Below are 72,089 nucleotides of genomic sequence, written 5' to 3' on the forward strand. Positions count from 1 at the left end.
GCCCTTAAGTTTACCTGGTCCATTTCCGACACCTCCCTCCCCGTTCTAGATCTTTCTGTCTCTGTCTCTGGAGACAGCTTATCCACTGATGTCTACTATAAGCCTACTGACTCTCACAGCTATCTGGACTATTCCTCTTCTCACCCTGTCTCTTGCAAAAACTCCATCCCCTTCTCGCAATTCCTCCGTCTCCACCGCATCTGCTCTCAGGATGAGGCTTTTTATTCTAGGTTGAGGGAGATGTCTTCCTTTTTTAAAGAAAGGGGCTTCCCCTCCTCCACTATTAACTCTGCTCTTAAACACATCTCCCCCATTTCACGTACATCTGCTCTCACTCCATCCTCCCGCCACCCCACTAGGAATAGGATTCCCCTGGTCCTCACCTACCACCCCACCAGCATCCGGGTCCAACATATTATTCTCCGTAACTTCCGCCACCTCCAACGGATCCCACCACTAAGCACATCTTTCCCTCCCCCCTCTCTCTGCATTCAGCAGGGATCACTCCCTACGCAACTCCCTTGTCCATTTGTCCCCCCCATCCCTCCCCACTGATCTCCCTCCTGGCACTTATCCGTGTAAGCGGAACAAGTGCTACACATGCCCTTACACTTCCTCCCTTGCCACCATTCAGGGCCCCAAACAGTCCTTCCAGGTGAGGCAACACTTCACCTGTGAGTCGGCTGGGCTGATATACTGCGTCCGGTGCTCCCGATGTGGCCTTTTATATATTGGCGAGACCCGACGCAGACTGGGAGACCGCTTTGCTGAACACCTACGCTCTGTCCGCCAGAGAAAGCAGGATCTCCCAGTGGCCACACATTTTAATTCCACATCCCATTCCCATTCTGATATGTCTATCCACGGCCTCCTCTACTGTAAATATGAAGCCACACTCAGGTTGGAGGAACAACACCTTATATTCCGTCTGGGTAGCCTCCAACCTGATGGCATGAACATCGACTTCTCTAACTTCCGCTAATGCCCCACCTCCCCCTCGGACTCCATCTGTTACTTATTTTTGTACACACATTCTTTCTCTCACTCTCCTTTTTCTCCCTCTGTCCCTCTGAATATACCCCTTGCCCATCCTCTGGGTCCCCCTCCCCTTGTCTTTCTTCCCGGACCTCCTGTCCCATGATCCTCTCGTATCCCTTTTGCCTATCACCTGTCCAGCTCTTGGCTCCACCCCTCCCCCTCCTGTCTTCTCCTATCATTTTGGATCTCACCCTCCCCCTCCAACTTTCAAATCCCTTACTCACTCTTCCTTCAGTTAGTCCTGACAAAGGGTCTCGGCCTGAAACGTCGACTGCACCTCTTCCTACAGATGCTGCCTGGCCTGCTGCGTTCACCAGCAACTTTGATGTGTGTTGCTTGAATTTCCAGCATCTGCAGAATTCCTGTTGTTTGTACTCACTTGTCAATTTACTAATTTCTGCTGGTAGGTCCATTACCTTTGGGAAATTGGGAAATTAGTTTATTAGTTTATTAGCTTGTACTGAAGTACAGTGAAAATTTTGTCTTGCACATATTTCTTACAGATCAATTAAATACAATGGTGTATTAAGGTATTATAAGGTAAAGTAATAAACAATTGCACAATAAAGCGTTGCAGTTACAGAGAACCTGCATTGTAGGTGGACAATAAAGTGGAAGTCATTACAATGTAGATTGTCAATTCAAGAGTCCATTTGATCATACTAGGGAACCGTCCAAAAGTCTTGTAACAGCAGGAAAGATGCTGGCCTAGAACCTGCTATCACGTGCATTCAGGCCTTTTTAGTCCCAATGTGAGGGGGGGAAGAGAGGATGTCTAGGCTGGTTGAGGTCTATGGAAATGCTGCAGTCTTGAAGGGTCTCAGCTCAAAATATCAACTGTTTATTCCTGACCTGGTGAGTTTCTCCAGCAGTTGGCATTGGAATTGGTTTAATATTATCACATGTCCCGAGTTACAGTGAAAAGATTTTGTTTCAGAGCCATCTGGATAGATCATATTATACTTAAGGGTGGCAAAAAGGGAAAAAAAAAACAGAATGCAATATATAATGATGCAATCACAGAGAAGGTACAATGAAGGTAAATCAATAAAGAGTTAGATTCATGGAGAGGTAGACTGGGAGATAGTTTTTGTGTAGGAGTGGTCTGTTCAAGAGTCTGATGATGGACTTCTCAGACATTCAACATTAGCATGAGCTCCAACAGGGATTATGATCTTCCATATCTGCTGTAGCATTAAATCTGTCGATGTCATTGTAATAGTGGTTAGTGCAACACTTTACCGCAGCCAGCTGTAAGGTTGGGGTTTGATTGTCACTGCTGTCTGTAAGGAGTTTGCACGTTCTCCCCAAGACCCTGTGGGTTTCCTGCGGGAACTCTAGTTTCCTCACACGTTCCAAAGATGTACGAGTTAGTGTTATTAGGTTGTGGCCATGCTATTTTGGTGGCAGAAGCATGGCGACACTTACAGGCTTCCCAGCACAACCCTCACTGATTTGATTTGATGCAACTGATGCATTTCGCTGTATGTTTTGATGTGTATGTGACAAATAAAGCTAATCTAATCTTTTAATAGTGTAAGTAGTCATTTGTCTTGCATAATTGAAGGCAGAGAATTGCTAAATCAAAATAGCAGTAAGAAGCAGCTCACTTGTTTGACATTCTATTGACTACTAAGCTATTCCAATAGCACTTTCCAGACCTAGAAATCTCTACAAGCAAGAAGGACAAGGGCAGTAGGTACTATCTGTAGGTTGTCCTTCGAGTCACACATTAACCAAACTTGGAAATGTATGACTTCTTTTATTGTCATAACTCAACAGATTTGTGGAGTACCCTTCCCAGAGGTTTGCAATGGTCTAACATTTCACCACTTTCTCAACAAAAGAAATTACCTGAACTATGAAAGGTTAGAAAGCAATTGTGTTTTAAGTTGCTTAATGAATAGAGGAAGTGAAAGCAAATGTTAGTGCAGGATGGCAACCAAGAAAGTATAAGTGAAGCAAGTGGTGGTATGATAAAGTAAGGATAGGAAAGGCGTGTTAATTGCCATCAATATCTAGTGAGAAGATATAAATAGAAAGAGATGAATGAGAACTGAGATGAGAGAGAAAAAATGTAAGATAGAAAGCACTATGGTTGTTTGAAATTTCAAGTTAAAGAGTGCTATAATCTGCATATTTTTGCTTTTCAATTATTTTTTAAAATTACCATGCAGGTACAATTTTAAAGATTACAGGATTGAAAAATATTATGCAGTCAAAGATAAATCCATCAAGAATACATTATGTATCTTTGATGAATGTTCTGATAGTTCTTTTTGATGGTTCCTTTCTGAAGAACAGATCAGTATCAGAGGATGTTATGAATACTGTAATAATTTGTAGAGCAGAGTGTGATATTTATTTGCTTGATTAAGATGGCATCTTGTTTTTGACACAAAAATCACTCCTAGTGGCTCGTTAACTTCTGAACATCAGTGACGTTCCTCCTCAATCACCCTTTGAAAATTAAAGACAACCAAGCTCCTATCCTCTTAGCTGTCAGGCTGGGGCACTGGGGCATCATCAGTCTCTGACTCAGTGAGATCAGTGATGTGTTCGTAAGGACTAATGCGTGGTCACTGTCAAAGAAGCACTTTCAATCATTTAGCCATATTAGCATCAAAGCCTACATCCCTTGCTCTCGGCAGTTAGCTGTCAAAGTAATTTCATTGCAGATGGTATGACGATTGGTGGTGTTGTAGATGGTGTAGATAGCTGGCAAAGAATACAGCGGGATATAGATCAGTTGTAGATATTAGTGGAGAAATGGCAGATGGGGTTTGGCCTGGTCAAATGTGAAGTGTTGCACCTTTGTCGGCCAAATGCAAAGAGTAAGTATACTGTTAAGGGCACAACCCTTAATAGTGTTGATGAACAAAGGGATATTGGGGTCCAAATTCATAGCTACCTGAAAGTGACTACATAGGTTGATAGGGTGGTTAAGAAAACATATGGCATGCTTCCCTTTATTAGTCAAGCTATTGAGTATAAAAGTCAGGAAGTTATTTTGCAGCTTTATAAAACTCTAGTTCGGCCAGATCTGGAGTATTGCATACAGTTCTGGTCACCCCATTATAGGAAGGATGCTGTGGCTTTGGAGAGGGTGCAGAAGAGGATTACCAGGACGCTGCCTGAATTAGAAGGCATTATGAATCACAAAAGGTTGGTTTGCAGGTGCAGCAGGCTATCAAGAAGGCAAATGGAATGTTGGCCTTCATTGCTAGAGCAGGGAGGTTATGCTGCAACTGTACAGGGTACTGGTGAAGCCACACTTGGAGTACTGCATGCAGTTCTGGTCTCATTACTTGAAGAAGTATATATTAGCTTTGGAGTCAGTGCAGAGGAGGTTCACCAAGTTGATTCCAGAGATGAGGGTGTTAGACTATGAGGAGAGATTGAATTGCCTGGGACTGTACTCATTGGAATTCAGAAGAATGAGAGGAAATCTTATAGAAACATATAAAATTATGAAAAGGATAGATAAGATAGAGACAGGAAAGTTGTTTCCATTAGTAGATGAGACTAGAACTAGGGGACATAGCCTCAAGATTTGGAGGAGCAGATTTATGACAGAGATAAGGAGGGACTGCTTTTCTCAGAGAGTGGTGAATCTGTGGAATTCTCTGCCCAATGAAGCAGTGGAGGCTACCTCAATAAATACATTTAACGTAAGGTTGGATAGATTTTTGAATAGTAGAGGAATTAGGGTTATGGGGAAAAGACAGGTAGGTGGAGATGACTCCATGGCCAGATCAGCCATGATCTTATTGAATGGTGGAGCAGGCTTGGTGGACCGGATGGCCTGCTCCTGCTCTATTCCTTATGTTCTTATGTGGTATAATGAGAAGTTGACAAAATTGGGTGGAGCCTAAGGGGAGACCTGATAGAGGCTTATAAGATTATGAGAGGCATAGATAGAGCAGACAGACAATATCTTTTTCCCAGGGTTGAATATTGAATGCCAGAGGGCATACATTTAAGGTGAGAGGGGGTAATTTTAAAAGAGATGCGAGAGGAAATCTTTTAACACAGAGAGTGGTGAGTGTCTGCAATGCGATGCCAGGTATGGTGGTAGAGGCAGATACATTAGGGATTTTTAAGAGACATTTAGATAGGCACATGAATATGTGGAAAATGTTGGGACATGGCCATTGTGTATGCATAAGGGATTAACTTAGTTGATCACTTGACTAATAATTTATTTTGTTTGACACATCGTTGTGGGCAAAAGGACCTGTTTGTATGCTGTGATGTTCTATGTTCTATGTTCTGTTTGATAGCAGTATGTGAAATAAGAGTGGCAGCACATACATTAAACTGATTTCTATTTTTTATCAATGCTGAATACTGACCAAATTTACACTGGATGAGGTTCTGGAGAAAGGATTGCAAAATTGCACCCAGTGAGGATGAACAACTTTAGGACAGGGAAGGAAATTCCCTATTGTTTTGCCATCTGAAGTTATTTTATTTTTTCTTTTTTTTTCATGAGGGACAAAGCTGTGCAATCAGTCTCAAGATCACTGATATCTTCAGCCTGGAGATCATTTGCATTCCATAAGATTTTATAACTGCCATTTGTCTGTGTTTCCCAAAGCTGGGAAATGTGATGCCTTTAAAATCAGGAGTAGTATACAGTAGATAGGGTAGAGAGAGAAAAACTCTTCTCTTTGTTGAATCAGGCACATAGAATGAAGGTCATTGGGAAATGAACCAAAGATGGGGGTATGAGGGAATTTTTTTAACTCTGACAAAGAATGGTTAGAATCTGAAATGCACTGACAGTGTTAGTAATGGAGACACATTCAACACTGAGGCCCTTCGTTGATCAAGGTCAACCATAGATGTTGCATCCTAGCTTTCTATGTAATACGCATGCCGGGGCAGTATGATATGGACAGCATACTGATAGCCACAGAGCAGGCTCCCCCTCTCCGTGCAGCTGATGGATCCAAAGAGATGGCAGAGACTGAGACAGTTTGGTTCTTAAGGTTGTCATAGCCAGGTGGGAAGGGGAATGGTGGGGATAAGCTCACATTACCTATTAAATGCTCCCAGTGGTGTGTTTCTCAAATAGCCTCTGACAACCAAGTCCAGCTTCTTACCTTCAAGCGTGCTTAGCTACTAAGCCCAGTAGAACCATTTCTACTGACACGAGAAGGGGCAAGGGTGGGTTACTGGTGCCTTAAAACCAGTCACTTTGTCCAGATGACGTTCAATAGCCATGGTTGGCAGCTCATCTAGGAGAAGAAAAATTCTGATCTCAAACCTCTGCCGTCTTGTGGCTATACTCACTCATAGGAAAGGCTTTGGGAGTAAACCCTGAGGAAAATTCCTGAGCTGGAGTCCCTAAGGCAGTCCTATGTTGGGTTCAACACTCCTGCAATGCTGTGGGTGAAAAATTATCTGAAAGGAAACCACTTTCGGTTTATAAGGATGTGAGACTCCCAGGCTGTTTAGATTGCTTCCTTGCTGTAACCATTTTGTGATCTGATGAAGCTCCAGTAATGAACAAATGCTTGCAAATGCAGAGAAGAAGCTAACTCTTGACTATCGTACTGGAAACAAGCCATTTCTTGACATGAGCCATGTTGATTTGGTGATCACCAGAAGTCAGAATCATACTCTACATCTCCCTTTATGAATGCTTAATACGTCTCAATGTTATGTCATTTTTTGCACAGATTTTAGTTACTTGGCTGTACCTGAGAAGTAAAATCTTATGGCTAATCAACACAGAATATTTCTTCTATCAACTCTGAATTCTATAAAATAACCTACCACAGGTGTCAGGGAACAGGTTACTACTAGATAAAGAGGGTTTAAAAATCTTGGAATGAGATTGATGTCTTTACAGCCAAATTATAGACTCCTGCTGCAAAAGCTTGAAAATAAATTTAGGTCATTCGGTGTCAGTCAAGTGTGACTTTAGCTCATTACCATCAACCACTTTCTCAATCCATGCTGGGGGAGCACATATGAGCGGTCAGCGTACATTGTACAGAGGCAAGATGACCATTTGCAACCTGCTGCCCTTCGCAATGGGTCCTACCCCCAGCAAGCTCCCGTCCCTACAAACCCTTAATGGTGGCCAGAAAGATCATCTTCCTCACCAGCTGCATCAGGAGACCTAGTTTTAAAGGGCAGCATCAAACAACCTAAGAGGGAAGCAGGACATGAAAGGGAAGCCCAGGGAATTGCATTTCATTATGAACAGCCTGCAGCCAATTTTAGCAGCTTGGCTTCTGCCATGAGGTACCTCATATTACTGCACAGTGATTAAACTCAATTAACAAACAAAAATGAAAGGCCATAAGTGTGCTGTGTGTTAGCAAAATACCAATTAAAGTTGGCTTGAGTGTCTTCTTACTTGGCCCAATCTCTACCAAAAATGTTGCAGTTTACAATTTAATATGTGATTCATCAGATGGTGAGTGTTTCTCTTTTCTGGCTGGGAATGCCATCGTTTGGTGACCCCATTTTCAGGAGAGAAACACTGACACTACCCAAACATAGAGGAGAGAGGGGTGATAATGGATGAAGAGATTGTCCTTTGCTTGCGATGAAACATATACTGAACTCTTTGTGTACTGAATCTCCTTTGCATCTTCCAAAATGCACACATTTTCTAATATATAACATCTGCAGTTATTTTTGTGTAAATTTATAATGTCAAGTTTTATAAAGAAATGAGGTTGAATAGAACTTCACAGCAATTCTAACATCTGAATAATCTGAATAAAATATCTAAAGTCATTGATATTACTATATTTTTTTTTCACATGGATAACTCAATTAGAAATATATTGGATATACATGTTGAGAAATATTTATACAAGTGGAGATCAAAGTTAACAAGCAATATGGTTGAAAGGTGTTACCTATCTGTTCTGGGTCCAGCACCTAAGTACCATTACAAAGAAGGCACAACAAGGCCTCTACTTCCTTAGAAGTACTGAGAAACACTGTTAGTTTGGCAACAGTGAACTGTTCGCAAAACCAAGGGATTCACTTTCAAGGACTCTTCATCTCGTGATCTCAATATTTATTGTTTATTTATTTATCATTATTAATTTGTTGTTTCTTTTTGTTTGCACAGTTTGTTGTTTTTTGCCTGTCGGTTGCATGTTTTTCATTGATTCTTTGTATTTATTGAGAATGCCTGCAATAAAATAAATCTGATATGGTGACATATATGTTCTTTGATAATAACTTTACTTTGAACTTTGAAATTTGGTGATCATATTGCAATAACCTATAAGTCAGTTCTCCGTAAATTACTACGCCATCAGGATTAGTCAGAAAATGTAGAAAGATTAGACTTTTTCACATCAAGGAATAAAGCTTAGAAGAAATAGATAAGCACCTTTTTGACTGGTTCTCAAGTTGTTTGCATCTTTTCTCTTGACCTCCAAATGTTGAACAATATCAAAGCACTAGTGGAAAAAGAGACAAGACTGGAATTGCTCAACAAAGCGTGTCACAGAAAAAGTACATAGATGTTTTCCTGAAATGCTAGAGATAATAGTCTGTGAATATTTTATGGACTCCATGAAATGACTTGGCAAGTAGCCATCCAGCATTTTTCAATACAACTCTCATTTGCAAGGAGGCTGTTGAATGGACTTGATGTGTTAACAGCTCCTCCCAACCCACATCCACAAAGCTCAAAACCAATGCTTTTCCACAGAGAAAATCTGCCCACAAGATCATTCTCAAGTCACTGCCACGTGGATCATTGAGCCTTTGTTCAATTCATTTGGAACACATTTCAAAAATGGTACTAATCCAATTAATACCAGAAGAAATATACTCTGATCTAATGATTGGATGAGGGTGGGTTTTATTTCTGCACAACTGTAATTTTTGTTAGACTGTAGATGGGGACATTTTTTATTGAACATTTTAATGGCATTTTAATGCTGGACATTGCAGCCAGCTTTACTCAGTCAGGCAGTCTTAGACCATGGCAATTAGCCATCTGTTCAAATTGTAAGTCATTGGAGAAATCACTCCATGCTGTACAGCTGAGCCAGAGACAGTGTCAGCGCAAAATTCTTCTTGAAGAAAAATGTAACTGATTGAGGTAGCGTGGAAGGGTAAATAAATTAAAGGTCACGCCTTAAGTTAAATTTACAAATGCAACATGGAAGATAAAAGTAAAAAAAATTGCATGGCAGAGACTTTACAGATAGAAGAAGCAGCAAAATTGTGCAAATAGTAGGGAAACAGTACAAAAAAAGTTCATGAGTCTTATTCCTTCTGTTTTACTTTTGTTTCTTGCAGAAAAAAAGTGCAAATTATATGGTAATGTAATAGGAATGATGTCAGCATGGCACCTGCTTCACGTTCCAATTTTCAGTCTAGAGGACTTACAAGTGTTTTTTCAACCATTTTAAGTACAGTACTAAGGTATTCCTCAACCACTATGATTAGGGGGCTCAAAGGAATAGCAGGAAGTGAGGAATAGGAGGAAATGAGGAATAGGAGTAAAAAGATCACCCCCCCCACCAACTAGTGAGTTTCTTGAATTTCCTCAAAGAGAGAAAATGATATAATCAGACCGCAAGCTTATGATTTCAATTATCATAATCATGTCCCTCTTGAGTAGATGTTCCTGCACCAAGGGAGGACCAGTTTTGTCTAACAATAAAGTCTGAACCTGCAGGCACAGGGATGTTTACCCTAAGTTGTGGCTAGCATTCCCCCCCCCCCCCCCGCCCCACAACTAATGTCATAACAAACTGTTTGTGGTATTTATAGGACATTTATAGATGCAATCTGGTTGGAAAGTTGCAATCAAATGGTATAAAACACTGTAAAAATACAAGTTATTTTTTTCATTTTCTATCTTTGATACCTTTAATTACATCACACTGACTTCTCCACCTCATCTGCACTTAAGCAGCAGGGAAATGGAAAATTAACTCCTTTATTTGAGATCAGCTTTCTCAGTCAGTAAAAGTGAAATCATTTTCCTGTCCTAGATATAACTTCACTCCATAAATGACTATTTCAGTGGTTGGCAAATTGATGCTGTCATTACGTTTCAATGGACTAGGAGGCTGAGCTCAAACTCATTGTAACACTTCCACTGAAAGCCTTCAAAAAAATGGGCCCTGTATTAAACATCTGGAAAGAAAACCTGCCGTTAATACATAAAACTGACCCCTGACAATGAAGATCCATGAAGAACCACTTAAAGATGTGATTAATTTTCCTCCGATTAGGAGCTACCTTTCAATGAAAGGAGGCACTAATGACAAGTTACCAATTCTTCCAACGCTCAGTGCAGCCTTCAGCGGATTTTGATGAAAGTGTTTTCAGACCAAGACTTCAGATATGGCAGTAAATGCATGGTCTGCCCACAACAATGATCCTGTCTTCCTGTATCCTTTGGCATCTTGGAAACTGATAATGCCCACCTCAAAACAATGGGAAAGTAAAACCATTGGTGTTTTCATTTTCTCACAGGCATTTACACGGGAAAAAGTTTCAAAGGTCAAAGTTGATGTCAGAGTAATGGATACAATATACATCCTGAAATGCTTTTTCTTTGCAAACATCCACAAAAACAGAGAAGTGCCCCAAAGGATGAGTGACAGGTAAATGCAAAAACCCCAAAGACCCCCCCCCAACTCCCCTCCCTCTCGTGTGTAAGCTGCAGCGAGTAACAATCCCTCCTCCCCCCACCGGCCAAAAAAAAGCAATTATCGGCACCATCACCAAGCACTCAACCGTGAGCAAAGCAATAGCAGAGACACAGACTTGCAGTTACCCCAAAGACTTTGCATTACACCCAGCATTCGACATACCACAGATTCTTTCTCTCCCTAATAAGGGAGAAAAAGGTGTCTCCATTTTTCCAGCGAGCAGGGAGACATAACAAACAACTTGCTGGTTTATGATATTAAAAAGTCTGTTACTCTGCTTTTTTCAAGTTCTGTGCCCGAAGATCGCCAAGATCCGGGTCTTCAGGCCCACAACAGATATCCTGACTCCCCCGACGGCATACGGGTCTCCTGTCGTGACACCCACCCTCGATCCACCCATCTCCAGAGCCCTGAGGTCTTAGGCTTCTGGTTTTGAGCCAGATTCTCAGGCTGAACCCTTGGTATTCCGAACAACGGCCAGTCCTGAAACCCCGAGAACAGGTCCCAATCCCGCAAAGAACCGAAGTCAACTTGTAACTCCAGATCAGGGTCTTCAAATGAAAGGGCAAAATAAAGATATTAAAGATGGAAATAGAACTGTTTCTGAAGATGCAAGCGAAGGAGTCGCCATTTAGTACCGTTTTAAAAATACAACAGAATTTTAAAAAGACTATGGACAAAGACTGACAAACATCCAATGTGTAAAAGAAGACAAACTATTCATATAAACATGAGAACATGATTTGTAAAGTGTCTTTGAAAGTGAGTCTGCAGAACATAGAATCAGGTTAGTGAAGCGGTGAATTAAGTTACCCATGCCAGTTTGGGAGCCTGTTGGGTGGAAGGTAATAACCATTCCTGAACTTGGTGGTGTGGGACCTAAGGCTCCTGTACCTCCTGCCTGATGGTAGTAGCAAGAAGAGAATATTATCCACAAGCTTCAAACCTGAAACAAATGCTCTGCCTTGTGCTGCATCCCAGGTAATTCACAAAGCCATCATAGGGAACTGGTAGCACCCTAATACATGGAAATCTCATGATTTCTTCCATAGAAATGGAGTGGTGGAGCATATGGGAAAGCACGGAGCACCTTGAGTCCCTGGCAAGAATACCTAGAGACCATATGCAAACTGCAGAGGAATAAAAACTATCACAAACAACTTAACAAGTTGACACATTAAGTACTTCATACTCCACCTGCAAATCCCACATGGTACTCTTTAATCACCTCAGAACCCACAGACATGGAGTGGGAGCAATTCGTCCCCAACCCTGAGGGACGACCTCAGAAAAAGAAGAAAAAAGGGCACAGAAGTTGCAATGCAAGCCTTAACTAGCAAATACCACAAGGCTCCACCCTAGAAATTATCCATTATTTCTTATTGTGTCCATTTAAAATAAAACTCCAGTGAATATTTGTCCATTATTTGCAGTTGAATGAGGATTTTTAAAATCTAGGTGTTGTCTTCCCAGCTTTTACCTGAAGTCAGTGACTTCACTGAATTACAGCTCCATTTGCTTTCCAGGACTATAGAAGTATTTTAAGGTTATATCCAAAAGGAGAAAATTTCAGAGATTTTTTTTAAAATCACAGAACATGGAAACATTGATCATATCAAGATCACAATTTGGAGACATCATGAGTAAAGTGAGCAAAAATATTGTTTTAACCATAGTCCAGATATGAAAATATGTTTGAGCAAGGCGCCTGGGATTAAAACTCATCCAATTCTCCTGCTATTCTAGATTCTACATGATTATGACATGTTGAATTCAAAATGGCCAAGTTACAAATGTTTTCTCCAGCTGCAGGAAAATAAATCTGAACCAAGTTCAGAAATACAAAAAGACAGCTCATGGAAATAGAGTTATTAGTTGATAGTTTCTGGTTAATATGTTCAGCCTCACTTATACCATCTTGGATGGTACTTCTCTCCCATGGAATCCTACCACAGAATGAGGGAGTTCCTTCAGGAAAGGTGATATGTTAATTGGTGCCAGAGACTTAGGCCAGATTGCTTACTCCACAGGAATTTGTTTTAAAACTGACCAGATGAAAAGTATACTAGTCATGAAATATAAAGCTTAGGAGTTTCAAATATTCTAATGGGTGAAAATACAGTCTGAGCAAGTGTAATGGAAAAGAGATGCCGTGAATTTAAATGTCAGAACTAACATGAAATTCTGCCCAAGTCAGAGTTCAGCCTGATGATATTGAGTGCTCTCCAGCATTTTGTAAATAGTTTACATATTAAATGATCATATGGCTCCAAGCTTCAGCATTCTACTGTATCTTTTGCTTCTCTACTTGCCAACAAGCAAGTGTTAATGTCTGAAGATTTGCAGATGATGGCAGGCACGTCATTTCAGCAAATTTCAAGACTTCAAAGTGGCCATGGGCTCACCTCTTGTTAGTCAGCAGCACAATATGTTTTATATTTTTGGTTCCGAATTGAAAGTTCCCTTCCCTGGCCGTCAAGATTTAAATCTTCATGTGCTTCTCATTTGTCACGGACTTCACCTTCCAATGACAGAGGGCGTTTGGACTTACAGGCATGGCTAAATTTATCAAGGAAGGAATGAGATCTAGAATGAAATGCTGAGGCAGTTGTCTGAAGGAAGTAGAATTTTCCAGTATTTGTGGAAGTTATAGTGATTGCATCACACTACATATCATAAAGAATCGAATAAGGTTAGGGGCAGGGTATGATGGTGGAAATGTATATAGTCTTGGAAATAAGGGTAGGGATAGTACATTAGTTACAGGTTTGCTGTCTGCTGTATTTTAACTTATTTATTTCTTGGAAAAGAAAACTGGTCATTGTCTGTAGCAGGAGATTGATTCACAGAAATAAATGTTTGCATGTTGTTGAAATTAAATTTCTCCCAAGGTTTGCCCCTATCAGGCCCAAGATATATTTTAATTATGTTTATATAATCATGGTTACATTTTAAATTTAATAGACAAAGTTTATTATCATTATGCCTCTATAAATGTCTGAAAACATGAAAATGATCGTATACTATACTCACAAATGGAGGCACTTTCCATATGCAGTTTTATGCAATGAACTGACATCTAACAGACCAGCTTATATGGGGCTTTATAAATAATATATTTAGTCTTTATTTGTTCCTTTAAATTCCTTCAATCCAGAGACTTCCCTTTGTCTGGTTTGCTTTGTTAGTATTTTTAACACCAACTCATATTCAGTCAAAACTCTTATAAGCTCCTGGAAGTGGCAACTTTTATGAACATCAAGGGTCAAAGTTCAAAGTTATAAGTAAATTTATTATCAAAGTATGTATATGTCACCATATCTTGGCCTAAGACTCATTTTTGTGCAGGCATTTACAGTAGAACAAAGAAATACAGCAGTATCAATGAAAAACTACACATGAAGACTGACAAACAACCAATGTGCAAAAGAAGACAAACTACAAATACAAAAATACAAATAATAATAATAATAAATAAATAGACAGATAGATAGATAGATAGATAGATAGACAGATAGATAATACTGAGAACATGAGTTGTAGTGCCCTTGAAAGTAAGCCCACAAGCTATTTTCAGTGATCAGTTCAGTATTGTGGTGAGTGAAGTTATCCACGCTGGTTCAGGAGCCTGATAGTTCAGGGGAAATAATTGTTCCTGAATCTGCTGATGTGAAACTTAATGCTCCTATACCCCCTTCCTGATGGCAGTGGTGAGAAGAGAGCATGGCCTGGACAGTAAGGGTCTTTGATAATGGGTACTACTTTCTTGTGGCAATGCTTCTTGTAGATGGGCCAATGGTGGGGGTTTGAGGGGCTTTGCCTGTGATGGACTGGACAGCATCCAGCACTTTTTGTAAGCTTTTCTATTCTTAGACATTGGTGATTCTATACCAGGACATGATGCAACTAGTGGATACTCTCCACTGTGCAACAATGGAAGTTATAGGCTACACTCCACATGCAGTTTTATGCAAAACACTAAAATGTAATAGACTGGCATGTACAGCACTTTATAAATAATATACAGTGGACTCTGTTTAATTGGGACACATTGGGAACTATACATTTTAGCCCAATTAAGCAGCTCCCCCAATTAGCTAAAACTTCATGAAAATAGTTATAAAGGTATAAAAAGACAAACTATCATTTAACTAAGTAACAAATTATGTATTTAAATGAAAAACAGAATAAATTAGAACAATATCAATACTACTACTACTGTACTATAAAACTGTGTATTAGTTCCTATTTTTTATCAACAGAGGAATTCATCCAGTACACCTGTATGCTGCCATATTCTTTTGATTGACTGTAAATGAACAAAATCAGTGTAGATAATGGACTGCCTTCAGACAATGCTATTGATGATTGAATCCTCCAAATCTTCATTTTCAATGTAATATTCAAGATGATTGTCGATACCTTCAAATTCTTCATTGTTCCTACCTTGTTGAAGTCATAAAGTTCATTCATTTTCAATCCCTGCTGTTTCTGGTATCTCCAAATCTGAATGCTTGAAACCACAGTGAGTGAGCAAAGCAGTTCTAAATTGTCTTATTGCTTATTTCTCACCAACTCTTAGAGACAAAAATCCCTGCTTTTTGAACACAAGCAACTGACACTATTTAAAAACAGTTCACTCTAAGCACAGTGCAGTGTCTGAAGGCCAGGCAAATGCATGCGACTGACACTAGTTAGAAACTATTCGGCCATAGTCTCCTGTCCCAATTAAGCAGCTGCGTCCCAAATAAATGAAGAGACTCCTGGCTATTTTGTCAATTAGCTTTTGTTCTTTAACAGTTGGCCCAAGTAACCTGCCCAACTAACTAAAATGCACTGTATTTTGTCTTTATTTGTTCCTTTAAATCCCTTCAATTCAAAGACTTCTCTTTGACTGGATTGCTTTATTGATAATTAACATCATTTCATGGTTAGTCAAAACTCCTATAAAGTCGTGGAGGTGGTAACATCAAGGGATGCCTGCTAGACAGAATAGATTCTTTCCTACTCTTGATGGACCCTTTCTCCTCAACTCATGTTTGCTTAGGTCATCTTGTTATTTCTCATTAAACTAAGGGTACAGATCAGTAGTGTTCAAATGCTGGCTTCTTAATTCTAATCAAAGCACTAATTATATTAGCCTTATATTTAATCGGAATTGCAAAACACCTCACCTCCTTTTTAGCAAAGTGGCTGGACGCGTACATCCTAGGCTGCCAGTTTTCACTAACGTAATGATCAGAGAACATACAGTAATCTGTAACAAAAACAGAAATGCTGGAAACACTCAGTAGGTCAGGCAGCATCTGTGGGAAGAGAAGCAGAGTCAACATTTCAGGTAGATGACAGTATAAACTAGGATGATATCCACCTTATTTTGTGACATAGACGAGGCATAAAGCATGCCAATTTTAGACTGGGTTGGCCTGCTTCCAAAATGGAAGTTATTAACTTTACTAGGAAATATAAGGATATTTTCATTTAGGTGTTTTGGCTCTCTGTCAAAAATAGGTGTGAAACACTTTGAATATCTAAGCTAAGAGTCCAAAGTCTTCAGCAGATCTCCAGTGAAAAATATATATGTGTACCAAGTGAAGAACCCTCCTCACCCAGAACTATACAGCAGCTTTTGCACTTGACGAACCAAGAGGAACAGAAGAACGAGGCCTGCTCCTTCACCCTGACACCCAATTTCATCCCGGCCAGCAGCAGGCAATCCCTCCCAAAATGAAGGACTGTTGACAGCATGATATGACACCTGAATCCATGTGGAACAGCAGGTAGATCCTAGCAAAACAAAGGCCTTTGTCGTCCTATCTTTTAAATCACTTGAAAAGTGACAAGGTGTTTTGTGATTGCTCATTAAGCTATATCAGATATTTCCTTTTATTGCACTTCTATTGCACGACTGTACCAATGAAATCCAAAGTAGATTCGATTTCCACTAACAGATATTAAATATTAAACATACTGCATTTTCCAGAAAATGGAAAATGTCACTATTATTGTTAATATTAAAGCAATCAGTGTATAGTATCACTATACAGCTATGATCCATAGCAATACTACTTCATTGTAGATATCAGAATAACATATGAAATGCATGACAGCTTCAATATCTCTCTATTTCCTTAAACACAACAAATGAACTAATCTAGCGAGATTGGAATCTTTTTGGTGATTTTAATTAGCACTTTGAAATTTTAACATTAATGAATGTTTTAGGCACGTATTCATGTAAAGTCTACATTTTTTATTGCCAGTAAATCTTTGCAGTATCATTGTTACATATTTACACTTCTAAACAATTTCAAAGTACAGCTTTTTAACAATATTTGACAAAGCTATTCACGATTGATAACTTAGACGTATGTCCTCACTGCTAAGTAACGAAACGAGAAGAAAGTTTGGCACTTATGGTATGGTGTAATTCAGAAAGGGAGTGAAAGATTGTAGTCCTTGTGATGCTGGTAATGTACTCTATGGAATAAGAACATAATCTTACCCAAATTACCTCTATTATTTTAAAAGACCTTATCATGCAGCTCTTAAACTGGTAAAATTGCTTCAAACACCAGAATCTTGTAAATATATGTATCTATATTTCCCAAAGTAGAGTAAGCAAGATGAAATAATCTTGAATCATATCTTATTTTCTTTATCCTATTGCATATATAACCCCAAGATACTTGAGAATAAAAAAAATCTTCCCAAATGGGAGATAATTTGCAGATATATTCTTAGTGAATTATTATTTATTGTAGTCATTTCAAGTGCTTTTTTATGAGCGGTATTATTATATTTCCAGGGCATTAATCTCTGATAATACAGTCACCATTTACTAAGAGTTAGGTTGAAAATCTTTTTTTTAAATTTAGCAGCTACTCAAAATGGGGGCATGATCAATTTATGAGCACCGGCCTATGTCTCTTATTTAGGATTAGTTTTAACAACATTTGTAATTATTGCTTATGTATTATGTCTGTCACAAAGCTATCCATTGTTGTCTCTTATTTTAATTGCTTTATCCCAGACTAATAAGGGAGAACATCTTGTATATTTTTCATGTAATATTAATTCTATACAGTACATTTGACATGTGATTCTCAAGCATTACCACCTGATGCCAAATGTATTTATTGGCTATCTGGAATTACATTTTACATTTCCAAACAGCATAATTAGGGAAACTAATCTTCCAGATATTGTAGACATATAAGATCCCTTTGTATAGGCATACAATTAAATAGTATATCAAGCTGTACTTATACTATCGGAGAGATCTCAGAAACTATTAGCTCTTAAGTTGGCTCTGTGATTATTCCCAAAGGCAATCATGAGAGAAGGCATGGCTGATTGTACAAAAGTTGGAATATTTTATCGTATTTCCCCCGAATAAGTGCACTGCTTACTTTACTGCCATAAAATGAAAGTAACTCAATATATCCCTACATTTTAGTTTGTTTTCTATATTTTGGGGAGAATTTCATACAGGATTACATCTTAATTAATATAAATCACTTCTTTGTTTCTGCCTTATAAATTGACATGTTGATTGTCATCTTTTATGTTAAATTGGAAGGGTTTTAAACAGGCAGTTTTTAAGTATAATGTAAAAAAAATGAGAAGAGAGAAATCAAATATTATTTAAACTTGATTCCATGGATATAGTAAAGATTAATCCAAGAAGATTGTGGAAATGATCAGTACTCGGTATTGAGTGCCTTGATTTTAAGGGCCAGCTCCAAAGATCAGACCGTTATTTAAAGGGAAGATCAATTTTCTATATGGGGAAGATCATCCATGTAGCATTGCTTGTATACAAGTCACTGTACACGTAATCCTATGAAAAGTGCACTTGTGCGGCCATCAGGTTCAGACAGGATCAGCCTTTGCTGTGGTGATACCCAGTATTTTGGCAGTCTATTAACAATCACAGTTTAGACTTATGGAAAAGAAAGGTTACTTGGCAAGAACTGAAAGGAGCCAAAGTATATAAGACTATATGTCACTCCAGGACAACACTCCCAGGGCTGCCAAGAAAAAAGTTGAAGGCAAGGAAGAAAAGCCACCAGATGGCCAAAGAACGGTGCTTGTAAGTTTATATGAGGTTGAATGTTGAGACAGATTCATTTTGCATCCTAGCGTCTTGATCGACTTCACATTGTAACCAAGTCCATTCACTATCTGCCACAGTTAGTGAATTCAATTGCCAGTTCAAAAGACGGCGTCAATATACAAGATACATAGTCAATAATAGTGACTCTTGAAAGCAACTGGCCTTCTTTTCCACTTCATTTGTTCCTTTGTCCTTTGAGTCTCTTCTGAGAGCACAGTTGGAGCACCATTGCACCTGACACGCCATAGGACAATGGGAACAAACACTTCAGTAGATGCAAAGTCTAACGTTGTTCTGATCCCCAGCATAATCAGTAGAAGTTCTACTATTGGCACTGGTCAGAAATGCATTTCATACTGGGGAAAGTGTTGATAAATGGAAGGATCTCCATGAATAATTCATTACATAACATTGCAAGTTTCAGGCAGCACAGCTATCTTGTCAGACCAAATGTGCTGGAATCTGAGATGGTGAAGCTGTTAAATTCCCTAAAGACCGTGTGTCAAACATGTTTTGCTGGCTGCTATTAAGAATATGCACCCCATCCACAGTGGGCAAGATCTGCCGATCAGTCATAGTACCACTGGGAGACGAACCCAGAAAACCTCCTTGGGAAGAAATTATTTTCTCAGGGCTGGCGGCCAGTCTAGGAGAAGTGGAAAAATTATATCCATATAAGCCATATGGGCTATGCAGTCTGAAGGTACTGTAGGAACCTTGGTGGGTCTGATTGGTAGTGAAAGCATTATTTGATGGTGAAGGCATGATGTACTGTAGCTGAGGAGATGATATTCCAGAGATTGGCACTGGCAACCCAGGTTGGTGGCAGTTGAATGCTTCTCCTTCGTTGCCTGATATTGACATGTTCACACTTGCAGTGTTAGCCACACCAATGTAGGAAGGTGTCCTCTGAGTTGCAAATGTTTCACTGCCCGGGCTGGTCAGGCGGTTGTAGGTTTCGGCAAGACTGCTGCTGTATCTGTTAAAAGCCAGGCCTGTGCGGTTGCAGGTTGTGAAGTCTGCTGGGCTCAGGTTGCAGAGTTGGCCACCATTTTGTGCCAGATGGAAAGCTGGTGAGGAACAAGAAGAGCCAGGCAGACGATGTGTTGGAGCACCGCTTCCTGGGTTCTGGTGGGCAGTTGAAGTTACTCTACCACCTATTAAGAAAAGCATAGTCTCTTTGCAAAGTTTGTTATAGTAAACATCTTGTAAATACTATTGAATATGTGAAAGCTGACTAACTCAGCATATGAAAATTAAAGTGACAAACATTTTTTCATGTTACATAGTTTCTTAAAATTACTTGTCACACATGTCTAATTGGGTACAGGTCCTTCATAAATTTTTAGCTTTCTAGCCATTTTAGCACAGTGGTATGCCATCTACGATGTCAACAAGCATTGTAGAGAAGCACAAATGGCCTACGACTGCATGCTCAGTAAATCAGAGGTTATTCATTAAACAACTGGCAAGGAGGATCTCTTATCTGCTGCTACAACAGGTGGCATGGTTGTTCCTGCTGCTCCACCAAGCTGCCTCTACTCCTGCCTCCATTCGTAATCGTCCCCAACCCTGACCCTGAGCCACTTTCCAAATCTTTCAAGCAACAAATGGTGGTAAGTAGATATCAGGTGAGCACATTGCAAAATCACTCCTTTGACAAAAAGTGAGGTAACTTTAATTGTTCACCACTATGGTCTTATACCCTGGCAAGAATTAGTGTCTTCAGCAAAAGAAGAAATTTACAAAATTCATGCTCCCCACTACCATCAGATTTCTGAACAGTAATGAACTAATCTAAGAATACTACCTCACTATTTTCATTACTTATTTCATTTATTTTTTTATAATACACTGTATTTATTCCGTATTGTAATTTGTTGTTTGTTTTTCTGTATTGCATGGTATTGCTGTAGCACACCAATAAATTTCATGATATATGTCAGCAATATTAAACCTGATTCTGATTCTGATTCAGATTATTGCTTTATTTTGATCCAAAGTGTTAAAGCAACAGTTTACTGTTTTGCTTATCTTGTTAAATTTACCTCTTGTTTTTGTTTTATTTAAAGCTTCAATGCTATTACAGTTTTTTCTAAGAAAAACACACTGTATGGTTGAATCTTGTCCCTCAGCTGGATGCACACAATTTGCATGCCCATGCAAGTATAATCCCCAACTAGAATTTAGGAGTTTTATCAAGAACTATGTATCATGAATTTTATTCATGCTCCACTTAATATTATACATACATCTAAAACTCTCAATGTGTAGTCACGCCCTTGAATTTGAAATTTGCTGTTTGCACAGCTGCTTTGAAAGAGTAGTTATATCTTGTGCTGGTGCGTGGTCAAGTGGTTAAGGCGTTCGCCTAGTGATTTGAAGGTCGCTAGTTCGAGCCTTGGCTGGGGCAGCGTGTGTGTCCTTGAGCAAGGCACTTAACCACACATTGCTCTGCGACGACACAGGTGCCAAGCTGTATGGGTCCTAATGCCCTTCCCTTGGACAACATTGGTGGCATTGAGAGGGGGAGACTTGCAGCATGGGCAACTGCTGGTCTTCCATACCTTCCAAGGTGCAAATCCATGGTCTCATGAGACTAACGGATGCCTATAAATATATATATATATATATATATATCTTGAAGGTACCACCAAATTGTTCCTTTAAACTCAGACACTGGTATACAGCAGGCATAAAAACTGCATTAATCAGTTACAGATTATCTTGCATTGCAAAGTGAAATTAATATATTAAAGTACTAGAATGACTAAAATCAATTTTTGTTATTATTAGTTTTTAATGATTTCTGGTGAAATTAGTATAAAATAAAGTACTATTTATTGACAAGCAGGAGAAAATCTGCAGATGTTGGAAATCTGAGTAACACACACAAAATCTTGGAGGAATTCAGCAGGCCAGGCAGCATCTACGGAAAAAAGTACAGTCAATGTTTTGGGCAGGACTGACATTCGAAGTTTCGGTCTGAAACGCGGATTGTACTTTTTTCCATGGATGCTGCCTGGCCTGCTGAGTTCCTCCAGCATTTTGTGTGTGTTACTGTTTATTGAAATACTTTTTGTCTGCCTATTGCTTTAATAGTGTTTAAATTTGCTGATGATTATTAATGATCGCAAAAAGAAGCCAAAGTACTACCTTGTTTCTGAATTCCAGGTATATCTTCAAAGCTGAGGGTCCGCAAAGAGGGTCTCCAGAATGCATAGGATTCCACAATCGCCTCTAATCCCATTCTAGTTCAAGAAAATTACATCATGAGATATGTTTAATCATTTATGTACAATGAGTTTAAATAAATTTGGAGAACTTAATTTATTGGTTATTTAAAACTTACTTTTAACAGCTGATCATTAATTACAAGATTTCAATAATTGAGGTAGAATCTTGAGTCATGTCCATATCCTGCAACTTGTTGTATAATTCCATGGGCAGGCGTAGTACATCTTAAGTACAAGTCCAGTATTTATTATGTTTTCAAGATGTTATTCAATAATCAATAAATTTTTGTGCCAAATAATTTCCAAAATAGCCACACATCAGGAAATAAATCATGTAAATTTCACATGTAAGAGAACGGGGAGAGACAGTCCTATTATTAGACCGTAAGACCATAAGACATTGGAGCAGAACTTGGCCATCTGGCCCACCGAGTCTGCTCCGCCATTGATTCACGGCTGATCCTTTTTTCCTCCTCCTCAACCCCAGTTCCTGGCCTTCTCCCCGTAACCTTTGATGCCATGTCCAATCAAGAACCTATTAATCTCTGCCTTAAATACACCCAACGACCTGGCCTCCACAGCTACATGTGGCAACAAATTCCACAAATTCACCACCCTTTGGCTAGAGAAATTTCTCCAAATCTCTGTTTTGAAAGGGTGCCCCTCTATCCTGAGGCTGAGCCCTCTTGTCCTAGACTCTCCCACCATGGGAAACATCTTTTCGACATCTATTCTGTCTAGACCTTTCAACATTCCAAAGGTTTCAATGAGATCCCCCCTCATCCTTCTGAATTCCAGTGAGTACAGACCCAGAGCCATCAAACGTTCCTCATATGTTAACCCTTTCATTCCTTGAATCATCCTTGTGAACCTCCTCTGGACCCTCATCAATGCCAGCACATCTTTTCTTAGATGAGGAGCCCAAAACTATTCACAATACTCAAGGTGAAGCCTTACCCGTGCCTTATAAAGCCTCAGCATCACATTCTTGCTCTTGTATGATAGACCTCTTGAATTGAATGCTAACATGGCATTTACCTTCCTCACCTCTGACTCAACCTGCAAGTTAATCTCTAGGGTGTTCTGCACAAGGACTCCCAAATCCCTCTGCATCTCATCTTTTGGGATTTTCTCCCCATTTAGAAAATAGTCGGCACATTTATTTCTACTGCCAAAGTATATGACCATGCATTTTCCAACATTGTATTTCATTTGCCACTTTCTTGCCCATTCTTCTAATCTGTCTAAGTCCTTCTGTATCCTATCTGTTTCCTCAACACTACCTGCCCCTTCACCAATCTTTGTAACATCTGCAAACTTGGCAACAATGCCATCTATTCCATCATCTGAATCATTGATATACAGCATAAAAAAAAAGTGGTCCCAACATCAACTGCTGTGGAACACCACTAGTCACTGGCAGCCAACCAGAAAAGGATCCTTTTATTCCCACTCACTGCCTCCTATCAATCAGCTAATGCTCTAACCATGCTATTAACTTTCCTGTAATACCATGGGCTCTCAAATTGGTAAGCAGCCTCATGTGTGACACCTTGTCAAAGGCCTTCTGAAAGTCCAAATATACAAGATCCACTGCATCCTCCTTACCTATCCTATTTGTAATCTCCTCAAAGAATTCCAATAGGTTTGTCAGGCAAGATTTTCCCTGAAAGAAACCATGCTGACTTTGTACTATCTCGTCCTGTGTCACCAAGTACTCCATCACCTCATCCTTAACAATTGACTCTAACATCTTCCCAACCACTGAGATCAGGCTAGCTGGTCTATAATTTCCTTTCTGCTGCCTTCCTCCATTCTTAAAGACTGGAGTGACATTTGCAATTTTCCAGTCCTCTGGCATCATGCCAGAGTCCAATGATTTTTGAAAGATCATTTCTAATGCCACCACAGTCTCTAACACTACCTCTTTCAGAACCCTAGGGTGCAGTTCATCTGGTCCGGGTGACTCATGTACGTTTAGGTCTTTCAGCTTTTTGAGCACCTTCTCTCTTGTAATAGTAACTGTACTCACTTCTCTCCCTTCACACACTACAACGTCAGGCATACTGTCAGTGTCTTCCACAATGAAAACTAATGCAAAATACTCATTTAGTTCATCTGCCATCTCCTTGTCCCCCGTTATTGTTTCTCCTGCCTCATTTTCTAACAGTCCTATATCCACTCTCATTTTTCTTTTATTTTTAACATACTTGAAAAAACTTCTACTGTCCACTTTGATATCTTTTGCTAGCTTGCTTTTATATTTCATCTTTTCTCTTCTGATTTCTTTTAGTTGTTCTCTATAGTTTTTTAAAAACTTCCCAATCCTTTATCTTCCCACTCATTTTTGCTTTGTTGTATGCCCTTTCTTTTACTTTTACAATAGCTCTGACTTCCCTTTCCAGCCATGGTTGTACTATTTTCCCATTTGAGTATTTCTTCATTTTTGGAATACATATATCCTGCACATTCCCCACTTTTCCCAGAAATGCACACCATTGCTGCTCTGCTGACATCCCTGCCAGCTGCTCCTTCCAATTTACTTTGGCCAATTCCTTTCTCATATCACTGTAATTTCCCTTACTCCACTGAAATACTGCTACATCAGACTTTACTTTCTCCCTCTCAAATTTCAAGTTGAACTCAATCATATTGTGATCACTGTTTCCTAAGGGTTCTTTTACCTCAAGCTCCCTAACCACCTCCGGTTCATTACATAGCATCCAATCCAGTATAGCTGATCCCCCTAATATGCTCAATGCAAACTGCTCTCAAAAGCCATTTCTAATAATTAAGCAATGAAGCTTAGCTTGATTTGTTATTACAGATCATCATCAGCATTATCATGTGCTGTGTTGTATGATGTGGGTGATCATGGTCAATGACCATGATTATTCTCGGCGAGTTTTTCTACAGAAGTGGTTTGCTTTTGCTTTCTTCTGAGCAGTGTCTTTAAAATACAGGTGATCCCAGCCATTATCAAACTCTGCAGAGATTGTCTGCCTGGCGTCAGTGGTCACATAACCAGGACTTGTGATATGCACCAACTGCTCAAATGACCATCCACCACCTGCTCCCATGACTTCACATGAACCCTGATCGGGGGACTAAGCGGGTGCTACACCTTGGCCGAAAGTAACCTACAGGCTAGTGGAAGGAAGAAGTGCTTTATACCTCCCTTGATAGAGATGTATCTTCACCCTGCCACCACAAATAAATAAGGACATATTCTCTCCTGGTCTCAGAGGAACATTCACAAGGCAATTTAAGGGACAGTCATTTTAAAATCAAAGTAAGAATGGTTCAAATAACAGCTAGATTTAGATTTATTTATACAGTATTATTTCCTAATTTGTTAATCTTTTTGAACAATGTATAGAATTGTTTAAAATTTATTTTTATTTTTGCCTCTTGGCTAATGGCCGTTGGGACAGTTAATTTAAAACTATAACCTCATTCAATTCTTACAAAGTTGTTAATATTTAAGCATGTTCCAACATATTACTATTTCACCAAGCTTAGCTTTGCATGAAGTCATTCAGGGAAATAATTGCATCCTTTCTCCTAATGTGTGAATGCAATCCAGCTTTTAGGGCACCATGTCTGTTTATCTAAATAACAGTGGAACAGAACCCCTGGCATTTTTCTTCCCAAAACTGAAATGAGAATGAATCACTTTCAATTTTTTCCATTTCATGCTGGTAATTTCATATCCATCAGGAGCCCATGTTGCAATGCCATACAAATGGTTTAAACATCATATTTAAATGATTGCACCATTCACATGCAAACTTTTCAGACAGTACACCGATTTTAAAAGCCACATCTGAATTGTTTTTGCCCCAACATAGTTTGGTAAGCAAAATTGGTACAACATTGATAGATGAAAAAATATCTCCAGTAAAGTTTGCTGGAGAAAATAACTATAATCAATGAGATTTTCATTTACAACAGAAGTATAAATTAGCATCAACCAGTTATAGTTTAAGCCCATCATCGTTTATACAACCACAATACAAAATTAGCTTTTCTTTTATGATACCTGTGTTAAAATCATTAAGTTATAAAGAGAGAAAGAGACCCTTCAGCTGTTCATACCAATGAAGTATCCATCTATACTTATCCCATTTGCCAGAACATGACCTACTATGCTTTAGTGATTCAAATGCTCATCCAGACGCTTCTCAAATGTTGTGACAGTACCTATCTCCAGCAAATTGGATTATGGAATAGATGGCTTTGTGGCTAAGTTTGCTGATGATACGAAGATAGGTGGAGGGGCCGGTAGTGCTGAGGAAACGGAGAGTCTGCAGAGAGACTTGGATAGATTTGACGAATGGGCAGAGAAGTGGCAAATGAAGTACAATGTTGGAAAGTGTATGGTTATGCACTTTGGCAGAAAAATTAAACGGGCAGACTATTATTTAAATGGAGAAAGAATTTCAAAGTTCTGAGATGCAACGGGACTTGGGAGTCCTCGTACAGGATACCCTTAAAGTTAACCTCCAGGTTGAGTCAGTAGTGAAGAAGGCGAATGCAATGTTGGCATTCATTTCTAGAGGGATAGAGTACAGGAGCAGGGGTGTGATGTTGAGGCTCTATAAGGCGCTGGTGAGACCTCACTTGGAGTACTGTGGGCAGTTTTGGTCTCCTTATTTAAGAAAGGATGACGTTGGAGAGGGTACAGAGAAGATTCACTAGAATGATTCCGGGAATGAGAGGGTTAACATATGAGGAACGTTTGTCCGCTCTTGGACTGTATTTCTTGGAGTTTAGAAGAATGAGGGGAGACCTCATAGAAACATTTCGAATGTTGAAAGGCATGGACAGAGTGGATGTGGCAAAGTTGTTGGATGGGGGAGTCTAGTTTGAGAGGGCACAACTTAAGGATTGAAGGGCGCCCATTCAGAACAGAAATGCGAAGAAATTTTTTTAGTTAGAGGGTGGTGAATCTATGGAATTTGTTGTCACGGGCAGCAGTGGAGGCCAAGTCATTGGGTGTATTTAAGGCGGAGATTGACAGGTATCTGAGTAGCCAGGGCATCAAAGGTTATGGTGAGAAGGCGGGGGAGTGGGACTAAATGGGAGAATGGATCAGCTCATGATAAAATGGCGGAGGAGACTCGATGGGCCGAATGGCCAACTTCAGCTCCTTTGTCTTATGGTCTTATGGTCAAATTCTCAGTCAGTGTATTCCAGACAGCAAATACCCTGAGTGAAAAAAAAATTCAATCCCTTACTCCCTTACTCCTCAACTTAAACTTATGCCTTCTTGCCTTAGGCACATTTTACATAGGGAAAAGTTTCTATCTGTTCTGTTTAATCCTCTCATAATTTTGTATATCTCTCTCAAAAACCTATTCAGTCTCCTCTACTCCAAGGTAAGCAACCCTAATCTTATCCCTCTCTTCTTATAACTGTAACTTCCATCCTGTTCAATCTCCTCTACTTCCTCTTCATTGTAATCAAGTCCTTCCTATAGTGTGCGACCAATATTGTCCTCCTAGGATATTCAAGTGCATTTGTATTTCTGCACTTGACTGTTAAAATAGATTCAAGCTGCTTTACTATTATGATAGAAAATAAAATTAAGTTGTTTTAAATAGATGAACAGAGGCCCAGATTCAGCTATTAGTAAATGCAGTGGAATGACCCATCACTTTAACAAGCAACTAGCAAGCAACATGCAGTGAGGAAAAGTGATGGACATTGTTGTACATCATATTATTCCTCAATAAATTCAATCCACTAGAGCTGTGAAACATAGATCACAATTTTCATGGTTTCACCACTTAACCATTAAATAATCAATCAAATCACTTCAGAAAATTTAGAATATTTATTAACAACGTAAGAGGTGTTTATTGTCAATCGATCTCTTTTATCCAATTACTGTATGTGCCAAATCTCTGTGCTTCAGGCCTTAGAAATTCCACATTCAGTTTGTGGAATACGACTGCCATACTGGACATTATTTCAAACCCTACAAACTAATGACAGCCAGCCTCTCCTGGTTGACCACAAACATGACCAATTATAACCTGGTAAATGAATGGAGTGATAAACCACAGTCTTTCACTTTCCAAGGAAAATGTGGACAGTACTTAGCTGATGTTCTTCAATGTTACCAACCAGTACTCACCAGATTCTCTGTTGCCTTTGGTGCAATGATTTCAATTTGCATTTCCAGCAAGCTAATGGGCATAAAATCTTGAAACTTAAACAAGGTCATGTCTAACAAATGAGGATGGCACTAGGATGCCCTGATCCCAACAAACCAAACTCCTAATTCTAACAAACTTCTACAGATATAGTGTTAAAAGTATCCTGATTGATTGCACCATGGTCTGTCATGGTAATTTAAGTGGACAACAGGGACACATCCTCCTTCCCCTACCCCCCCCCCATTGGTAGTATCTACAGGAGGTACTGCTTCAAGAAGCTGACATGCATCATCAAATAATCCCCACCATCAGGCCATACCAACTTCTCGCAGCTAGGATCGGGCCTAACAACTCACACTACCAGGTTCAAGAACAGCTATTTCCTTTTGACCATTAGGTTCTTGTACACCACTCCCCTCCCCCAGCAAAACCTTAATCACTAGAGTGTCGCAATACCGTGACTATTTTGATCATTTTGCACTAAAATGGACTTCATTATTTTGTGCTCTTTCTTGTAAAAATTGTGCATAATTTATGTTTAGTATATTTTTTTCTTGTGAGTACTGTGTATATGATGCACTGTGCCTATGTATACTGCTGCACGTAAAATTTCATTGCCCTGGTACACACATGTACCTGTGCATATGACAATAAACTTGATTTTCACTTTGACCAGTCCAGCAGTCTCTCGCTTCAAAGGATAAAGCTACTGGTGATCTGCATAAATGGACAAAACCAGAAATCATAGATGATATTCAGCTAGAGCTATTTTCTTTTCTGTTGGTCGTCTAGACCTGCTTTCTTCTTGATAGAAGATGAGTCTTCCAAATACCCAAAGGAAGAGAAAAATCAGTGAACAGCTAAATCAGAGAGGTGATTTTGGATCATTTGGGTAGGTGACTCAAAGAGGGAGGTGTGAGCCATCAACTGATGATCAATACCTATGCAAATATCCAAATGTGCTAAATAAATTAATTTGATTTGTAATTGAGCAATGAAAGTAGAATTTTGAAAATGAAATTTGCAATATATAAACAAAATAAAGACGTTTCACCAGTTTTGAAATTTTGAGATGATGACGGACCGGCTGCCCATTTAAGCAGGAGTTATTCAATAGAAGGACTGATACTATAGGAGATAGAAATAGGTGCTATTTTTATATACTGTTAACAAAAAAAAATAATAGAAACCTCATTTGATATGTGAAGCCTGAAACAATGGCCAATACAGGAGGTGAGTTCAGTGTCAAATATCTAAAGCTAATGCTAATTTTGGATTTTTCTGGAATTGGCCAAAGGAATTCACAGCTGATATTGGTATTGGGACTGAATGTGAGAATATAGATTTAAAATGCAGAGACAACATAAGCTTGAACTGAAATGGCAGAGTTCTGTGTTTGAACCTCAGGTAAACACAAATTATATTCATGACAATGAGAGATTGCATATAAAATATCTAGATTTACTGAAAATATAAAGCCAGATGCAGGAAGGTCAGAAAGGTGTTGTAAAGAATACAGGCAGGTTAATTAAGTGGGTGGGAACATAACGTGACAGGTAAAATACAAGGTGGAGGAATGATAGATTTGATAAAAAAAAGTAGAAACACAAGATAACATTTAAATGGTAACAAGTTTGCAATTCAGAGGGATCTCGGTGAAGCACGTGATTTACAAAAAGTCTTAATTCAGTAATAGCAAGGAATGAAGAAAACAAGTGACTTGTTAGTGTTAGAAAAGAATTCAAATACAAAAATTCTTTCTTCACATGTATGTGATGTGGGTTGGTAGAAATGTGTAAAGGCTGATACGTTTATTCGTGAAAATCTATAGATGTATTATAAGGATTGTTCACTGGAGTGATTCTTGAGATGACATATCTTACTTGTGTTTGAGGAGAAGAGAGCCCTTAACTCCAAGTGGAGTCATCGGGATGCTGTCATGACGGCGTTTTTTTAGCTGGTTTTATTATTTTTATTAGGCCGAGTTGCTAGCTTGATGCTCAACCCAGCACAGATGGAAAGCGTGCAAGAGAGCCAGCTGGATTCGAACTCAGGAGCCTTCACTCTGAAGTCCGGCGCTGATGCCACTATGCCACCAGTCAGTGGTCCGGCGCTAATGCCACTACACCACCGGCTAGCTAAAAAAAAAGGTTGAGGAGAGATTGATTAGAAAAGGGCTTATATTCTTGGAGATCTCCCAAGGTGACAGTGTAGACCTAATCAGCCTATGAATAGAACTGATCTTGTTCCAGATGGAGAGGGGAACTATAAGAAAATATTTATGAACTTGGGAAATAGCAAGGGAAATGGTGTCAAATGATGGGGCATTGGTATCATAAATAAGAAAAAAAAGGGGAGCAAAAGACAGACTAAAAACAGGCAAGACTTGGGGTTAATACATAAAAAAATTTGGGGCCAACGTTACAAGACTGCAGAAGCAGGGAATGAATAGTACTCTGTTCCCTTCAGGGTGTGTGAGGATAGTAAATGGTTTAGCAGAAAATGATGAAGAAATCAGCAGAGGATGCTCAGCATATTCTGGCTATATTTATGTAGAAGGAGCTCTGTTACCTTCCTGCTAGTGTTGATCTGGCCATTTCCAGGGAGCAGATTACAACTGGGAGGATGCTGAGATAAGGAAAACTCTTTAACTTAATTCTAACTGTGATAATACCATGCTCCCACCCTCCATTGACTCTCCTCCCCTCCACTATTTGTCGTCAGACTGTAGAATGGATCTAGAGGAGTGTTTTAAAACCAGCATATACCTGAACATAAGCACAAGCCATTGGGCAGATGCCGGAAATCCAGAGTAATACATACAAAATGCTGGAGGAACTCAACTGGTCAGGCAGCATCTCAGGAGAGAAATAAATAGTCAACATTTCAGGCCGAGACTCTTCATCAACACAGGACGTGTCAGCTTTGTTTCTAAGTCCAGAGACACTGTCTGACCTGCCGAGCATTTTAAGCATTTTCTATTTTTTGTCAAAATGTTTTGTTGAAAATTAATTTTCTTTTCACTGATCATATTTCCATTGCACGGATTAAAGAACAAAACAGGGGGACGGATTGACAACAGACTCGATATCTCGGCCGAACGGACGACTATTCACTCATTTCCATAGGTGCTGCCTGACCTGCTGAGTTCCTCCAGCATTTTGCGTGTTTCGCAGTAGAAGGAACAGCGCCTCCAGTCCACGCTAATTTTGCGGGATTCGTAGATTGCGGAAGCTTCCCAAATACACTGCCATCAGTACAACATTTTCCTAGCAATAGGTCTCAGCGCTTTCCAGGAAAATTTACACTGAGCGCCGCAGCGCGAACAAGACTTAGTTACCGCCAGCAAAAACTGGACCCAGCGGTTTGGACGCGCTTACATCCCAACGGGTCAGGTACACTGAGGGCAGCTGTCACCGTGTCCTCTCTATTTATGTATAAGAATCTGGCGAAGGATTTAAATCAAAGCGTAATTGGCCCAAGTTGAACGAGGCCAGGGTCGTGAAAGGTGATCAAGAAAGTCGGGCGAGATGTTTGCTCGTTAATATTTCGATGCCATTCAACGGCCTTCACCCTGCCTTTATGGGGGGGGGGGAGGGGGGGTGTCACAGGCGTTTCGCAGGAAGCTACAATAAAATGTTTATTGGGTGGACTTCGGCTTCACTTTCCCCAGGAATAAGAGCTTTCGCGTCCTAGTTAGTGTCGAGATAAAAATCGCCTCCTGGAGAGATGTTGCCAAGGCGATAATTTACACAGGATGTCTTGAACTTTTCCTACTTTATCACTTGCAGCGCTTGCGCTATCAAATAGCTGAGTTTGTTCAGCAGTTAAAACCATCTTTTCCTGTACTTTTTAGAAGACCAAAGCCTGGTTAAAAAAAAATTAAACTTTAAACACAGGAATCCGACTGAAAGAGAACTGCTGCGTCGATCTCAGTATCTTTTTCTCTACTCTTGGGAGAGGGCTTGTGGTGCAAGTTCTAATTATTTCGATGTATGGAAGGCGTGGGAAGTGTGAGGTCGGTTTGAAATTTTACTGTAGCACTCAAGGTTTTACATTACTGGCAGACAGAGTTCACATGACTTCTTCAGTGGAATGAAACGATTTACCTGTTGCGCCCTGAATCACGGAAACCCTTTGCAAACGGATTGCGGTCGATCTTCAGCCTGGTGATCTGACACAGAATTGGAATTGGCATTAGGGTGATCATTGTCAAAGTCTCGGTTTAAGTTTGCTCATTGCTACATAATGCAGTTCTCCATAAATGAAAATGAATCCCATTATTTCCATGTATTTTGCTCCAAGCAGCAGACGGAACATTGACGGCCTCTATTTTTCTATTCCCCTCACGCACTCTAACGTAGCCTTTCTCTCTCTCTCTCTCTCTCACACACACACACACACACACACACACATACACAAACACACACACACACACACACACACACACACACACACAGACACACACACACACACACACACACACACACACACACACACACACACACACACACTTTACCCGTCCTGACCAAGAATTGCAGATCCGGAAAGTTGACTAACACACACAAAATGTTGGAGGAACTCAGCAGGCCAGACAGCATCTGAGGGGAGGGCCCGAATCGTCGACTCTTCATTCCCCTCCGTAGATGCTGCCTGATCAAAAGAGTTCCTCCAGCATTTTACGTGTGTTACTCTTGATTTCCAGCATCTGCAGAATCCCTTGTGTTTTCAAACCGAAGATTGTTATTCCACAGATGCCACCAGACCTGCTGAGTTTTTTTTTACCCCGGCTTTGTCTGTTAATGTTCAGTTAATAAATCTAGTGGGACGAGCATTTTCTAAAAAGTTATCCAATTAACTGACGTCAGCTAAACTTACACCGGTAACACCGTAGATACATTACTTCAGACAGAAGTTTAAGTCATTCTAGTACTCTAGACGCATTAAAATAGGAAACTTTAAAAATCAGAACAGCTGTTTTGCTTTGTTAATCATTGGACACAACTATCTAAATATAACACATTCTCAACGATATTTTTAAAATGAGGGAAATTATGTGTAGCGGACCCATGGACTCCGGTTACACAGCCATTCTGTAAAGACGTGGTCAGAGGAAATTGAACAGAGATTGTAAAGAAAAAAACTACAAACCAGCGAAGATGGATCCGAGCGTACAGGAGAACATTACTCGTTGCGTACGGTGCTAGGGTAAGGACGGATCTTCCGATCGCTTCTCACCTGCTGGTTCTGGTAGGCGGTCACTGTGGTGAAGACGGTCTCTGAGAAAGAAAAGTGCTTCACCCCGTCTCCTCTTGGGATGGGTTTGACGGGGGACAGCTCCTCTCCACACTCCTTCCGAATGATGTGCACCCGGGGCTGGTACTTGTGCATCGAATGCAAAATGATCTGTTCCAACAACAAGAAAACGAGATGGTTAATTGAGGACGGAATCAGGCAGTGTCCTTAGCGCTTCAATGTTCGTGACCCATTGGGCAAATATCCATAGGAGGACAAATCATCTGTCTCCACATCGTAAAATTGAGGAACATTCATTATTTCGGATTCAATGGTTTCGTTCAGCGTTCCACCCAAACCAAATCTTCTCCGATATGCTTCTGTGAAATAAACAGTGTTTTTCTTTTGCAAAATACTTCCCTATTCGTTCTTGCTGAACTTTGATTTTACCGTATGCTTTCCGTAGCATCGCTAATCTGGCAGATGCCAATAGTTTGTGGTAAATGCAGAAATGCATACCCTGCTGTTGGGAAACGATCTGTTCAGTCAGACATTCGCGGGTAATATCCCTTTAAATACTGCAGTACAACTCGACACCCAGCCTTTCCCTCTGCGATGTTACAAGTTCACCAACTTAACGTCCCCGAGAATTATATTTCAATTTAATGCTTTGTTTTAATTCTCAAATAAATATCAGCACATTAAAATGATAACCGTTTTGTTAACTTTACACGCAGAATCGCAAATCGAACATGAGATGGGAACCAATCAGCCAAAAAAATATAAGTCTTCAGTTCTCATATTCAACAGCCGGTTACCCAGCGCGACTTTGTTTTATTTCCGAACATCACCCGACCATCACCCAGCCGCCTTTAACAAGATTGCCGTAAATCAAGTGAAAATATTCATCAATCGCACTTCGTAGGTGAAGCAATGGGGCTTCTCATAGAGAGAGAATGCGACAAGAGGAATGCTGAATGCTGATCGAGGAACAACGCTTTCGGACTGTAGCGTTTGCACTGCTCTGGAATAAACGGAAAGCGCGTTTCGAAGGATTCTTCAGTGCAGGGTTCTCCTCGACCCGAGAACCTGGTTGTGAAAGCTCTCCCACTCCACAATGGCAATTGTAGCAATCAAAACATAATAATTAAAATCAGATTTATATTGATGAGATTAAGTTTTAAAATTCGGAAGATGTGAGCTTGATTTTTAACGTGAATTTATTTTATTGTTATACATGTAAATGCAAAGATTTGCAATTGCGAAGAAAAAAAGTTTATTTAGCAAGAAAACCTACCGCCTTTATCCAATCTGGCCTACATGTGGTTGGTTCTTAACTCTTCGCTGAACTGGCCTACTAAACCACGCATTTGATTCGGACTGCTACAAAGGATTAAGGTCTGCAGCTGTTCAAAATGTCCCCCTCAACCTTCCCAGAATAACTACGGATTAGTAGCAAATCCCGTCCTCGCAATCAATGCCCGCATTCTCAGAATAAAACGTATCTTTTTTTTATTATTTTAGCTGCATAAATTAGAATAGCAGCCCACTTTCAGTAATACAATGTCTTCAACGTTAGATTCCGGATTACCCATTTACCTCTCTCCCCGCTTTTCTTGACCTCACTGCAGTGACGCCTTGCCAGCCTCGACTATTCAAACAATCCCATAGCGTCCTGGGATCCCAGTTTATTCAGAGAACTTCGAATCCGAATCAGGTTTATTACCACTGACTACTATTGTCGTGAACTATGTTATTCTGCGCCGTTGTACAGTGCCAAGACATGCAAATTACTATAAATTACAGAATAAATAAATAGTGCAAAAACAAGCGAATAGCGAAATAATGTTCATGAGTTCATGGAAGACTTTGTAAAATGGAACCAACTTGCTAAAAGTGGAAATACAAATCATAAAATATTGTAATATGTTATGGTTCCGGTAAAGATGGTTTTCAGAAGTCAGAGCAGAGTATATTTAGAACTGTTCGTGTTACATCGCGTGTTTCTCTACTGAGTTAGATTCTTCATTTCACAAGATAACATTAAACTTTCAACCATTAAATGATTTACATATCCACAATTTGCAGGATATTCCGTAATGTAAATCTATTGTATAAATGTTAAAATAAATACGCAAACGTCTTTCTTATCTCGATTCTGGTTTGTTACGGGAGTTTGTGCCACATTTGCGAGATTAAGTAGTCGATCCTAAATAATTATTTGTCCTTTTAAAAATGATTGGATGTCCATTTAATGAGCCTGGCCTTGCTTAAATAAACACATTACCTAATCTGAATCCATCTAATAAAGTTCGAGGTAGTTTTAAATAAACTCTGCCGAGAGGAGGCGTCAGAAACAGAGGCAGCAACCGTGCGCCAGATTTTTTTATACTGGTTTAAAGTGCAAGGAGTCACTCGCTCGCGATCGATTACAGAATTACTGGGTCGATTTGTATTTTTTAAGATAAGCAGTTATCTCCGATGGCTTTGAACTCCGCAGTACATATAAGAGGAAGCGGAGAGGACGGGGAGCGAACACTCACGTGTCCCTGGTCATCCAGCTCGTTGTTGGTCAGTTTGAGTTTATCGAAGCTGATGACCTGACGCATCCAGGTGTCTCCCGAGGCTGGAGAGTCAGGGTGGATGTAGACCCGGGGTGGGACTGGAGAATCAGCGTTTCCGGCCACCATCCACTTAGAGCTGTGGTACACATACCTGCAACGGAGGAAGATACCAGGGCAAGAGTCAGAGTCGTACAGAATAGAAACGGGTCTTTCAAAGTTCCACTTATTATCAAAGTGTACAACCCTGAAATTCGTCTTCTCGGGATAGCCACGAAACCAAGAAAGAAAAAGAGCGGCAGCACGATCATCAACCCCAAAAATCCCCGCACAAAGAAACGAACAAAAACGGAACAAGCGCCTCGACCCCAAATCGCCCACCCCCGGCACACAAAATAAAACGAGAAAGATCGGGCGAAAAAAATACAAAAAAAATCTATCAGACTGAAAAAATGTCGATAGTCTAAGCCCACCTCCAAAATGGCCTACTGTTTCCAAACTCATCGATAAAATACCAATTAAACATTATCAAACATCTTCTTTATTGTTCCTCTTTTCGTGCTTGTAATTTATCATTTTCAAAACTAGCAAGAAATCGTTGTCAAAATCAAGAAGCCTGGTTAAAAGCAATCTCGATATAGAGCCTTTCCAGTTTACCTGAAAATAAATATAAGTCTAATCATCTGTCGAGGTTCCATACCTCATTGTCGCAATTTATTAATGTAAGGCGACACTGAATTAAACTTCGTGGTCAATATCCAAGCGGTAATTTTAAGAAGTAGATAAATCGTTCATTCTGTTATTGCTGCAACCAATGAGTGAAATTAAGATTAATTACTGGAAGATGTGAATCGAAGCCTACATGCACAATTCTGCGTGGAGTTAGAGAAGGAAGACTAGAGATACACACTAATGTGATTGAATCGGGGGTGATCTTATAATAAAGATTTCGAGTACGCAGTATTGTTAGCTACCACCACTGTTGGACGGCGTTCACAGTCCGAAATAGGATTTTGGTTAGAAGCGTGGACGATGAAGGGTACTGCACAACGGCTGCAAGATGTTCATCACTCCCGGAAGGAAGCACCCAGAGAGATGCATCCTAACGCCAGAGGACCGGTATTGCTGCAGACAATTTCGTGGTGTCTATTTCTTATTTTTGATTGAGTTTTTTGAACAGTCGTGGTCGTCACGGTGCGACCCGGGTCGAGAAGCCAAGCAGCCAGCTATTTAGGATTTGTGGCAAAGCTTCTATGCACACAACTTATATGTTCCGATTTATGCCCAATAGCACACGAAGTTGGCTCACCCAGGTATATCCAGCGCCCCTCGGTGCAACTATCTACATCCGTCCAATCGCGTCTTCTAACCAGATTACCGACAACACAAAAACAACAAATACTTAAAATCTTGATATTCGTTGAATAGGTATTGTTTTAAATTCGACTATTTCATTTAGCACCCGACTATAAGGGCGCAAATTCCGACTGATAGCGCCCACCCATCGCACTCTCTCCATCTTTCTTCTCTCTCTCTCTCTCTCTCTCTCTCTCTCTCTCTCTCTCTCTCTCTCTCCCTCTCTCTCTCTCTCTCACTCACACACACACACACACAGGGGCTCCACTCTGAATTTTAAACTGGTTACCTGTAACGCTTGTTATCCACTGGAATGATGTCCATGGCGATATAATACTGCTGATGAGGATCCAGGCCAGTGATCTTAACCCGCATAGCTGGGAACATTCGTCTGGAATCGATTAAAAAAAAAGAATAAACATAACAGCGTTAAGGCGGGAAATGATCGAAAATATCATAGCTAGCTATTGCTAATAGTGTAGACCACGCTAGATCGGACATAAAATCCTAAACCGCAGAAAGAATAAACGACCAAATGACAGCATAACCAACACCCGCCATTCCAAAAGGGGGAAGGAGACAATTTAACTGCACAGAACAGATCCCAAACGCAGCTTTAAAAAATAATGATTCCCACTCAGCCTGCGCGGGAATTAAGTAACTCAATCGAGCTTCGTGAATAGATTAACAACAAAAGAGAGTTCCGAACATAAGGATTTTCCCGATACTAAGTTGTGATTTTCACTTTCCAATACGCAAGGAAGCTCTTTCAAAATATTTACAAGCGGGCACATGTGGGTTTAATCACGATGTGCGTTCCTCGATACAGAATAAATAGCATAAACCTTCAGTGCAATATCAAGCAAAATGAGGTGCATTAAATATTCTGAAACAATTAGGAGACCAAAAGAGAAAAAGTTAACACTGCGAGTTCACAAACCATTCTCTATAATGAAGGGACCAATATTCTAGCTCTAACTGTCAAGAAAATAAGTACGCCAAAAAAATAAGTACACCTTGACTGAGGGGTGTTTGGCGAACCGCTGTCAGACTGACCTTCCCGCTTTGGTGATGATCATCTCCGTGCCGATGTCGTGAAATCTTTTCCACAGGTCAGCACCTTGTAGTTCGGCGTGAATATCTTCTCGGGCGGTGCCGCACTTGGGCGGTATATAGGCCTTAGTGACTATTGGAGGGGAAGGGCACTCCAGTGCATCGTCCCCGTTCAGAACTGAAGCATAAAGGGTCCAACATGAAATACACGATAGGGCTGAGATTATACTTAATGCAAAGAAAAATGATATAGTAAAAGTTAATTATATAGGCATTGTAAACGCATATATATTTTAATTGCATTTACAGCCCAGCAAGGACTATAATGCAAATGATTTAGTTGATTTATTAGCAACTAATGAGTGGCTAACGTTACACTTTTTATAATCTGAAACCGATGGCTATTAAGGGTTTTTTTAAAAAACAGATTTTCCTTGATGAAATCTAAACAGAAATCGAGCGCCAAAGTAGCAATTCGGCGTGTAACCGGGTGGCTTCCTTTAATTGCACTGTCGTGAGCAAATCACGGGCAAATAGGAAACGATTTAATGTGCGAAAACTCACCCGATCTTTCGCTGTAGTCTGTGCCACAGTTTCTCTCGTCGTCTGAGTTCCTGTCCTTCCCCGACGCATTCACAGGCTGGCTTGTTATTACATCTTTTATCTCAACACCATTCATGCAGCAATCGTCCAATTTCCTCTTCTTCTCCGCTCCGATCAGCGCTTCCACTGAAAAAGCGTGAGCCTTCAAACTCATTGTAGACGGCGATCTCCTTTTCTCAGCCATTCCACGTCGGGCTCTGCTCTGTATGTGTGCAGGAGACAGATTTTTTTTGTAAGTTTCTTTTCCCCAAACTCCCAGACGGAATCCAGTGTGCAGATTATTGCTGAAAAAAAGTATATAAGGGCTTTGAGAGTGACGGAGAGAGAGGGGCAGAGAGAGAGAGAGAAAGAAACGGGGGTTCCTTTTTGTCCAATGGGCCAAATGGAGTGACATCGACTGGGCACGCCGCGGGTGGACTCTGAGCGCAATTAGGGCTGGTAATTGAATTTTGTTGCCTTGATCTGTCAGCACTTACAAGCAGGAGAGCGGTGGACATACTTCACCCGTCCAGCTACACGCGTGTCAGTTACAGACGGCAGGGGGGCGGTAACCTGTCAATCACGCCGCTAGCGCCCTATGAGCTGGCGACGATTGTCCTCCTGGACCAATGTGAGTGCACATATAATTATCATTTTCTACTTTTGTCCTAATATGGGACATCGTCTAAGTATCAGTCAACAGGTTTCTGCTTTACTGTAGTCCGCTTTTTTGGAGTGTTCTAATGGTTTTAACGATTCAAAGCATTACTTTTACTTCCCATTAAGTCTCCGACAGCAGCGGTTTGATAGCGCGGGACACAGCCTTCGTTATTAATAAGCGTAAACAAAAATTACATTTCAGCGAAGCAAAGTTTCAAATAAATCCAATAACAAGAACAAAATTCTAGATGGGTAAGAGTCAAGGTGGGGGGGGTGAGGGGGGTGAGGGGGGTTTATAAAAGTCTCATTCAGTGGTTAATAGTGGACTCTCCTAAAATGATACATGTCAATTTTTTTGTTGAATTAACTTGTCATGAAGTTTTTAAAAAAGTCCAGATAAGAACTGAGAAGGATTTCCTTCTGTGGCAAGTAGCGTGTTCAGCGATGCCAGAGGTGTTTTTTTTTCAATTGTAGACGTATATTGAGTGAGCAGTAAATATATTGCGGGTAGTGAATCATCGGCAGATGCCTAGTGAGACATCTTTATAGAATAACGTAATGTGTCAAAGTATGTCGACAAGTCTTAATACTCGAAGTAATAAATGCTAGTGGTAAGACAATTATCAGAAAAATAGTCAGATTGATTAACAAAAAAAATATTTTCTGGCCCAACAATACGACTGAATACAGCTGATATTTATGCTTTTCACGGATAAGAGACGAGTTTTAAAGAAAATGCATGTGTGCAATGACCTAAATTGAAACCAGTAACGAGGCAGAGAGTTTCCTAAACAATCCGTTGATTTTCAACGCGCCGTCAATAGTACATGAACCCTGCAAATGGCAAAAGCCAAATGTGGATCCATAAAGAAACCAAAGAAATCTGCTTTGACAATATTCAGTCATTAACAGGTCTTACAGTGTTCCATTTGCAAACCACGTCTTGTAGGAAGTATTTCAGTAACTATTGTTCAAGAAGTTCCCATAATTTAATGCCTAAGTCGTTTCAGCTGGACCCAGATAATGTTACAGTTATCCAAATCAAATATATCGAAACTTAATTCAGGTTGTTAGCTGAAGTCCGATAACTCGATAAGGGTAGAAACATCTTAATGCGTCTGTGAACATTTCCAGTTGTCTTAAACTGCGCCAGATAAGTTTACAACATACGATATACGACCATGATGCCTGCGCAGGCTTCTTGTTACAGCGCTGTTACCGCCGTCCACTCTCGCGGTAGATTTCACTGCTTCAAATAAATATACAATGTTCCCTTAAGAAGACACGAGGTCTCCGCCGCAGTTACTTCCCATGGCAATGTCCCGATCTGCTGAATTTCTGCGAAAGAGCATTTATTCTAAACTCTCTTCTCACTCTGGTAGACTTCGTTGTAAATTCATAACCCTCACAACCCACTGACTTTTCAATCTATTCCCCCATTCTCATACTATTTCCAGGCGCTATGGGGAAAATAGTTAATATTTGCTAGCATTTTCATTGTATATATGCATACATCGCACGTATAAAGACAGTTTTCAAAATATTAAAAGAAATCGTTCTTTCAAATAAGTTTTCTTTTGGAAAGGAGATCAATAATTGTTTTGAAAATATTTGAAAATAACCTGAAGTTCTTTAAGTTTTTATATACTAAAGATAAAGTGCAGAATTAAAATAAAATTTGCAGGTATCGAGTAATTTTGGCTTTTTAATATTTGCCGCGTCACAGAATATATTTTTTTCATGTTTTCGTTTTTCTTTTCATGCATTCTTTTCAGATTATTTTAGCGTACTTTAATTTCAACCTTGTCCCCATCCGTGCCTCGGTCGTCTCTCTCAGAGCTAATGGCCAACTTTATGATTGAAATTTGATAAACGAGTTGATAAAGACAACATCATTCTATTTAATGTAATTATACCAAATTTCAAAGTTCAAAGTAAAGTTATTATCAACGTACAGATATGTCACCATATACAACCCTGGGATTCACTTTCTTGCGGGCATTCGCACTTTCTCCTCGCTCAGATGCGGTGCGATTCCCCCCATACCACCACTCTTCCCTTCGTTCTCTCAGTACCGCTGGTGCCCTGCCCACTTCCAACACTCACTCATTCTATAGCCCTTTGCAGCCTGTCTCGCCTTCTCGGGGCATGGAAGCTACATTAACATCTCCGCAGCGACCAAATCCATGGTTAGCTCCCAACCACGGTACTCGAAAACACAGCACCGACGACTCCAACCAACCACCTCCACCAAATCCAAAGTGGATCACGAAAAACTCAAAATACATAATCCCCTACTTGGACCCATAACCGGCCTACACTGTCAAATCAACGAAGGAACAATTAGATTTACTTTTTCTGTTGGTTGAACGCAAATTGCCGAACAATTTCTCCACTTACCAGGTCTTCCGCAATTTTATCCGTAGGCTTCACAGGTTCCTCAGATATTGGACATCCTCTGGGCCCTCTTGCAATATTTGCTTTTAGAGCTTATCTTAAACTGACACGGAGAAATTAACAGTTAGTTTTGTAAAAAAAAAACTAGAAAACCTAAATTAAAAATATTTCAGTTTGGCGAAGATTGTTTAATGTAATTTCCTATACACAAATGTAAAGGAAAACGAAATAATTGTTACTCAGGATTCGATGCAGCGCAAAAAAACCCTTCAAAAGAACACAATAATTTTAAAAAGACAAAGTACCGAATACATAAGATAGCTTATAAACACAGACCCTTCGTGGGACCCTGATGATGAAGGGGTTCGGCCCGAAACGTCGACTGTTTATTCACTTCCATAGATGCTGCCTGACTTGCAGAGTTCCTCTAGCATTTTGTGTGTGTGTTTGCTAGATCCTGCTAGATACCGGTTTGATAAATTAAACTGATCGCAGTGTCACGGGTTGGAATCCGAACAGACTGACAGCCAGCGATTCTCGTTGTGCAAGCAAAACCTTCATATAAAATGCTACATTAATATCTATGTGGCCCTTTTTGTTTTGGGTGAAGGAGAAGCAGCATCAGGCTTAATAGAATACAGCTGAGACACTGGGCAATCTGTAGGTTCCAGTAAATTCTGAATATCAATTCTCCTAGATGACCTTCATAGAAAAAAATTTTGTTTCTTTTTTTCTGTCTGCTGAAATCCTGTGGAGGGGTCTCGTCCCGAAACGTGGATTGTACTCTTTTCCATGGATGCTACCTGGCCTGCTGAGTTCCTCCAGCATTTTGTGTGTGTAGCTTGAATTTCCAGCATCTGCAGATTTTCTCTTATTCGCGATTGAAATCTCGATTGTGTTTATTTCACAGAATTAAACTGGAAAACAGACAGCGAACTTTTTATCCCGGGTATCAGCGCCGGCGAAAGAAATATTGATTCGATGGAATCTGACTAAGTAAAGAAAAGATTTTTGTCTCTAAGTTAAGTTAAGGCCACACTTCAGAAAAGATAGACCGCTAATTTAGGGATAAACTGGGTGTAAGTGTGCCTGTATCTTGCCCCAGGCGTCTGCCATCCATAGATTCTAGTCAACGTCATGATTTTTTGGTTTATTTATACAGAGTTTACGGTTAATATATTTGTTTTCTTGAAGTATTTCATAACCGCTTTGAGAAAGAGATTTAGACTTAACGGTGTAAGTTCCAGTGGTAAAATCACCGTAATAAATCATTTTTGCATCTAAATTTGTCTTTCCACAATATCAACCTTCAAAATACCACGTCCAATCTTTACAGAAATGAATTCAAAACAACTCTTTATCACAATAACACAATTCCCATCGATCAACGCCTTGTTTTAAAGATGCACCGCGAATATGATACATTTCGGTATTCCATGAACCCTTTTTCTACTTATGATGACAACTCCGCTCTGCATAATTCCGTCTGTCAGTGCGATTAACTCATTCAGTCCCGTGGGTTATTGGTCAAAGAGCATTTTTGTGGACCTTAGTGACGGACAGTATAATGAAGTAGAACTCTTTTTGAAATCGATTCTTTGATTTGTGATACAAGGAGAATAAATCGCGCACGAGGTTTAGAGAGGCGGAAATCAATAACGGGGACATCGGATCTTCATAATGTGCGAATTCAATCATCGATGTTTCTCAGCAGGTTTTACTCATCTCTGCACGGCATAACAACTTAACAACTTCCCTAAACGAAATAAAGAAACAACCAACAAAAATCCGACAAAGCTCACAAACATTAATTACAAATTCAACATAAAAATAAGCGTTCTTATAATTCCACAGTTGTCCGTCGCCTCATGAAGCGGGAGTTGGTGCCTATCGTGCCACCTACCGTTAACATCGTGATACCTCACTCCCTCTTTGCCCAGACAACTCGTCTTTGCATTGACAGGCTATGGGTTTCCTTTAAAATCAATGCCGGTGTGGTATTAATCTTAAAAAAAAAATTGCATTTAGAAATCGGTGCAACCAAAGTGTTGAAATGGTTGTTTCAATTAAAACAGAATGTTAATTAGCAGGCCAGGAATAAGGCGGTTACTTTCCCCAGTGCGACTGAAAGATAGCAGGGCTCTATCAGGAGTGGAGCTGCGGAACAAGTTGGCATTTCAGCTGGGATCAGATACTTCGCTGGTTCCGACATTGTTCATACACCGACCATTAATTGTCTTCCGCCCCATTTCTCCTCCTCTCACCACAGTAAACAAAATGATAACATTTAATTCAAAATATAATGACTGAAAAGGAAAACATTTGTAACTGGATCTATGTTGTACGAAACGTACTTAAACGTAGTTAATTATATGTACATTGGCCATTATTGTCTCTCGGTATGTGTATGACACCAGCAGCACGGAGAGCGAATCTGCAATTTTAAAAAAGGTCACTTTTAGCGAAACTCGCACTCCTCCCCTAATATGGAAAACGAAACTTGAACGACTGGTTCAAAAATTGTATAATTAGGGACTAATAATATCTTTCTCAACTTTAAATCTTAACGAGGCATTGGAATGTTTTGGTGAAATTGTGTTCAGTAATTTCTATTTGTGGACTTGATATCTTGTACGTTGAAAAAGACACACGGATGCCGAAAACGTTACTATTTATTCAATTGCCGTTTCTGAGGAGTTTTTCATAAAGTTTTTTTTATCTCGAGTTTGTAGCTGGTGCAGCAAATTATTCTTGTGATTTCTAGTGGATATTTTTCCGCTGTCAGTATGTATCGGAGAGAAAGCCTCCTATTTTTCCCAAACTAGGACATTTGCCAAGATGAGGATATTTTGGTTTTATAGTTTTATCAACCATTTGGTAAGTTCAAAGATACAGTAATTGAAAATAATCTTATTTTGGTACGATGAAAACTATTGTCGTTTGACTCAAAAACACGGTTTTACCCTGTCTGCTGCTCATCTCAAGTGACCTAAAATCCGAACGTTCCTTCCGGGCTTCGCCTGCGTGATAGACTCGAGAAATTCTGCAGATGCTGGACATCCAGAACAATACGCATAAAATACTGGAGGACCTCAGCAGGTCAGGCTGCAGCTAAATTAATATATAGTTGCCTACGTGAGATATGTGACTGTCGTTCTAACGAAAGCTTTTATAACTCCAAGAGTTAGGGTATAATTTGACCAAAAAATCACACACTTAAAAAAGAATACATCTGATGAAATTACTATTTAAACTTTTAAATTCATGTCTATTCGTAGTCACGCTTGGCCCCAGTTCAACCCATTGACATTACTTTTGGTATTTTACATTTCCATTCAATAAAAGTCGAGGGCTCTTCACTTAGAGCCCGGGCCGACTCTCTCCGTCTAGATGACCAAATAATAGATGAATTTATGAATGCTACAGAGAAATCCTCTGTTCCAACCCTGATCGCGAGAAACATAAAGTCAGAGATATTTGCGACACAGATCTTCCGGTCCTCGGTGACAACAGTGGAGATGGCAATTGAGTCATTGAGGATACGCTATCTGCTGCAGTAGAAATTAAATACCAAAGCGCTAATTATGAACGGAATCACAATTGTACATATCAGTGTCTTCAAAGTTTATCTTTCAGTGAGGCACCGTAAAAAAAAACTTACAGTTCGACATTTTGTATTTTAAGAGATCGTTTCCAAATTACCTTCAAACACGGGGAACCACACCTTGTTTCTTTTCCATAGATCAACTACACTAAAATCTTTAGCTTTAGGTGTCGAAGATTCCCACCGAAAACTAATATAGGAGTCCGTAAAATCCAGTTATCTACGTTGTTACTATCCACTCGTCACATAGTTAACCTTGCCTATGCGTTCAAACGCGAACCTGCCTCGTAAACGGCATTGAGTTTAGCTTTTTTTTTAACGTATTATTGGTAATTTATTAAAACAGATGTATCACACTACTGGGAATAGTTCATCACAATAATCAATCTGTTACATCGATCTGCCATAGGTCTTATTTAGAACAAGCAAGAATGATTAAGCCTTTTTCTTCTGACATGTAGGGATGTACTGCTGAAACAACCTGGATTTATTTGCGAGAACAACCAACCAAACACCACTGTCGGTAACAATGCAGACCTTTTAGAACGTTGTTTGTAATTGCATTCATACTTCATATATAAAATCATAAACCACGTCAAGTGTGAAATTATTTCTGGTTCAACAACATAAATAGTTGATATAATCAGCATTTAGTGTCCACACGCTTCTCCATGGACTGCCACTCCCAATCTGAACGAAAGGTAATATTTGGAAACTATCTGCCTGTTATGAGTTGAGAAATCATGGGCGCGATCTAATGATCCTCCCCGACACTAATCTTGTATTAAAGGCGGTGAACAGCTAAGTCTCTTCCGTTGCAGAAACAGTCTAAAGCAAACGTCAAAACGAAAAATGCCACCATAAATTTTCGTTTACCATCAAGGGATTGATATCAAAAACATCGGGGAAAAGTGACAAGTCTTTGGAAAAGATTTCAATGTTCTGCAGAAAGAGCGCGAACCTAGGTAATAGATCCGTAGAGAGCTTCTGTCAATACTGCAAGTTTCTGTTATATCGATCTATCCCTTTAAATTATGCTACAAGCTTATTTGTACTTTTATAAATATCCTCACAAGACTGTAAATTGACTTTGAACAGGAAATACGTGAGACTAAACTAGATGTGAATGCTTCTACGGAAATTAATAAACCAAACACTGGGAGTAATTTTTTAGCTTACAACACAATTGATCAGTAATAATTTTGACCGTTTGATTCATTTAATCGCTAGCATTCTGCTACTTTCAAATTAATTATACCAGAGATAGAGATTGCAATACTCAATTAATTACTCCGAAGCAATATAATAAAGATAAGGATTAATAAGCCGAATTTTAATACTATTATGATACACTGTTTATGACAGCAGTTGTTTTGCATTGTTTAAAATAATTGTATTTAAATTAGAATGAGAGAAAAATGGAATCTACTGAAATTGAACTACCCATGGTAGGATGGGTTATTACAATTATCTGTAATTTTAGTAAAGCATGGTTCAAATATTGTACTGGACTTCCTCTTTTCATGAGAAATATACATGTTAGCCCAAACAGAAGAGTTTATTTTGGTAGTTAGGTATAAAGCATTAATAGAAAACAAAATTAAATAAAACAAATAATAAACTTTTAATATGTATGATACTTTAATGTTTAATTTGCTATCTTAAGTAATCTAAAGTATGTACTTCCTGTCATAGAAATTAAAATAGGAACCCTTCTCGTAAAAAATGTGGACTTTTAAAAGTAAGGTTTGATATATTTGATATATGTGAATGAATTAACATTTATTTTCTCTCGAGGTATATTTATATTACCAGAATTATAAATTTCACAATTTTTGATAAATTCAAAAGGATAAAAATGGGAAATACTGTAGTGCTGAGTTCATTGAGCAATAAGCATATATTTTATTGTGCCCAAAGAAATAATCTTAGGCAGTTTTCCAGATACTTGCAATCCACAAATTGCACTTTAAGGGAAGATTGGCAGAGAACAAGAGAATTAACCATTGTTGTCTGTATGCTAATCCAGTTGGAATTTGGAACCTGTCTCATATTATCTTAAAACAATTTAACTGTGAAGCTATCGTTCCCTGCTCTCTTGCATGCCTTTGTACTGATGTTGCAGGTCTTAACCCTTATGATACTAAACTGAATATTTTTCCTTGACAGCAGCATTAGCAGAGATGAAATTTGCAGGACCAGCCCTTTCAAATAACCCAAACAATGCTTTGGTTCTTCTACCTAGAGAAAAGCTCTATGCATATACAGACCTAAATTTTCATGCAGTCGAGATATTTTGAGAGCAAGTAGCAACCTCCACAGAATCAAAATAAGTAACATTAGTGCAGGTATATTTTGAAAGTGCCTTGAGGGACCAGGAGTCACAATCTGAATGGGGTTAATCTGAAGTAGTGTGAAGCCTCCGATTGGTCTCAATCTACTGCTCGGTTGAGAACTGGTCTGTGGCTCTAGATTTATTCCTTAGCTTTAGTTATAGTGTGAAGCTAATTGCCTTCCACAAAATTAAAGCAAATACATCTATTAATATAACATATTTGATAACATAAAAAAGTACAGTGCAAGGTAACCAAAAGAGACATCAATGACAACTAACCAGATTGTCAACGTCTGTATGGAAATTATTGATTAAAGATAAGTCAAATCCCTTGTTGACTGAGTCAACATCTTCTAATAAGTTTACCAACTTTCTTTTCACCTTCTACTCTTACCAGAATCAGGAGATTCGCAGCAGCCATAAGTGTAAGTACAGTGCCATCTATAGTTTGTATTCTTTTTGAAGAATGTTGATGGATAAAATGAATGGAAATATCTTGTCTGATTTTTCTTTCTGGAAAATCTTCCAATATGATTGTCATGATCAAGAACAATAATATAGAGAATGAAGAAATAATTTCAACATTTATTTTTGACAACCACTGGAGTTGTTTCAAACAGAAATTAAATATCTGGATGAAGTTGCATTTTCTCAATAGTGGGCAGAATGGGGATGTAGTATTATTCAAGGACTTTGTTAAATCACCTATGATGTACAAGAACTAAAAGAGTGTTATTCAGGGTAACATTTCTGTTAAACATTTCAAATAGCTAAGCTTAAATTTCCCAGGATGCTAACTTGTTCAAACAAAAAAGAGAGGTTGCAGGTCCAATGGGCGAACATTATTGAATCATCTGATCTCTAAGGAGCCTTATCTGAGTCCAGTCCTCCTTGGCTAGACAATCTATCAGGATATTTCTTTCATTTTGTTACTCTTTGCCTGTTGATGGAAAGTGCACGTGTGTTATTGTAAGTTAGCAAGATTTGACAAGGAAATGATGCTTTTCATGGATGAAGAAGCAGTAAAATACCTTATTAACAGTTTAGGACAATTAGCATGATAGCGTAATGGTTAGCTAACACTTTACAACACCAAGGAAGAATATATTGCCGGATGTCCCTTTTCCAGTTTAGAAATTTTTAACACTCCTACTTAAACTCCTACTTTAAATGCTCGATGACAGTTTACATAAGCATTGTAAGCCTGTTTTGAATTGCATAATTCATTTTACTTTCTACTGCTCTGAATTAATGTGGCCCTGTTCTAATAATTAACCTTCATTATGGTACATTTTTTCCTGGTGCATGTGAACATCTAAGAAGCTCTCTTCAACCCTTGCCAATTTGGTAAATGTCATCATATAAATACACATTATACTTCTGTCTGCATCAATTTCCAATAAGAAAATGATTTCCAAAACAAAAGTGCTCAAGCAAATACATAGCAGCACAAACCTTATGCCAAAGAACGGGAATGGAGCCATGTTGAATTAATAACTTCTCCTTTGAACTATCCTTTAACAGCTAGTTTGTACTGCAGTTGTTCTGAAATCTGGTATTTGGGATTCAATTTTAACAATAAAATATTTAAACCTCGACTATCCTTTGGTGCCTACTGCCACCCCCAGAAAAAATTTCTATGCCTTTGATCCTTTAGCAATACTGTCAAAGAAAAAGAAGTAAATGATCAATGCCACGAAAATGAAGATAAAGTTTTAAAGATGAAAGACGAGCTTTATTTGTCGCATGTTCATTGAAGCAATGTAATATGAAGTGAAATACATCATTTTGCGTCATCAACCAACCCAGTCTGCGGATGTGCTGGGGACGGCTCACAAATGAATTCATGCTTCTGGCACCAACATGGCACTAACGCTAACCCGCATGTCCTTGGAATGTGGGAGGGAACCGGAGCACCCTGAAGAAACTCACGTGGTCACTGGGAGATAATACAAACTTCCTACAGACAGCAGCAGGTATTGAACCCGTGTGCTGGCACTGTAGAGCATTATGCTAACTCCTGTCCTAGCATGGCTGATTACCCTAAACTGGCAACAAGGTATTTTACTTAGCATTCTTCAAACTTCAGGACATCTTGCATCTAACAAAATAAAGTTAAAATATTTAGTTTAATATAATTATTAAAATCATTGTTTGTGACCCAAGCACAAATCATTGCTTACAAAATTTAAAAGATACTATGCAATTCAATCTGCACACAGATCAAAGCAAATTAATCTAAACAATTACATGAACTAAAGGGAATTTGCTCTTTCTTGTAGCCTGTTTGTCTCCTGTCTTTCATTTCATACCCAGCCATATAAACTATACAAAACCAAAGACTGTGCTTTCCTGGTGCCTAGCCAATGTCTCACCTCCAGCCGATATCACCAAAATCATTGCAGGTTAACAGCTCATTCATATCACTGCTACTTGTGAGCTGCTGTTGGCACAGGGCAATGGCAACCCTTGTACTTCAAATATAGCTCATTGTATGAAGTGCAGCAAGACATTTTGACACAAAAGATTTCTTTCATGGTCCAAGAGCTTGCTAAAACAAAAATCTGCACATTTAGTGATGCCCCAAACCACTTTACGGCCAATTAATTATTTTGAAGTCTGGTCACTGTTATAATGTAAGAAATGTAGCAGTCAATTTGCACACAGCAAGGTCTCAGAAACCACAGTGGTGCCAAGTAATCTGTTTATTAATTGATACTTATGGAAGGGTCAGTTCCAAGACCAGGGAGAATTTCCCTGCTCCTCTGTGAACCCTATATGGGTTGGTCTCTTCGCTGAGAAACAGGCCATTTGACCTCCAGCAGTGTAGAACACACTCCTTCTTGCTGTAATGCAGCCTTGTTTGTATGCTCATTTCTCTGGAGTGAGACTTGAACTCACATCCAAATGACTCAGAGGCAAGATTGCTACCAATGAGCCAAGCACACCGCCTGAACTCATAGGTGAAAAATGAGCACTCTGGTGAGGTGCTGGATGACAGCTGGCACCCTAAGCTTGCAAAAGCGACTTCAGAGGGGAAGAGGAGAAACCCGGGGGGGAGAAAAAGAAAGAAAGCCATTGACGATCTCCAGCACTCGCAGTTATGATTTACAAATTTTTTCCGTTTAATTCTGGAGGGTATTGTGAATTCACCCAGTCGTCTTTAAATGCACAATTACTAGACAGCTCTGAGTTTCAGCCCTGAAAGGTGCTATGGAAAGAAAACATTACCTCCTCTAAGCCTTGAAGGCACGTACGGGGAAGAAATAATCAGCATTAGAAAAAAAGGCTTCAACAGGATATGATCTGGGGTGAAGCAGGCCTGCTTTAAGCCATATTCACACCCATACTGAGGAAACAGTCCAATAAAATGCATCTTTTAATCTAACTGATACAGCTGATTTACAATTTATGACCATTTTAATTTGAATAATGGAGTTCCACGCTTTAAACAAGACGACTGCCATGTGTTAAACACACTGTATGTACCAACATGTATTGGAGCAACTGACCTCACAAATGGATTTTTGGCACTTTGCTACAGACACCAGTAGATATCCAAGTAAACCATGTTGTAATTCTACAGAAAAAAAAAGTAATTATTGATCTGATATTGGGGTTAACAGCAAGAGTCAAGTTAGCCTTTTTAATTTTTTTTCCCTGACTCTTAGTTGACCAGAAAATCAGGTCAAAAGCTTAGAGGATCATACAAGTAGTTTTGATCTTTGACATTTATGAAGGAGCTGTATTTTCTCTGAGAGCACACAACAAGGGCCCAGCATTGCTCTTTTGCCGCAGAAGGCAATGCCAGTCTGAGTCAGGACCTGTCCACATGGCAGTTACTAATTCAGTCGTGCTGAATTTGCAGCTGTTCCCCATTAAAATGCACCATGGAAACACACATTTATTTTCTGCACTATTTTAATCACGAGGAAAAACACACACTTCACATTGTCAGCTTGAAGGCAGCTGCAATGCACAGAATACACAGCATGATTTAACTTCCTTGTCGGATTTCTGACTCCTTTTATGGCACTGAACACGTGGGCTGTAATTTAATACCATCTGAGTTCCCCGTTCCCTCCCCCACCCCGCCCACCCAATTTATGGCTCAGATATATAACTGAGTTCAGGAACAACAATTGATTCCTACCCCATAAACCCAGTATGAATTTGAACAGTCTAATGAGAAAGGGATGCCACTATATATAGACCATGGCAGACAAGAGTAAATTTTGTTCAGGTTGGATGACTTGTGTAAAGGCCTTTCTGATAGAGCAATTCTGACTGGAATATGCTATTAAATATCCTTGATTATTTGCCTCTCTTGGACTACCATTTAAAACCAGGAAGTGTATTTTCTTACTCTTCTGTGATAATGGTACAGTAATTATTTACCACTGTATGATCAGGATGTTAAGAGCCAGGATAAAATAGATCATGCCGTCTGATTGGATGTTACAACCAAAGAGAAAAGATAGCACCTAAACCAAATCAATTCTAACACACTCTGCTGAGCCAGGCTGTGATAAAATATTCAACATTCCTTTCAAGGGAATGCCTTGTATCGAAAGGCTAATTATTTCAAGGAAAAAATTTATATTAGATCTATGGTTAAGGTCTAAATTTGTATCATATGGAGATGAAGACTTGTTCACTCATTTTGCAGTTGGATTACTTTTACTATTCATGGCAGTGGGCGGTATTCGGACACAATTGTATTTAAGTTAATGTGGAGCTTGATTAAGTTGAGCAATCTGGACAGAAATGTAGCATGCAGAAATTTTTAATAGAAGAGTTTGTCATTCTACTAAAGATGGTTAAGGGTCTGTGTCCAAGTGACAATCACTCCCATAGTACAAGATAAGATGGTAGCTGTGGAGTTGCCTCTGATAAAACTCCAATGCCTCTGGGAACATTTGAAAATCAGCATAATGCACTAATCAAGTTTGTTGGGGGTTGCTGGGTCGGCCTGGCTCGAAGGGCCAGAAGAGTCTACTCCATGCTTTATCATTAAATAAATAAACGAATAAACTTCTCTGTTGCTGAGAGTTGAGATCACTCTACAAGCACTTACAAAACTTTGAGCTTTTCCTCTTTATGAATTGGAGGAGGATGGAGAACTGCAATAGAAACCAATCTTAGTTCTCCACACAGTAATAAGGCTACTAGCTGGTAAAGTGGAAACTTACTGTACATTGAGCATCCGAAAGACAAAACAAGTTTCATATCTGAGGTAAAACACCTCATCAGAAGTTCACCAGATTGACAATGACAATTCTAATGAAAAGGCATAGGAAATGTTAAATTATCTCATGCTTTCAGATTCTAACAATCCAGCAGTGATTTCCCAACGTTGTCCTGCAGCAGAAGCAAAAACCAACTGTTTCACTCTTTGACTCCAAAGAGATAGAACTGTTGGCTGATAAGCGCTTGACTCCAGTCATTAATTTTACTGTCATAGTGGGTGAGGAGAAAAGTCCAGAAAAATTATAATTTTCAATGGCACTCTGAACATTTTGCAAAAAATAATAAGCAAATCTAAGCGTATCATCAGGATGCTGAAAAATGCAAATTATCTATTCTCTACTCCCACAAAACAAGAAGTTAAAAAACACATATCTTTAATAGAACCTTCTGCAACAAAATACCATTTAACTGCACAAACAGCTAAATATTTAACCTTTCTGGAAATAATATTATTTATGTTATAACCATATAACCATATAACAATTACAGCACGGAAACAGGCCATCTCAGCCCTTCTAGTCCGTGCCCTATCCTAGTCTTACCCTATCCTAGTCCCACCGACCTGCCCTCAGCCCATAACCCTCCATTCCTTTCCTGTCCATATAGCTATGCAATTTAACTTTAAATGACAATATCGAACCTGCCTCAACCACTTCTGCTGGAAGCTCGTTCCACACAGCTACCACTGTCTGAGTAAAGAAGTTCCCCCTCATGTTACCCCTAAACTTTTGCCCTTTAACTCTCAACTCATGTCCTCTTGTTTGAATCTCCCCCACTCTCAATGGAAAAAGCCTATCCACGTCAACTCTATTTATCCCCCTCATAATTCTAAATACCCCTATCAACTCCCCCCTCAACCTTCTATGCTCCAAAGAATAAAGAGACAACTTGTTCAACCTTTCTCTATAACTTAGGAGATGAAACCCAGGTAACATTCTAGTAAATCTTCTCTGTACTCTTTCTATTTTGTTGACATCTTTCCTATAATTCAGTGACCAGAACTGTACACAATACTCCAAATTTGGCCTCACCAATGCCTTGTACAATTTCAACATTACATCCCAACTCCTATACTCAATGCTCTGATTTATAAAGGCCAACATACTGAAAGCTTTCTTCACCACCCTATCCACATGAGATTCCACCTTCAGTGAACTATGCACCATTATTCCTAGATCCCTCTGTTCTACTGCATTCTTCAATGCCCTACCATTTACCATGTATGTCCTATTTTAGTCCTAACAAAATGTAGCATCTCACATTTATCAGCATTAAACTCCATCTGCCATCTTTCAGCCCACTCTTCTAACTGGCCTAAATCTCTCTGCAAGCTTTGAAAACCTACTTCATTATCCACAACTCCACCTATCTTAGTATCATCTGCGTACTTACTAATCCAATTTACTACCCCATCATCCAGATCATTAATATATATGACAAACAACATTGGACCCAGTAAAGATCCCTGAGGTACACCACTAGGCACCGGCCTCCAGTCTGACAAACAGTTATCCACCACTACTCTCTGGCGTCTTCCATCCAGCCACTGCTGAATCCATTTTACTTCTTCAATATTAATACCTAATGATTGAACCTTCCTAACTAACCTTCCGTGTGGAACCTTCTCAAAGGCCTTACTGAAGTCCATATAGACAACATCCACTGCTTTACCCTTGTCAACTTTCCTAGTAACCTCTTCAAAAAATTCAGTAAGATTTGTCAAACATGACCTTCCATGCACAAATCCCTGTTGACTGTTCCTAATCAGACCCTGTCTATCCAGATAATTATATATACCATCTCTAAGAATACTTTCCATCAATTTACCCACCACTGACGTCAAACTCACAGGCCAATAATTGCTAGGTTTACTCTTAGAACCCTTTTTAAACAATGGAACAATGTGAGAAATACCCCAATCCCCTGGCACCATCCCCGTTTCTAATGACATTTGAAATATTTCTGTCAGAGTCTCTGCTATTTCCACACTAACTTCCCTCAAGGTCCTAGGGAATATCTTGTCTGGACCTGAAGACTTATCTACTTTTATATTCCTTAAAAGCACCAGTACTTCCTCTTCTTTAATCATCATGGTTTCCATAACTACCCTACTTGTTTCCCTCACCTTACACAATTCAATATCCTTCTCCTTAGTGAATACTGAAGAAAAGAAATTGTTCAAAATCTCCCCCATCTCTTTTGGCTCCGCACATAGCCGTCCACTCTGATTCTCTAAGGGACCAATTTTATCCCTCACTATCTTTTTGTTATTAATATAACTGTAGAAACCCTTTGGATTTATTTTGACCTTACTTGCCAAAGCAACCTCATATCTTCTTTTAGCTTTTCTAATTTCTTTTTTAAAAATTCTTTTTACATTCTTTATATTCCTCGAGCGCCTCATTTACTCCAAGTTGCCTATATTTATTGTAGATCTCTCTCTTTTTCCGAACCAAGTTTCCAATATCCCTTGAAAACCATGGCTCTCTCACTTTTAACCTTTCCTTTCAACCTAACAGGAACATAAAGATTCTGTACCCTCAAAATTTTACATTTAAATGACCTCCATTTCTCTATTACATCGTTCCCATAAAACAAATTGTCCCAATCCACTCCTTCTAAATCCTTTTGCATCTCCTCAAAGTTAGCCTTACTCCAATCAAAAATTTCAACCTTGGGTCCAGTCCTATCCTTCTCCATAATTATATTGAAACTAATGGCATTGTGATCACTGGACCCAAAGTACTCCCCAACACATACCTCCGTCACCTGACCTATCTCATTTCCTAACAGGAGATCCAACACTGCCCCTTCTCTAGTTGGTACCTCTATGTATTGCGGCAAAAAACTATCTTGCACACATTTTACAAACTTCAAACCATCCAGCCCTTTTACAGAATGGGCTTCCCGGTCTATGTGTGGAGAATTAAAATCTCCCACAATCACAACTTTGTGCTTACTACAAATATCTGCTACTTCCTTCCAAATTTGCTCCTCCAAATCTCGCTCCCCATTAGGTGGTCTATAATATACCCCTATAAACGTCACTACACCTTTCCCATTCCTCAATTCCACCCAAATAGCCTCCCTGGATGAGTCCTCTAATCTATCCTGCCAAGGCACCGCTGTAACATTTTCTCTGACAAGCAATGCAATACCTCCCCTTCTTGCCCCTCCGATTCTATCACACCTGAAGCAACAAAATCCAGGAATATTTAGTTGCCAATCACACCCCTCCTGCAACCATGTTTCACTAATAGCTACAACATCATAGTTCCAGGTATCAATCCATGCTCTAAGCTCATCCACCTTTCTTACAATGTTCCTAGCATTGAAATAGATGCATTTAAGAAACTCTCCACCACTTACTCTCTGTTTATCCCTAATGGTGCAAACAACTTTGTTTTCTTTTTCTTTCTTCTCCCTTACATCTTTGGTCTGAGTGCTTCCGTTCTCTGTCCCCTGCCTATCCTCCCTCACACACTATCCACTAGCTCTCTCTATTTGTGAACTAACCTCCTCTCTCCTAGTCTCCTCAATTTGATTCCCACACCCTAACCATTCTAGTTTAAAGTCTCCCCAGCAGCCTTCGCAAATCTCCCCACCAGGATATTGGTCCCCCAAGGATTCAAGTGGAACCCATCCTTTTTTTACAGGTCGCACCTGCACCAAAAGAGGTCCCAATGATCCAGAGACTTGAATCCCTGCCCCCCTGCTCCAATCCCTCAGCCACGCATTTATCCTCCATCTCATTACATTCCTACTCTCACTGCCGCGTGGCACAGGCAGTAATCCCGAGATTATTACCTTTGCGGTCCTTCTTCTCAACTCCCTATATTCTCCTTTCAGGGCCTCACATGACATATAATATAATATGTGATATATATTATATATCACATATTATATTATTTTAATAACTTTGTAAATGAGAGAAACAGGCTGAAAAAGCTTTTTTTGTTTGAGATCTGTAGAAAACCAAATAGTACCAGCTCTTATTTAGATGTTCATAATAACTTTGTTAATCTATGCTCAGATTAAATATACTGAACTGATTCTGCAATCTATTGATTCATTTTCAAGGACTGTACAACACATTTCCCAGTATTATTTATTTATTTATTATTTGTTTTTCTTTGTATTGAATAGTTTGTTACTTTTTGCACATTGATTGCTTGTCAGTCTTTGAGCATAGTTTTTCATTGATTATATTGTATTTCTTTGCTCTATTGTGAAAATTAATTTCAGAGTGTTATATGGTGACATGTCCGTACTTTGATAATAAATCTATTTTGAACTTCAAATTTTCACCTGAAATTTTTGTTCCATTTCCAGTTTATGCTGTGATTTAGAAATTTCTCACCGAGTGAAATAACTCAGAGAGTAGCTACACTATTTAAAAGGATGGAATGAAACCTTAGGGAATGTTGCACATGGTCCAAGGCTATTGAGTTGGATCAGGGCCCTGTGGAAGGGGATCAGCATTCCAAATGATTCTGGATACTGTATCCGTGGAGACTGTATCATAGGATTCTGAAGAATTGATGATGGCAACCTGGATGAGATTTATTTTGACTGAATGATGAGTGCTATTAATTATAGTATTGAGAAAGAAATAATACCCAGAATGTAGAAAGAATATCATGCACAGGGACTCTGCGATGTAACTATAATGAAATACAGATAGACTTTAAAACTCTGATTTTTTGATGCCTTTGGAACTTTAGTGGAGCCAGAATGGCTGATTTTCCAGGTTATTTATTGTTGTTCCTAGAAATATACCAAAATACATTAAATTCACATTTTGTTTCAGATGCTACAGGGTGGCACAGTAGTGTATCAATTAGCATAATGCTATTACAGTGGCAGCAATCAGCGATCACGTTTGATTCCTGCCACTGCTGCGACCCACTGGGTTTCCTCCGGGTGCTACAGTTTCCTCCCACAGTCCAGAAATGTTCAGGTTAATAAACTGTGGGCATGCTTTGATCGCACTGGAAGCACAGCAACAGTTGCCGACTGGCCCCCAGCATGTGCTCAGACTATGCTGGTCATTGATGGAGTTCACTGTATGTTTCAATGGTTTTATGTGCGTGAAACAAATAAAGCTAATCTTTAATCTAATTTCTAGTACAATATTTTTTCAGGCAGACAGATGAATTTAGGTGGAACATAGGAAATAAATGCTGTAATTTTAAAAGGAACATGGGACCAGGATTCTCAGGAGCTTAAAAGGAGTTGAGGAACAGGACCCTTTTAAGTTTGAAGGGAGCATGGGAACAAGAGACCACTGACTTTAAAGGGAGCCTTGGTGAATTTAAAAGAAATCATGGAAACAAGGCCCTGATGATGTTAAAAGGGGACACGGGAAACATAATGAAGTGAGCCAGATGTTGAACTGTCTGCAGTTTATTGCAGTTTTTCTGTGTTAAGTGTTGTACTTGTTTCACCATTGAAAGAGAAGAACAAAAACATTGTATGGAGTCCGTTTTGGATTAAGTTGAATGCTATCTGGCAAAGAAACAGCTTGAAAGTAATCATTTATGCATTTGTACATGATATAAAAATCTTCATAAGCTGTAAAGTGCATTCCAGAACAAACTAAGACTCATGGAAGACAAAAATGGCCATTTGCAGAACCTGTTCATTGACGACAGGATGCTTTCTTTTCAATTGGCCAGAAACGTAGACACCAAAATGTCCTGTAGCTAACAACGTAGGTTGATTACCTACTATGGGCTGGAGCTGAGATGAACAAAAGGTGAATTGGTTGAAACATAAAAGTCCTGAGGGATCTTGGATGTGTTAGTATAGAGAGGTTTTTTTCACTCTTGTGGGAGGATATAGAATGGGGGGGTGGTGGTGGGGGTGTGATCATCTAACCCTTACTTCCTGCATAGCCCTCCATTTTTCTATCATCTGCATGCCTACCTAAGAGTCCCTTACATGCTCCAAATGTATCTGACTCTACCATCACCCCTGGCAGGGCATTCCATGTATCCATCACTCTCTGTGTATTGAACTTACCTTTGACACTTCTTGCCAATAAAATGATTCACCCTTCATAAATTTTAGGAAAGCAGAACTTCATCTTCACCCACAGGAAGATTGTAGATCTGGGGATTTCCTGCAGCTGGACCGCTCAGAACAATGGATCCCAAGGTCTACCCTTTATTCCTCTAGCTTCTCATGTCAATCCACAGTCCGTCCACAGCTGTCTACTGCCACAGTGAGGTTGATGCAAGCACCAGAATCACTTTAAGGTTATTGGCAGGAAGTGTCAAAGGTAAGTGCAATACACAAAGAATGCTACTGATCTTTTGAAGATGCATTTCTGGTGCCTGCATAGGCCCAGGGATGATTTGCAAGACATGACAACTAAATGTGGAGATTTCATTGCACTATGCTCCACAACCCAGCCAACAGAAGGCATCCAGCTGAGTGAAGAGTAGCACTGTAGGCCTGAAGGTCATGAGGTAGAGGCTGAAAAGCAGCAGGATCAAGAGGGGAAAGAGAGCAAAGATGGGCACAAGGATTTTTCCCAGCAGAATGAAATAAAACACCAACGTACCTTCGAACAAAGTATTGAAAAGAATCATTAACTGCAGACCTTAATAAGAATTTCCTTTAAAATCATAGTTCTCAATCCAGCCAAAGTTATTCTTACACATCAGAATCCTGAACAGTAACGTAGAGTGAGCTCTCATTGCACGTAATGATATCTCATGCCTGCTCTTATAGTTCATTTACACTTTTCTAACCCTAGTACAACTGTACTGACCCCAGATCCAGGTACCCACATGCTGAATATGACCTGTGGCCTAAAAACCTTTAACCACTTGTCCTAGTGTGTCTCTGAGGTACACATCATTGCCGTGTTTTACTCCTCTTCAGAGTCACCAGCACAAGAGGAAAATTTGCCAAGGAATTGAAGATTAAAGAGGAGGGAGGAGAAGATGGCAGCGCGACACAGCGTGCGTGGCCGTTCCAAATGATATCGTATGTGTAACTAGGGGCCGTGCACAATCCTGATTTGATGGAGACAGCTGTGAGAAGCATGAAGGAACACCTGGTGAAACTTCTGAAATGCCCACTTCGCCGCCGCTGTGCGATTGAGAATCTCCGGTGGGGAAGGCCCCAAATCCTTGGCTTTGCCTATTGCTGTTGCAGGGGTCAGGGTCGAAGTGCTCAGCAGAGATGGTGCTCGGTGCTCGGTGTCGGAGAGCTGGTCGGAGGCTCGTAGTCGGACTGTGGTCGGATGCTTCCAGGACGCTGCATCGGCAAGTTTGTGGCACTGGATGTTCACTGTCTGCGTGAGATGATGGGACTTTCAAGGGACTTCGAGATTTTTTACCGTGCCCGTGGTCTGTTCTCTATCAAATTACGGTATTGCTTTACACTGTTGTAACGATATGTTATAATTATGTGGTTTTTGTCAGTTTTTCATTCGGTTTGTCATGTGTTTCTGTAATATCATTCTGGATAACATTGTATCATTTCTTAATGCATACATTATTAAATGACAATAAAAGAGGACTGCGTGTCCTCATAATCTAATCTAAATCTAAAAAAAAGATTAACAAGGCTATTTCAATAAAAGATGATGCAGTGTTTGCTGATCCCCTGCATTGCGACATCTTGAGTAATGGAAATTTATCCTTGCAAGATTTACAAACCACTACCAAAAGACCATATGACCACAAGATCTAGGAGCAGAATTAGGCCATTTGGCCTATTGAGTCCGCTCCGCCATTGGATCATGGCTGATCCAATTTTCCTCTCAGCCCCAATCTCCTGCCTTCTTCCCTTATCCTTTCATGCCCTGACCAATCAAGAATCTATCAGCTTCTGCCTTAAATATACATAATAACTTGGCCTCCACAGCTGCCTGTGGCAAAGAATTCCACAGATTCACCACTCTTTGGTTAAAGAAGTTCCTCCTCATCTCTATTCTAAAAGAATGACCCTCTATTCTGAGGCTGTGTCCTCTGGTCTTAGACTCTCCCTCCAAAGGAAGCATCCTCTCCACATCCACTCTATCAAGGCCATTCACCATTTGATAATTTTCAACAAGGTCACCCCCTCAATCTTCTGGATTCTAATGAATACAGACCCAGAGCCATGAAACACTCTTCATATGACAAGCCATTCATCATGGAAACATTTTCGTGAATATCCTCTGAACCCTCTCCAGTTTCAGCACATCCTTCCTAAGATAAGGTGCCCAACCTGTTCCAATACTCCAAGTGAGGCCTCACCAGTGTTTTATAAAGTCTCAACATTATATTCTGGCTTTTATATTCTAGTCCTCGTGAAATGAATGCTAACATTGAAATTTGCATTCCTCACCACAGACTCAACCTATAAGTTAACTTTTAGGGAATCCTGCACAAGGACTCCCAAGTCCATTTGCACCTCAGTCTTTTGTATGTTCTCTCCATTTAGAAAATACAGTAGACAACACTTCCATTTCAATTACCAAAGTGCATGAGCATACACTTCCCAATACTATATTCCATCTGCCATTTCTTTGCCTATTCTCATCATCTGTCTGTCCTTCTGTGGCCTCTCTACTTCCTTGAAATTACCTGCACTTCCACCCATCTTCATATTGTCTGCAAACTTTGCAACAAAGCCATCAACCAAATTATTGACATGTAAGTAAAAAGAATTGGTCCCAGCACAGACCGCTGTAGAACACCACTAGTCACTGGCAGCCAACCAGAAACGATTCCAATTATTTGCACTCTTTGCTTCCTGCTAATCAGCCACAGCTTTTTTAATGCTAGAATCTTTACTGTAATAGCATGGGTTTCATAGCTTGTTCAGCAGCCTCATGTGTGGGATCTTGTCAAAGGCCTTCTGAAAGTCCAAATACACAACATTAACCTATTCTCCTTTGTCTATTCTGCTTGCTATTGCTTCTAAGAATTCCAAAAGATTTGTCAGGCAAGATTTTCCCTTAAGCAAAAAGTCTGATATGGAAGAAAAATTTGATCTTACAAAATGAATGTGACCAAAAATAAATAAAGACACATAGTTTTTTCTTCAGTTCATATTTCTTGACACATTCCAGATGATGTGGCTTCACAGTAAGAAAAATCACCATATGGATCATTTTCTAGGAAAGCAAAAGACCATATGACCATTCTCCCCTCCACCCCTACCTCCACAGCAGGATATCAGCCCAGAATCAGAATTAGACTCTGAGGACATACCATGTGAAACTTGTTGTTCTGCAGTAGCAGTACAGTGATGTAAAGACATAAAAATCTATCAGTTACAAAAATAAATAAATAAATAAATGGTGCGAAAAATGAATGGTTTATAGACCATTCAGAAAACTGTTGATGGAGGGGAAGAAGACAATCCTGAAATGTTGTGTTGGGTCTTCAGGTCCCTGTACCTCCTGGTAGTAACAAGAAGAGGACATGTCCTGGATAATGAGGGATGTTAATGATGGATGCTGCCTTATTGAGGCACCATCTTTTGAAGAGGTCCTTGATGGTGTGGAGGATTTTGCCCATGATGGAGCTGACTGACAGGATCACAAGATCTCTGCAGGATCTTGTGATCCTGTGCATTGGATTCTCTATACCAGGCTGTGATGTAATCAGTCAGAATGCTCTCCACTGTATATCTACATCATTTGTAAGAGTCCTTGGTGACATTCCAGATCTCCTCAAGCTTCTAGTGAAGTAGATTGTGTTTGCATTGATGTATTGAGTCCACAATAGATGCTTTCAGATGCTCTGAGATGACAGCTTGATGCTACTCACACATTCCACCACTGACAGCTCAATGAGGATTGGTGTGCATTCTCCTGACTTTCCCTACCTGTAGTCCACAACTACTTACTTCGCATTGCTGATTTTGAGTTCGAGATTGTTTTGTGACACCACTCAACCAGCTGATTTATCTCACTCCTGTAAACCTCCTCACCACCATCTGAGATTCTAACAATGACAGTGGCATCATTGGCAAATGTATTGATAATGTTTGCACTACTCTTAGCCATGCAGTCATAAGCATGGAGAGAGTAGAGCATTGGGCTAAGCATATATCCTTGTGGATTGTCAATGTGGAGATGATTTAACCTATCCACACCGACTGTGATCTCCTGATAAGGATGTCAAGGTTCACAACTGTTTAATGTCATTTCCAGCACACAGGTTTAAAGGAGAATGAAATAATTGTTACTCTGGATCCAATTCAGCACAAAAAACACTATAAAATAAACACAATAATAATAAGTAAACACAATGAATATAAATACATCAGATTGCTTATAGATTGACCGTAGGTCTATAAACTGATGCTAGACACAGAAGTGTCCGTACATAAAATGACTGACAGGATATAATAAAGTGGTGGCAGTTGGGGTGTGGAGTGCTGTGTTAGTAGGCAGAGGTGCTGATCAGCCTTACTGCTTGGGGAAAGTAACTGCTTTTGAGTCTGGTAGTTCTGGCGTGAATGCTATGTAGCCTCCTCCCTGATGCCAGTTGGAGAAACAATGCATGAGCAGGATGGGTGGGATCCTTTATGAACTTACTGGCCCTTTTCCAGCACCTTTCTGTATATATGTCCAGATGGTGAATAGACTGGAGCCAGTGATGTGTTGGGCAGATTTGACTACCCGTTGTAGAGCCTTCCGGTCCGCTGCTGTGTGGTTTTGTGTGACATGTAGTGATGCAGCTTGTTAGGAGGCTCTCTATTGCACATCTGTAGAATGACATGAATACAAATGTCAATTGTGCAGCTCTCTTCAACTTCCTCAGATAGTAGAGGCATTCGTCAGCTTTGCTGATTGTGTAGGATGTGTTCTGGGACTATAGGAGTTTGTATTGAGGAAGAGGTTATTTACTTAGCACCAAGACTTGTGCTCTTCCACCTCCTTGCTATAGGCCATCTCATCATTGTCGATGATGAGCCCCACCACTGTTGTGTCATCAGCAAACTTGACAATGTGATTACTCAGGTGTTTGGCCGTGCAGTTGTGTGTGAGCGGAGTGTACAGCAATGCCCCTGGGGGGCCCCTGTGCTGGGGATGATGAGGAGGGAGGAGCAGTTGTGCATTCTGACACTCTGTGGTCTGTTGATTCGGAAGCCCAACACCTATTGGTATCGTGCTGTGTTTAGACTGAGGAGTAGGAGTTTGTTCAGCTACTGTGAACAGGCCTGTGGGACAATGACGTGAATGCCCAAGTGAAATCCAGAACCAGCATTCTGACATAGGAGTTCTTCTGTTTTCTTGGTGTGTCAGGTCAGCTGCATAACAGATTTTATGGCATCTGTCATAGAACGGTTCTGTCAGTGAGCATATTTGTGAGTGTCCAATGTGCCATTAGCAGCCATTCAAAACACATCATGATGATTGGCATCAATGTCAGTGGGACGCAATTGTTTAGTTGTGAAGGTGTAGAGTTCTTTTGTACAGAAAGATGGTGACCGATTTGAAGCGCGTGGAGACAGCAGCCTAGATGCGAGAAGTGTTGAAGATGTCTGTGAGCTTGTTGAGGATCTAGATGCAGAGGGAGGTAAAGAGGCCCAGCTTTAGAGGCTAGGTTATTAGTACTGAAGGAATGAAGCTGCAATTGATAGACAGTAGTCTGGTGTTTGTCTTACAGCTGTCTAGGTGTTCCAAATACCAGGATATAAAAAGAGGGCTAGAATATAAAAGCAAGGATGTGATGTTGAAACTTTATAAAGCACTGTTGAGGCCTCACTTGGATTATTGAGAGGAGGTTTGGACCCCTTATCTTGGAAAGGATGTGCTGAAACTGGAGAAGTTCATGAAAATGATTCCAGGATTGAAACGTTTGTCATATGAAAGGTGTATGATGGCCCTGGGCCTAGATTCACTAGAATTCAGAAGAATAAGGGGTGACCTCATTGAAACCTATCGAATGGGGAAAGGCCTTGACAGGATCCACATTAGACTGGTGGGAGAGTTTATGACCAGAGGACACAGCCTCAGAATAGAGGGGCGTCCTTTTAGAACAGAGATGAGGAGGATTTTATTTAGCGAACCTGTGGAATTCTTTGCCACAGGTAGCTGTGGAAGCCGAGTCTTTATGTATATTTCAGGCAGAGGTTGACAGAGTTTTGATTGGTCAGGGCATGAAGGGATAAGGGGAGAAGGCAGGAGATTGGGGCTGAGAGGAAAATTGGATCAACCATGATGTCTTGGTAGAGCAGACTCAATGCGTCAAATTGCCTAATTCTGCTCTTATATCTTATGATAAAAAAATCAAGCTTGCTGAATTGCTCAAAAGAAAGAAAATGGAGCAAAAAATGCTCAGATCTCCTGAAGAACCAAAGCTTCCAAGGGTATTCACCATTCATAGATAACTTGATGATTCAGATTTAGATAAATTCTTGGTGCATAGACACATATACTAACAGTGGCTAGGGTAGGTCACTTAGCCTTGAGCCAATCCAATATTCAATGTGATTACAGCTAATGTTTTAACTCATTGCCACATTTGATTTGTTTCCACACATCTTTTAATTCTTTTTGCATTCATAAATCTATCTATCTCCTTTCTAAATTTCTTGTGAGGGCTGATTTCTGTGATCATTTTCTTCTTAGTCCAATGGTGTACTTTGCAGGAATATTGCATAACAGTTGAATGCACACTTACACTCTTCTATCTAATTACAGTCATCAAGGCTAGGAAACATTGTTTATTAATTGAATATTGTTGGACCCATAGTGAAAGCATCAACAGTTATGACATTATATTTTTTTTATAGGTAAAGCATCTGCCTGTTTGTAAGGGTTGTGAAACATCGTAAGAAAATTCCACAAACACTCAGCAGGCCAGGCAAAATCTGTGGAACAAGAACAAGTTTTGACACTTCAGGTCAATGACTCTTCATCACCTATTTTCTGCTTTAGTTTCAGCGTTCAGCATCTCATCTTCCTTGCTGCATTTTCATGGGATGGCACTTTTCCTGTTGTCCTGTCAGTGGTGAGAACATGTGGAGTCTAGTTGGCAGCAATTCTGTATTCTGGCGCGGAGGAATAAATTTAGGATTCAACCTTTAAATCTTTCAGAAACACTCTGAAGCAGTTTGGATGCCATGTAATATTAAGTATGAAATTTAATAGGTGTATGAGATCAGTATTGTGCTTTTCCAATGCCTGTTGCATTCCTCATGAGGGCCACTGATTTAAAAAGTGTATTTAAAGGAACTTCTTTTTAAATTCCTTTCTGTGCTGCTCATTGGACTAATTCCTGTAATATGCTGGCTCAGGAACTGAATGTTTGTCTGATTCAATTATCATTGTAAGAGGGATAAAAATGGTTTTCTGATAAGCACTGATGTTAACTTAACTGTCATAAAGTTGTGCAGATGAGAAACAGGCCCTTCAACCCTGCACATCCGTGCCGACCTTTGTGCTCATCTACATTAATCCCAGTAATCCCAGGATTACTGCCTGAGCCACGAGCTAATGAAGGTAAGAATAGCATAATTAAGCAGATGAATGTGTGGCTAAGTAACTGGTTCAGGGGGCAGGGCTTCAAATTCTTGGATCATTGGGATCTATTTTGGGGGAGGTATGACTTATACAAAAACAATGGGCTACACCTGAACTCAAAGGGTACTAATATCCTGGCGGGATTGTTTATTATAGCTGTTAGGGAGGGTTTAAGCTAAATTGGCAAGGGGAAGGCAACCAGGGTGTTATGGTCGAGGAAGAGGAAAATAGAAATAAATCAAAGATACTGTGCAGCAAAGATGGCAAGAAGGACAGGCAGGTGAATAGACAGGATAATTTGCTGTGCAATAGAAATATAGTAAAATTGGTAACAGATACTGATCTAAATGTACTGTACTTAAATGCACGCAGCATTAGAAATAAAGTGGATGACCTTGTTGTACAGCTTCAGGTTAAAAGATACGACATTGTGGCCATCACCGAGTCGTGGCTAAATGATGGATGTGATTGGGAGCTGAATGTCCAAGGATTCACAGTGTACAGGAAAGATAGGAAGGTAGGTAAAGGGGGTGGCGTGGCTCTGATGGTAAGCAATAATATCAAATCACTAGAAAGAAGGGACAGAGGATCAGAAGAGGTAGAATCCTTATGGGTCGAGTTAAGAAATGGCAAGGGTAAAATGACACTAATAGCAGTTATATACAGGCCTCCAAACAGCAGCCGGGATGTGGACTACAAGTTACAGCTGGAAATAGAAAAAGCGTGTCAGAAGGAAAATGTCAAGATAATTATGGGAGATTTTAATATGAAAGTGAATTGAGAAAGTCAGGAAGGTACTGGATCTCAGGAGAAGGGGTTTGTAGAATGCCTACGGGATGGCTTTTTGGAGCAGCTTGTCCATAAGCCCACCGGGGGACCAGCTGTTTTGGATTGGGTGCTGTGTAATGAACCTAAGGCAATTAGGGAGCTGGAGGTAATGGAGCCCCTTGGAAATAGTGATCATAATATGATTGAGTTCAGTTTCAAATTTGAAAAGGAGAAGCTGGTATCAGGTGTATCGATATTTCAGTGGAACAAAGGAAATTACAGTGGTATGAGAGAGGAACTGGCCCAAACAGATTGGAAAAGTAAGCTAGTTGGAGGGACGGTAGAGCAGAATTGGATGAAATTCCTACAAGAAATAAGGAAAGTGCAGGAAAAATATATTCCAAGAAAAAAGAAAATCATGAATGGAAAAATGGCACAAATGTGGCTAACGAGAGAGGTTAAGGCTAAAATAAAAGCAAAAGAGACGGTGTACAGGGAAGCAAAAATTAGTGGGAAAACTGAGGACTGGACAACTTTTAAAAACTTACAGAAGGAAACTAAGAAAGTTATTAGGAAAGAAAAGATGAATTATGAAAGGAAGTTGGCAATTAACATCAAAAAAGATACTAAGAGTTTTTTTAAATACACGAAGAGTGAAAGAGTGACACGGGTAGATATAGGACCCATTGAAAATGATGCTGGAGAAATTATAATGGGTAACAAAGAGATGGCAAAGGAACTAAATGAGTATTTTGCATCAGTCTTCACAGTGGAAGACATTAGCAACATACCTGATAGCCAGAGGACTCAGGGAATAGAATTAGGTACAGTCAAGATTACTGGAGATAATGTGCTTGGGAAGCTAAATGAACTAGGAATAGATAAGTCTCCCGGACAGGATGTGGTGCACCCACGGGTTCTGAAGAAGGTGGCTTTGGAGATTGTGGAGGCATTGGAAATGATCTTCCAGGAATCAATAGACTCTGGCATGGTTCCGGAGGAGTGGAAGATCGCAAATGTAGTTCTGCTGTTTAAGAAAAGAGGGAGGCAGCAAAAAGAAAATTACAGACCTATTAGTCTGACATCGGTAGTTGGAAAGTCATTAGAGTCGATCCTCAAGGACAAGGTTATGAAATACCTCAAGGTGCATGACAAGATAGGCCCAAGCCAGCATGGTTTCATGAAGGGAAGATTCTGCCTCACCAACCTATCGGAATTTTTTGAGGTAATCTCAAATAATATTGACAAGGGAGAGGCTGCGGATGTTGTGTATTTGGATTTTCAAAAGGCCTTCGATAAGGTGCCACATAAGAGGCTGCTCAATAAAATGAGAGCCCATGGAATTACAGGAAAGATATTGGAATGGGTGGAGCATTGGCTCTTGTGGCTAAGTTTGCGGATGACACCAAGATAGGTGGAGGAGCAGGAACTGTTGAAGAAACGGAAAGGTTGCAGAGAGACTTGGTCAGTTTAGGAGAGTGGGCAAAGAATTGGCAGATGAGATACATTGTTGAGAAATATACGGTTGTACATTTTGGAAGAAGAAATAATCGGGCAGATTATTATTTAGATGGGTAGAAAATTCAAATATTGGAAGTATAAAGGGACTTGGAGGTCATCATGCAGGATACCCTAAAGGTTAACCACAGGTTGGATCGGCAGTAAGGAAGGTGAATGCCATGTTGGCATTCGTTTCAAGAGGAATAGTGTATAAGAGTAAGGAGGTGTTGATGAGGCTCTATGGGGCTCTGGTGAGACCTCATTTGGAATACACTGTACTGTGTGCAGTTTTGGGTCCCCTATTTTAGAAGAGATGTACTGATGTTGGAGAGAATTCAGAGAAGATTTACGAGGATGATTCCTGGAATGCAGGGGCTAACATATGAGGAGCATTTGTTGGCTCTTGGACTGTATTCATCAGAGTATAGAAGAATGAGAGGGGATCTCATAGAAACATTTCGAATGTTGAAAGGGTTGGACAGACTAGATGTGGAAAGGCTGTTTCCCTTGGTGGGTAAGTCCAGGACAAGAGGCCACAGTCTTAGAATTAGAGGGTACCCATTTAAAACATAGATGAGGAGAAATTTTTTTAGCCAGAGGGTCATGGATTTATGGAATTCATTGCCACATACGATCATTGAGGGTGTTTAAGGAGGAGATTGATAGGTATCTAATTAGTCAGGGTATCAAAGGATATGGGGGAAAAGCTGGAAATTGGAACTAGATGGGAGAATAGTTTAGCTCATGGTGGAGTGGCAGAGTAGACTCGATGGGCCAAATGGCCTACTTCTGCTCCTTTGTCTTGTGATCTTGTTTGCATTAGGTCCATGTACTTCTGCAGCCTCTCTATCTAAATGCCTCTCTACATGTAGTAATTGTATCTGATTAGACTATCTGATCTGGAAGTGTATTCCATATAGCAAACACACTATGTGCGCAAAATATAAACTTTCCTCTCACAACCCTTTTGAAACTTGTTCCTCTCACCTTAAACTGTGGCCCCTTTGTTATTGATAACCTGGGAAAATGATCCTGACTATCTACCATATCTTTTCATCTTATAATTTTATATCTCCCCATCAAGTCACCCCTCAGCCTTATAGAGTCAAAGAGTTATAGAGTCATACAACATGGAAACAGGCCATTCAGCCCATCACATCTATGCCAACTATAATTTCATTTTCCAGCACTTAGATTGTAGCCCTGTATGCCAGGGTATTTTAAGTACATTTCTAGACACTGCTTAACTGCTGTCAATGACTCAGGAAATTAGAAATGTGTGCAATAAAGGAACAGCAGTTATAATGGGTGACTTCAATCTACATGTAGATTGGGTGAACCAAATTGGTAAAGGTGCTGAGGAAGAGGATTTCTTGGAATGTATGCGGGATGGTTTTTTGAACCAACATGTCGAGGAACCAACTAGAGAGCAGGCTATTCTGGACTGTGTTTTGAGCAATGAGGAAGGGTTAATTAGCAATCTTGTCGTGAGAGGCCCCTTGGGTAAGAGTGACCATAATATGGTGGAATTCTTCATTAAGATGGAGAGTGACATAGTTAATTCAGAAACAAAGGTTCTGAACTTAAAGAGGGGTAACTTTGAAGGTATGAGACGTGAATTAGCTAAGATAGACTGGCAAATGACACTTAAAGGATTGACGGTGGATATGCAATGGCAAGCATTTAAAGGTTGCATGGATGAACTGCAACAATTGTTCATCCCAGTTTGGCAAAAGAATAAATCAAGGAAAGTAGTGCACCCGTGGCTGACAAGAGAAATTAGGGATAGTATCAATTCCAAAGAAGAAACATACAAATTAGCCAGAGAAAGTGGCTCACCTGAGGACTGTGAGAAATTCAGAGTTCAGCAGAGGAGGACAAAGGGCTTAATTAGGAAGGGGAAAAAAGATTATGAGAGAAAACTGGCAGGGAACATAAAAATGGACTGTAAAAGCTTTTATAGATATGTAAAAAGGAAAAGACTGGTAAAGACAAATGTAGGTCCCCTGCAGACAGAAACAGGTGAATTGATTATGGGGAGCAAGGACATGGCAGACCAATTGAATAATTACTTTGGTTCTGTCTTCACTAAGGAGGACATAAATAATCTTCCAGAAATAGTAGGGGACAGAGGGTCCAGTGAGATGGAGGAACTGAGCGAAATACATGTTAGTAGGGAAGTGGTGTTAGGTAAATTGAAGGGATTGAAGGCAGATAAATCCCCAGGGCCAGATGGTCTGCATCCCAGGGTGCTTAAGGAAGTAGCCCAAGAAATAGTGGATGCATTAGTGATAATTTTTCAAAACTCGTTAGATTCTGGACTAGTTCCTGAGGATTGGAGGGTGGCTAATGTAACTCCACTTTTTAAAAAAGAAGGGAGAGAGAAACCGGGGAATTATAGACCGGTTAGCCTAACGTCGGTGGTAGGGAAACTGCTGGAGTCAGTTATCAAGGATGTGATAACAGCACATTTGGAAAGCGGTGAAATGATCGGACAAAGTCAGCATGGATTTGTGAAAGGAAAATCATATCTGACGAATCTCATAGAATTTTTTGAGGATGTAACTAGTAGAGTGGATAGGGGAGAACCAGTGGATGTGGTATATTTGGATTTTCAGAAGGCTTTTGACAAGGTCCCACACAGGAGATTAGTGTGCAAACTCAAAGCACACGGTATTGGGGGTAAGGTATTGGTGTGGGTGGAGAGTTGGTTAGCAGACAGGAAGCAAAGAGTGGGAATAAACGGGACCTTTTCAGAATGGCAGGCGGTGACTAGTGGGGTACCGTAAGGCTCAGTGCTGGGACCCCAGTTGTTTACAATATATATTAATGACTTGGATGAGGGAATTAAGTGCAGCATCTCCAAGTTTGCGGATGACACGAAGCTGGGTGGCAGTGTTAGCTGTGAGGAGGATGCTAAGAGGATGCAGGGTGACTTGGATAGGTTGGGTGAGTGGGCAAATTCATGGCAGATGCAATTTAATGTGGATAAATGTGAAGTTATCCACTTTGGTGGCAAAAATAGGAAAACAGATTATTATCTGAATGGTGGCCGATTAGGAAAAGGGGAGGTGCAACGAGACCTGGGTGTC

General features: G+C 39.8%; 1 protein-coding gene across 3 annotated transcripts; it reads right to left on the reverse strand.

Moving 5' to 3' along the window:
* Positions 1-15,135: 15,135 nt before the first annotated feature.
* On the reverse strand, positions 15,136-39,433 carry tbx18 (T-box transcription factor 18). Of its 3 annotated transcripts, XM_072278005.1 has the most exons (9): positions 38,983-39,433; positions 38,422-38,596; positions 37,655-37,756; positions 35,992-36,163; positions 33,452-33,619; positions 32,323-32,387; positions 21,970-22,064; positions 15,869-15,951; positions 15,136-15,207 (listed from the first exon to the last, which is right to left on the reverse strand). In XM_072278005.1, the coding sequence occupies exons 1-9, from the start codon at positions 39,413-39,415 to the stop codon at positions 15,160-15,162; spliced, it is 1,341 nt and encodes a 446-aa protein (XP_072134106.1). In that variant the 5' UTR covers positions 39,416-39,433; the 3' UTR covers positions 15,136-15,159. The 3 variants fall into 3 exon arrangements, with proteins under 3 accessions (XP_072134106.1, XP_072134097.1, XP_072134116.1); XM_072277996.1 differs by lacking the exons at positions 15,136-15,207; positions 15,869-15,951 and adding an exon at positions 16,957-19,970; XM_072278015.1 differs by lacking the exons at positions 15,136-15,207; positions 15,869-15,951; positions 21,970-22,064 and adding an exon at positions 30,296-30,351.
* Positions 39,434-72,089: the final 32,656 nt, after the last annotated feature.

This window comes from Mobula birostris, chromosome 2 (assembly GCF_030028105.1).
Source record: "Mobula birostris isolate sMobBir1 chromosome 2, sMobBir1.hap1, whole genome shotgun sequence".
Classification (NCBI taxonomy): domain Eukaryota; kingdom Metazoa; phylum Chordata; class Chondrichthyes; order Myliobatiformes; family Myliobatidae; genus Mobula; species Mobula birostris.

Bases quoted from the DNA above. Each gene is read 5' to 3' on its own strand.
- tbx18 (XM_072277996.1), bottom strand. From the start codon at position 39,415: ATGTCACTCCATTTGGCCCATTGGACAAAAAGGAACCCCCGTTTCTTT. The intron at 32,388-33,451 runs GTGAGAAGCGAT...ATTCTGTGTCAG, and splicing joins CCGCCTACCAGAACCAGCAG to ATCACCAGGCTGAAGATCGA. The intron at 22,065-32,322 runs GTAAATCGTTTC...TTCTTGAACTAG, and splicing joins CGTGATTCAGGGCGCAACAG to AATGGGATTAGAGGCGATTG.